General features: G+C 33.6%; 6 protein-coding genes and 1 long non-coding RNA gene across 7 annotated transcripts; all 7 read right to left on the reverse strand.

The window, feature by feature from the left end:
* Positions 1 to 3,387: 3,387 nt before the first annotated feature.
* Positions 3,388 to 3,968, reverse strand: LOC134256421 (isonocardicin synthase-like). Its single transcript, XM_062739064.1, has 2 exons — positions 3,867 to 3,968; positions 3,388 to 3,810 (listed from the first exon to the last, which is right to left on the reverse strand). Exons 1-2 carry the CDS (start codon positions 3,966 to 3,968, stop codon positions 3,388 to 3,390), a joined length of 525 nt encoding a protein of 174 aa, XP_062595048.1.
* A 1,184-nt stretch (positions 3,969 to 5,152) lies between these two features.
* On the reverse strand, positions 5,153 to 6,796 carry LOC134256422 (E3 ubiquitin-protein ligase TRIM45-like). Its single transcript, XM_062739065.1, has one exon. The coding sequence runs from the start codon at positions 6,794 to 6,796 to the stop codon at positions 5,153 to 5,155; it is 1,644 nt and encodes a 547-aa protein (XP_062595049.1).
* A 4,067-nt stretch (positions 6,797 to 10,863) lies between these two features.
* LOC134256418 (uncharacterized) lies at positions 10,864 to 12,438 on the reverse strand. The gene is made up of 2 exons (XR_009989725.1): positions 12,359 to 12,438; positions 10,864 to 11,178 (listed from the first exon to the last, which is right to left on the reverse strand). It is a non-coding gene; the product is annotated as an uncharacterized LOC134256418 (long non-coding RNA).
* Positions 12,439 to 22,827: 10,389 nt separating this feature from the next.
* Positions 22,828 to 23,820, reverse strand: LOC134256423 (uncharacterized). Its single transcript, XM_062739067.1, has one exon. The coding sequence runs from the start codon at positions 23,818 to 23,820 to the stop codon at positions 22,828 to 22,830; it is 993 nt and encodes a 330-aa protein (XP_062595051.1).
* A 10,691-nt stretch (positions 23,821 to 34,511) lies between these two features.
* Positions 34,512 to 36,169, reverse strand: LOC134256415 (tripartite motif-containing protein 2-like). Its single transcript, XM_062739062.1, has one exon. The coding sequence runs from the start codon at positions 36,167 to 36,169 to the stop codon at positions 34,538 to 34,540; it is 1,632 nt and encodes a 543-aa protein (XP_062595046.1). The 3' UTR covers positions 34,512 to 34,537.
* Positions 36,170 to 44,060: 7,891 nt separating this feature from the next.
* Positions 44,061 to 45,716, reverse strand: LOC134256424 (E3 ubiquitin-protein ligase TRIM71-like). The gene has a single exon (XM_062739068.1). It carries the CDS (start codon positions 45,714 to 45,716, stop codon positions 44,061 to 44,063), a length of 1,656 nt encoding a protein of 551 aa, XP_062595052.1.
* An 11,556-nt stretch (positions 45,717 to 57,272) lies between these two features.
* Positions 57,273 to 58,910, reverse strand: LOC134256425 (uncharacterized). The gene has a single exon (XM_062739069.1). It carries the CDS (start codon positions 58,908 to 58,910, stop codon positions 57,273 to 57,275), a length of 1,638 nt encoding a protein of 545 aa, XP_062595053.1.
* Between the last annotated feature and the right edge of the window lie 13,179 nt (positions 58,911 to 72,089).

Raw genomic sequence — 72,089 nt, forward strand, 5'->3', positions numbered from 1 at the left:
CATTAAGGTAGTACAAAACACCCGTGGATTCTATTTTAACCCATTTCTTAAAAAGTGCTTGAGGAAAAAAGAATAATATTACTATATTGACAACAATGTATGATCCCTGAAAGAAAAATAATAAGTTTTGGCATATTTGTGTTATATTTTGTGGAAAAAATCAGAGAATCATATATATTGGTCACTTGGGAGCTTACATTTTGGAATGTGTTTACGCTATATAAGTGCAATAAACAAGCATGTAACAGTCTGTTATAAAATGCAGTGCAACGTTTGTTCCATAAATAATAGAGGGGTGATATTTGGACACATATATAAGGAGTCTCTTATCGTTATGTACTACAAAGGTCAAGGTCATATCAAGAGGTCAATGGTCAAATATTGTGACGTCATCTACTGAATCATTAAGTTTTTTGTCATTGAATTTTTTTTAATCGCCAAAATATCTGAAACCATTGGTTCAATTTTCTTTATTTTTACACATTTTATTTTAGGACCCATTTGGATCATTCTGTTAATTTTTTTGTAAAAATTAAATTATACATTTTCTCTTAAGAAAGCTTAAACTGTCGAATATTTACATGTGAATTTTCAGTTTCTGACGCAATTTATGTTCTATTTTACTATTTTGCCCATATTTTTCAGTATCAATGTGACTTACTGATTTAAAGTAACAAAAAGGTTATCTTTATGAAAAGTATCACACAAATTTGCAATATATCAATAGGAAATTCTAAAATAAGGCTCATTCTCAAGTCGAATGTCTGATTTCACAATCTTCTTACAGGGGTCTGATAGGCCATATTTCAGACTATGTGGGCAAAAAATGTGCAGTTGAATTTCTTTCATATCATATATAAAAAGAGATTTTATATCCAAGAACAAAATATCAAAGTTTCAGAAAAATTGAATTTGAGGAAAAATTTGACCTATCTATTTTGTCCTACCTTAATGTAATAGGAAACAATGTTATGAAGAAATGCGAACGGTAGCATTGTTCTACCGCGTATATCCAAGTCAATTTTCAAAAGTTAATATATTCGATGATTTTTATAATATATATATATAATTTTTATAGATAATTATATGGATTTTCATAAAACATTACTTATTTGGAGAAACAAGGGGAGATAACTCCAAAATATTGGTGAAACTTGTGTTTTTCACTATAGAAATCAACAGAAAACGGAAAATATTTTTAAAACTACCCCCCTCCCCCATGACACAAAAATTCCTTTTTACAGATAATATGGACTGTAATATCACAAATTCATAACAAAACTTTTTGTGTGTCAAGGGGGGGATATGTTTATTGACAAAAAAGAAGAAAAAAATGCTTCTTTTACATCAATTTAAAGCGATTAACAACTGAAACATTATATTTTTTAAAATATATTTATGTTTTATTTATTTGTCTAAAACATAAGAAAAGATCTAAGAAAAATTTTATCATAATCAAGACTATTTCAAAATATGTTGATGCTTGAAAGTCCGCTTTCATTGGAAAATACCGTATCCCCCCCCCTTTTTTTCAAGAACTGGAATTATAGATAAAGATAGATGGTACAAACTTTTCTTATGTTTTAGAGTAGACTTAATATCATCTCAGAGGCTTAGAAAAGTGGAAACATGTAATTCCTTGCATAACTTGTTTTCTCCTTAGTCTTTAAAAATGAAATAGACTAGGAAACTATTATATAATACTTTAATAAAATATGTAGAAAATATTTAAAGAATAATAAACTTTTTTAAGCCTGTGAGATGCTAAGTCTCCTCAATAGAAAAAAAAATATGTTTTTATCGTCTGTCACTTAATTTGGCTATGTTTTCTACCATTAACAAGTAACATATTTTCACCGGCAGAAAAATCATATAAAAATTTTATGTACATAAGATAGCTGGCGACAGTGTATGCATACTCTCATTTAAAGAAAGGTCGTGTCACTGTTAAGGTGAGAATGTTTATGATGATGATGATGATAATATGGAGAATTACAGATTATGACCTATTAATTAGAAAGAAAGGTCCAGACCGGAATCTACTCAAAAGCTCAGGATCGAGCGTCCTTAAGAAAAAAAGTATTATTTTAAAACATATATCCGGATGTAAATATGGGTTCTTCAGGTTATCAAATCCTGAAAAGTCCTTATCGCGATAAAGGTTTTAAATTGATAACTGATAACTTCTTTTTTACAGATTAGGCTTAACTAAGCATACACTATGCATAAAAGTTTTAAACCTTTCAATGTTTTAATATTTTCAAACCCTAACGGTAAACAATAAAACGCCCTTTTAAAAATTGCCATGGCTAAGGAGTTTGCTTCGGTAAATGTATATATAAACGTAATTGGCTATAACCGTCAAGTTAAGATCTTGTATATATGAAGTAATTGGGAATGAAAGCCATTTAGCTGTAGGCGTCAATTCATTATAAGCGTGCTCGTTATAAGCACCATCAAGATGATTTTGCAAGGCTATTGCGCAAAATGATAGAGGAGTCTGCGAAGCAGGGTTTCTTCTTTATGTTTAAAAAAAAGTTATTTGTGGGCCCCTCTTTCGCTTCAATTTTTGAAATGTTAAAACCTTATTGCAAATCAACTTGACACCAATAATCATCTTCCAAAAGTAATATGGATGCTGTGTAAAATATAAGAAGGGTTCTGAGACCAAGCATTATGTCTCTTTGGAAAAATAATCATCTTTTTCTTCTACCCCATTTGACCCCCAGGGTAAGAATGAAAATTCTAACATTTTTGCACACCTACAGTACGTCACCAAATACCTTCATTTGATTTGGCTAGATCGTTTATTGAAGTAGACGTCCATGGTATAAACATCATTCATCGACATTTATTTGGCTTACAGGTTATAGAAACCTTATTGCACTTCTAGAAGATACCAGGCTATCACCATCATCATCATCATCATCATCAAAACAATGATTTGGAGTTAAATGGTCGTCCAAAAGATGATTTGACTATTACGTAAAGATATTAATGGTAAAAGAAATCGACGTACTTTCCATACAACCTTAAACTTTGTATCAGTTTTCCGATTTCAACAAATGCATTGATCAACTATTGAAGTCTTTTTAAAGCACAGACATTTTCTAGCATTTTCATTGGGGGTTTTCGTCACTTTTCTCGAAGAATTCACATGGTATGAATCTAATAAAACCGAAGACAATTTCCAAATTTTAATTTTAATTCCTTTCAGATTTCCAATAATATTTATTAATTTTACATTGACAAACGTTGTAAAACATAATATTGAAATATTCCAGTTCTGTCAACAGCTGTGGCTATACACTGCACTACCTTATATCCCGGGACAGTTCTATAGTTAGCTGAGGAAAGAAGCACTGGAGTGTGTCCAAAAATTATCATTTACCCACCCTTTTTCACGGTTGGGAGGAGCGCCGACAACAGATCCTCTGCCTCTGTTGACTTCAAGACTTCCGAGTTTTGAAAACGAACAAAACAGTAGTAAGCCGTTCCAGGTTCTATTTTTCGTTCCATAGCATTCCCACAATGCACCTCATCAACCCTTTGGCGGTAAATTTCTGTCATCAGTCTGTTCAGATCTTGACCGATTGTGTAACTGTCGGGAAATACCTTTTTGAGTGTGGACAGGAAAACTCCAGTTGAGCAAGCTGGGTCATACAGTCTGGTTTTCTTTACATAAGCGGACGCCATGAATTTGATGGTGTAATCTCTGATTCTTTCTTCACCACAGCTCAGCATGAGGTCAAAGGCGTCATCAATTTCCCAGCCCTGTGGCGGGGAACAGAGTTCCTCATGCGATGATTGCTTCAGAAGAGGTATGGAAAGACTAATTCTGGCATTCCAAATGAACTGTTCATCACTTGGTTCATGAAATACAGTTTTTCTGATTTCTCAAATGGACAGAAATGCACAATGACTTTGTTATCGGTTATTCTTTGATCCACAAAGAGACCGAGGAGCATGTTCGTCAAAATGAAACTGCAGTAGAGTTCAGGAATCTTGTTTTAGGTGAAAAGCAAGAGGACTTTTCTGTCCACGACCTGTTGGGGATCCAGGAAGTGCGATGTTGAGGTAGAATAACCCCAGAGGCAGCACAAATGAACTAACATCCACCCTAGAGCCTATGTGCAAATTAAAAAAAATAATTCCATAATTAATAAATATTTCATCAGCGATTAAAATTTGACTTAAGTCTTCCTGGAGCCGGGAGCTTAAATTTAATGTACTTTGTAAATAATATTGTTTACGCGTGGTCTTTGAAAGATATATTATCGAAAGAAAGAAAATATATAACATATATATTATTTCTTTCCGCTTTATGAATTTAAGCAAACCACGTCAGACAAGCTTTTTAGGAAAACTAATACTTGTTATACTATATATATTATTAATAAAATATAATAATTTTGTGTTCTAAATAATTGATTAAACAAATATCTTACGAAACTTCATTTATGCTCTTTTTAATTCTTCAACAGAGTCTTCCCTTCCGAGACAGAACAATGAATTTATAAAAATCTACAGAAATCCGAATTATCAAGATCAAAAATTCAGTAAAAACATTTAATGAGTGAGAGACATTATATTTGTAATGTTGTCCAATTTTTCAAGTTCCAACATTGTGAGAAATACGTTTGATTATGCATTATTTACATTGTTGAAGCCAACCATTGCTTCAATTTATTCCCTGCACAAATATAGGTGATAATACAACATGAACATTGTGCTGTTGTAACACTATATCCTTAATTGCTCATTTTTTGCTTTTAAAATTTAAAAGTTTTAAAGTAATGCTCTGCCTTTCTTTTTAAAAAATCTGACCTCATCAAGATTTTTTTTCATATTCAAAAAAATTATCTTGCACAGATTATTCTTTAAATTATTAAAATGATATATGTAACTATTGTAAAGAAAATCTTGCTGAAATCATCATTTGAGTACGTTACAATGCTTTTTATTGATTATATGCTTATGTATTCATTGCTGTACAAAATTAAAAAAAAAAGACAATAAGCAATTTGGATTATACCCTGTCTTATGCATCATTAAATATTTCCATATACTATCTTCTTTTTACTATCTAAAACTTCACAATAATATTTCCGTTGTTTTTATCATAATACAAACAAATAAAAAGATTCAGTAATTACATGTATTTTATTTGTTTCACTCTTTCGCTATCAGACTCAGCTACAAAGAGATGGTCTTTAGTATTCACACATAAACCCCATGGATGATATAGTTCACAATTTTCAATGTAACTTAGGAACTGTCCATCTCGGTCAAGGATGTGGATACAGCTGTTAAAACGATCTGATGTGAGGATTTGACTCTGACTGTCTGTTGTGACACCGACTGGTTCAAAATATCTTTTGGCAGTTGGGGAATGACCAGTGTGCCTAAATCGCAAATTTCCAATTTGATTGACCACCACTACTGCTCTGGCTAAAATGTCGGCCACACAAATATCTAGGTTTCTGTTCTCACTGATGTATTTTGTAAAGTAACCAGATGAATACAGAGGTTTACCTGTATTATCAAACTTAAAGGTTTCTTGTTCACTTTGGCCAGTGTAACGAACAAGTTTGGATTGCTCTCCATCATCACTGTCCATGATTACCAGGAGGTCATCAGTTAAAGTACCACACACATTGCTAGGTTTCCATCCATGTAGTGTAATCCATTCCACGATGTATCCCTTTCTTACTTTATTAATCGACCTTCCTTTATAGTCAGTATAAATTAGATCCTCACTCTTCGTCACTGTGATGTCATCTGGATTGTTCAATGATATGGTCTGAACGGACTTTACTAGTTTGCCCTGTAGATTGTAAAGTTTTAAAATATTGTTATTCCCACGGGTCCAGATCTCTTCATCACTGAGACAGGCAATATTGTATATTTTATTTGTAGCATTTATAGTGGTAATGAGCTCTGGTTCATCAAGCAGCCGTCTGACTTGAGTGTTGGAAACAGTTTCTGGCGTCTCCATTGCGTTACCATGTTTTGTTGTCATTGATAATTCTGATAAAGAACCAAAGAGTTGACGAAGCCGTTTTGTGTTAATCTTCTGAGGGGAAAATACTGGTAAAGAAACATTAACATCTGGAGGTAAACGCCTGAACTCATCGTTTCTGGATTTGTGTGCTAGGGAAAGATCGTTGGATTCAAGAATTTTCTGAAGATCAAAAATACGATGTTTTATCTTGGAGGTAAGTTGTGTTATGATATTTTCCTGTTTATCTAAAACAGAAATGTGCTTAGTTTTCATGTCATCAATTTCGGAATTTTGTTTGTTGACAATTAAGTTAATTTCTCTGTGCCAGTTTTCTCCTTGTTTGTTGACAGCTGTTTTTAATTTTTGATAGAGATTTTCCAACTTGTCCTTTTTATTTTCGATGTCTGCAGCGATCTCTTCATATTTTGGGTAAATTCTAAATTCAAGTTCTCTCAGGTCTTTTTTGATATCTTTCGTTTTAGAGCTAAGCTTTTGAAAAACATTTAACAAACAATGTTCTTTATGTTTACCCGAGGAGATGCATGTAGAACAGACAGGCATGTCACATTTATCACAGAATAATTGACAATTCTTAGAATGTTTTTGACATTTTGGATTGTTGGGTGTTTTTCTTTCTGAGTATGGCACGACCTTGTGTCTTTTGCTTGAAAGATGCTTCCCTTTACAGGCTTCGCAGAGGTTGATGAAACAAACCTCGCAATGATTTTGCACCACATCTTCCTCACAAAGGTCGCATCGGAGGATGTCTTGAGCACTATATCGGGGATCCATCACCAATGCCACATGCTCAGGTTTACTGAAATTTAAAAGAAGGACAGGAAAGTTGTTTAAATGTCAAATATTAATAAAGTACATTGACATTGATTTTGACTGGCCTGGTTGTAATATTTTTGGGGAACGTAAACTATTTAAACTATAAAACAGTGTAACTTTAAGGGAATTCAACCCATTTTTCAATAACATTGAGATTTCATTTATTTACAGAACATACGGAAGAGATGATCATAAATGGATCCAGTTTGTGGATTATTTTTTTAGTTTGTCGAAATATGATCGTCTATAGTCAGTAACATATCAAATATAAAAAAAACTGGAAATTCTATTTTTTTTCCTTTCGAATTTACAAGGATACAATTGGTGTCGACAATTATATGCATGCAAATATTGTTAAGGACCCTCTCTACACAAGTGAATTTTTTTCGGACATTGAGAAAAATATATTGTATAAAGGAGTTAATATCGAGATTATTTATTTAATTTTCACTGAATGGTGAGTGGCATTTACCCCCGGGAAAATGTTCAAAGACGACAAAGTCTCGGTGAATAGAAGTCACTATTAATAACTTCAGTAAAGAAAATACATGTAAATAACATGTTCAGATAATTTAACTTGGCCTTATAAAATGTTAATATTACTTTAATGTATTACAAATTGAGTAATATATTGTAAATTTCTATTTTTTTTTTGAATTTAGATCTAAGGGCAGATCACTCTAACTGCAGAAAAACACCATGAGAATCAGAACTCTTTAGTGTGCAGTGTAGAGAGGGTTCTTAAGCGATAAAAAGTAGTCGTTTTATCTAAATACTGAAATACCAAATCACGTAAAACAGTGAGCGAGTAATTCACTTTAAGCACCAATCGTACCTTAATGACAATAAAAAAATCCATAATATTTAGTCTCACCTATAAATCTAACATGGCTTTTGGATAGATCTGAGTACACTGATACCATATCTGCTTGTTTTGTGATCATGAGATTTAGGTTCTTGTACTTTGGTAGATTAAAATGACTTCTATTAGTTTCAACGTGCTACTTTACAGATAAAAGAGTATACAATCATTGTAAACTATGTGGTATTTGCAGATATTAAAACACCCTATCTGTAGATATATTTTTCCATACGTGTGCAAGGGTAAATGTTTTTCTACATTTACATGTAGTTGTGAGCAAAACTATGTACCCTAGTGATGAACTGTTAACTATATTTTATGGGGAAAAAGTCTGCCAATGAAATCGAAATAAGTAGAATTTTCATTAATGTTTCCATGTAAAAAAAAACAATAAGTATGTAAGAGGATATCTATGAATTAAAAAAGTATGGTGTCATTTAAATTTGTTAAATGTTTAAAATATATGTTTTGTAAAACCCTCTGTTTTGACAGTTATTAAATGTAATTAAATTCTTAGTTGTTTTTAGACATTAAAAGTATATTTTCCTACCCCACAAAAATACCATAGTCAAACTATAGTTTATTATAGGCAACTATAGTTGGTACATCTAGATATGGTAGATCAAAGTAGTATTACGATGAATATAAGATTGTTAATTGATGATTTACATAAGTTAACCAAATATCTAATACTAGTATGAATACACCATATCGTAACAATATCGGTGTAAAAAGTTTTATTCTTAAAGTTTAGACAAATATTCCTTAAGGTAAGTCACTCGTCAGCTTTTTAGAAAAGTTCACGCAGAAGCTTTTACTTCAAAACTACTTTTTAAAATTCAATTTTTATAACATATTTAAATTCAACAATGTAAATTTTTTAACATTCAATGAAAAAACTGCTCAAAAATCTACAGAGAAGCAAGATTTATGAGGGATTATTTCTTTTGGTGGAAGGATATTTAGCAGAAAATTCTGCAAATCTGCACATTTATAAAATTTAATGTTATGGAAATTTAGACTCACATACTTTTACTCGGAGAATATTTTCCGTTTTGATATTGCTAAAAATATCTAATATAGGTCTTAATTTATATTTTTAGACTAAGTTTTACACCTTCCCTCAACAAATTTTTCCAAAAAATGAAAATATATTAAAGAAGTCAAGTTCAAATTTACACCATTTTTTGCCCGAAAATCACATATTTTGACAAATATTTCAAAATTAACATCACTGACCCCACCTTTTTCGTCATTATTTTAAACTACTCGATACTTGTGACTGATCAGCACTCAAGTCGTAAAAAGTTTGATATAAGAAAATTTTTTATTGCCTATTAAGTTTTTAATACCCCAAATATGTTATTTTTTAGTGCAAAAAGGTCACACAATAAATTTTGCGCATTAATTTGCAAGATTTGTTTGAATGATAGATATTCAAACTATTTTACGAAAAATTAGATTAAATTTATTGCCATGCTTACATCTAATCAAATATAATAAGGGTTAAAGTAATTAACCAAAGAGATGAAATTTAAGTGCAAAAAGGTCAACTTAAATGTACCGTAGATCAGTAGGATGCACACTGACCCCCTATTTTCTTTGCGATTTTGAGTTACACTTTATGAGTACTTATCCAAAATATACTTCTCAAAAAATCCTTGATATAAAATTTCAGGAGTGACTTACCTTAATATGCAATACTCTGAACTTAAACATTAAACTGTTAAACAGTTAAAATCACTTTTACTTGCTGTTGTTCTTACTGATACCGATCATGGCAAATATTAAAACGTTAGACCAATCAAATCAAATATTTTTTAGCAATGAGTTATTGAAAAGTACACTAGTGCTGTAATCATGTTCCAAAGATCATCTAATCCATACTAACTATGCTAAAACTTGGATATCTTCATTTAAAAATTGGTTCAGGAACCGTGGAGAAAAAAAGCTTCCCCATTAACAGTTAAGATCTGCCATGTACTGTTTTCCATGATCTAGCAAACGGAATAATTCGGTTCTTTTGATCGTTTTACCTACAAAAAAAATGAGTGTTAAATGAGGCTTAACAGGCTTAAGGGTTTGCTATTGTGTGCAACCAAGTGAGACTCACTGAAAATAAAAACCTTAATATCTTTAAAAATAAGACTTACCAACACTTGAAAACTGGTCCATTTCAGCTTTATAATGAAAACCATCTTTGGGTATATGGAGCTACAGCTTGCAGCTATGAAGTGCACAATACACCTGCAGGACTGCGCAGCCACAGGTTTTAGCAGTGCATTAAAAAATCCAAATAAATATGAAATAGTTTAATAAACAAAGTGGCACAACTATTTGTGAAGAACCATTCGTTTACATGAAAACTGACTGCAACAGGTACAATTCTTTAAATGCATACTTGTCAGTTCAACAGGAAAATGTTAGCCATGAAAGTAGTGCCAACCACATGGCAATGTGTTAAAAATAGAATTAAAGAGACTCACTGTTGTTCTATAAATAACACTTTATATGAAAGCCCAAATTTATCTAAAGGATTACTCTATGGTGTAAACAAAACAGGGAAAATAATGTTAGACAATTAATTTTCTCCTTTAAAAAATATGCTAAATAAGAGATTAAAAATCTGTAGGGTAATGAAAGTGTGCAATTTAAATGACACTTGGTCCACAATGTTTACTTGAGTCATATTTGTGTTCTTCAGATTTTGCTCGTTAAAACACCATTTTTTACTACACATTCCCATGCAAGACTTTGATTCCCTGCTTTAGGGTTTAATTTTCATTGACGAAAGATGAACAGAGTTAACAAACACCAGAGACCCTTTGATAGAAAAGCTCCATAGAGCCTTTTGCTAAGATGACTTAAGATATTAAAATGTCTTTGAATATTGTAAAAACAAAGTCGCAAAGAAGAACAAAACAAAAGGATGATAAATGAACTTCTTATAATTGTTTATCACTTCCAGAATATTATATTTCTTTTAACATGTTAACCAGCATATATACAAGTTTGACTAATTTTTTTTTAAAGTTTCTTTACAGATATAATTAAGGTATAATTTTAAAAATAAACTTCAATCTTAACAATATAACTGCAGTATGAGGATATCTGGGACCTGTGTTCTAAGCACTGGCTTCAAAAGACTGAACACATATAAATCAGGTAAAAAAATTAATTACAATATCCTTTACCAAGATCCCAAAATGTTCTTCATTGGAAACTTGTGGAAAGTTCATATATGTATTTTTGTTTATTGTCATCATATAATCTTTTTCAATGATGTTCGGAAGGTTCAACACATGTGTAAATACTACCATGAAATCAGATATAACTTTCAAGTCACATTGTAATTAACAAAATCAGAGTTTTCATATGTTGCTGATATTTTCTCCAACACTGTTTTCCAAACGATTGAGACAAACCAACATGGACAAAGCCTCTATCATTAGAACCATTTCCTCTTTAACTTTGAAATCTGTAAAATAATATAACATAACATTTAAAAAAAAACAACACAGTATCACTATCAAAGAAGAAAATTTAATTGAATGATAAATCTTTACATCATGACAGTGGTGACTAAGAAAAAAGCATTAAAAGATAGGCAAGTAAATTTCAGGGCCAAAGAGTACACATCCCTCAGCAATTATGGTAACATTGTAAATATTGGCCAAAACTGTTTGTTGCATTGAATATACATGTGTTTCTCATTTTGATTTACAATTGTGCACATCACAGTAGTTTAATCCATATACTAGAGATAAATGATTATAATTTTATACAAAGAGGTCAACCATAAATAAGATCAAGGTAAACTCAACTGGTGGTCATGTCATCCTTCTTTGGGAAGTGAATGATCGAGACAAGCTAATAAGATCATGTTCTTAAATGAGGCAAACAATTTTCAGTACAAAATCTTAAGGTTAAAATCCAAGGTCAGGATTTGATAGCAGAATTTTAAAAACCTGATATAATTACCTGTGTTAATAAGCTACAAGACGATGATCAGAAACAGTCCCTCTTAAAAGAAATTGAAGACTTTAATTACTTAAAAATAACCTCTGATGTGACCTTAATGGCTTCATACAGACTGTTTACCTAACATTTTGTTTACTGTTAAGGTCAATGCAATATACATGTACATTGATCTATTTTATAACATGATGTTATAAACTTACATAAGGCTTGATTAGCATCCATGGGTACAGTACAAGGAACTAATTTTGTTTCATAAATCAGCATCTGCATCAGTGAATATAGCATCAGCTTTGATTCAGCAACCAGCTAGCATTAGGATAAGCATTTTCAAAAACAGGTAGCTGCTAAGCATTGCTAATATCAGCATCAGCAAGCATTTAAATCAGCATCGATGCTGAAACAAAGTTAGTTCCCTGAGGGAGCTGTAGGCAGACTCTGACCATGGCTTGAGACAATTTGATGGACACAATATTATATATACAACATTCATTTAAACAACATCTTTCTTTTCATCCAACTGCATATACATTTCTCATCATAAAAATTTTACATTCTTTCATTCTGTAGACTTAAGAACATCTGAATTCAGCTCACTATGATATAACAATTATACTGTGTTAAACCCTTATATTAAATTTACAGAATCATGTCATTGTGATATAAAACGCATCTCATACCTTATTATAGAACACCTACAAGGGAGGGTCTTGGGAGGGCTCCAACACGGCATCACATGAAGTACAGAAAGTGGTAGTCCATCTGAGCAATGTTCTTTTTAGTGAAACAAGGCATTCTGTAAACATGGTAAACAAAGTAACAATAAATATAAAAAAGTTCAAAGAAAATTCTTATAATTAAGTCTAGCTATTAAATAATATTAATATTTATTGAAGGGTGTCAGTGTTTTAACTGAATGGTATTTATTTACTGAAAGTGCATCCCAAAAATTTTATCACTGAGGTCTTAAAAGAATATAGTTTTGCTTCAATATCTTGAGCTATGTGACAGGAGACGGGAGCTGAAAATGCGAAGGAGTTCAGAAATACAGAGAGGCACACAACAAAGTCAGGAAGGAGTTGAATAAAGCAAAAAATACATGGATTGAAAAGCAATGTTCTGAAATCGAAGAAAACCTTCAAAGGAACAACACCAAGAAGGCATATCAAGTGGTAAAAGAGCTCACCACAGAGAAACAGACAAGACCAACAAGGACCTAAGATAAGTCCGGAAAATGCCTAACTGAGGAGAAAGACATAATATAATAGACAGATGGACAGAATACTGCTCCGAGCTATACAACTACTAACTTTAGGGAGACCAAGCAGTATTAAACTGCCCAATGGCAAACATAGAGGAGGATCCACTTCCGAACCTACGAGAAAAAGTCGAAGCAGCAATCAATGCTATAAAAACAGAGAAATCAGCAGGTATTGACAACATACCCTCAGAAATAGTTAAGGCTGGAGGAAAAGCAATGATCACAGCTCTTACTACCATCTGCAACAACATCTGGAGCACTGGAATATGGCCAACTCCATGGACACAATCACTGATTATCACCTTACCAAAGAAAGGAAATCTACAGTTATGTAACAACTACCGGACCATCAGTTTAATAAGCCACCGAAGCAAGGTGATGCTGAAGATCATTTTAAATAGACTCAAACCTGTAGCAGAGACCATCATAGCTGAAGAACAAGCAGGCTTTAGAACAGGAAGAAGTACCACCGAACAGATATTCAATTTACGAATAATCTGCGAGAAGTACCTACAACATAACAAGATCTCTATCATGTGTTTATTGATTTCAAAAAAAGCCTTCGATAGAGTATTGCATGCTGCCTTATTGACCACCATGAGGAAATACAACATCAATGCCAACCTTGTTCGAGTGATTGAAGAGCTATACAACATACAACACTACTAATGCAATTCTCTTGAATAATAGCATTGGTGACTGGTTCCGCACAACAGTAGGAGTTCCTTTAGGCTGTCTGCTTTCTCCCACCCTCTTTAACATCTTCCTTGAAAGGATTATGGAGGATGCTCTAGATGACCATAAAGGCACAGTCTCCATCGGAGGAAGAGCCGTCACAAATCTGCGATTCGCTGATGATATTGATGGCCTTGCAGGGAAAGAGACAGAGCTAACTAGCTTAGTAAACCGCCTTGATCAAGCAGCTTCTGCATATGGCATGGAGATAAGTGCAGAAAAAACAAAGTTAATGACCAATAACATCCAAGGCATCGCCTCCAAATTCAAGGTCTCGAGACAGTGAAGTCATTCAAGTACCTTGGATCCATCATATCAGACGAAGGCTCTAAACCAGAAATTATAGCAAGGATTGCACAAACAACCGCAGCATTAACGACATTAGAAACCATCTCGAGAGATAGAAACATCAATCTACGCTCGAAAATCCAGTTAATGCGTTCCCTTGCTATGTCGGTCTTCCTTTATTCCTGTGAGACCTGAACACTTACGGCTGAGCTAGAAAAGAGGATTATTAGCACGGAGATGAGATGCTATAGGAAGATACTTGGCATCAATTACAGGGACCATGTGACCAATGCAGAGGTCTGCAGGACAGTCACAGAAGCCATAGGACCTCACGATGACCTTCTCACTATCGTCAAAAAGCGGAAACTAAGATGGTACGGCCACGTTTCTCGCTCAAGTGGCCTTGCAAAGACCATCCTGCAAGGCACAGTGAAAGGAGGACGAAAACGGGGAAGGCAAAAGAAGAGGTGGGATGATAACGTATCCGAGTGGACTGGACTGAGCCTCGCTGAAACCCTAACAACGGCAGAAAACAGAAATTTATGGATGAAAGTGGTGGATAGGTCTTCCAAGGTGCCCCAACGACATCCACGGAAGTCAAGGGATAGGTGAAGTTGAAGGTGAAGGTGAAGAATAAGTTTGGAAAAGTTTAGAATATTTTATATGATGACTTTGTAAAGAGTTAATGTGCTCTGGAATACTTACATGTATAGTAAATTTGTATCTTGTTTATTGTTTGCAAATGTATGTCACATTAACTGTAATATGAATTACATAATTTTTCTACATATTTAAGATAATCTTGTACATTACCCCATTTTCTAATCAATATTTACATAATCTTCATTTACAATAATTTTTTCAAGGAGTTATCAAGCTATAGCAGTTTCCCTGTCTTTGATGAAATCAATTTATGAATTCACCATTTTTTTTTCAATTACACACTCATTTTGGTTTGGTTTTTTTGTTTTTTTTTTTTTGGTTTTTTTGACTGATGCAATTTCTTCATATTTTGGTGCGATTTTAGTCTCAAGTTCTGTTAAATCTTTTCCTATATATTTTGTTTTGGAGCTGAGTTTATGTAACACATCCAGTTAATGATGTCCCTTATGTTTACCTGAGTAGATACTGGTAGATTAGACAGGAATGTCACATTGTCCACAGTAAAGTTCACAGTTCTTGGAATGCTTTGGACATTTTGGATAGTCTGGAGTCGATGTTCTTTCTGTATATGGCACAACTCTGTGTTTTTTTGGTTGAATCAGATAGATGCTCTCCTACACAGGCCTTACCCTTACACAGGTTGACATTACACTGCTCGCAATGACTGAACTCCATTACTGATGTTTCAGCCACTAGTTCTGATGTAAATGTATAGGATAATGGTTAAATACCACTAATACAATTCTCATTAAATAAATTGTTTTGCTCATTAACTATTTCTGAAAAGTATTGTATTTAAAGCAAGAATAAAGAAATTTAATACTGTTATTTGATAGAACTTTGTCTTTAATTTTGAATGCCGTGAACATAGTTGAAGAATGTTTTTAGAGAAAACGTAATTTGAAGACACATCACTTTTCTTTTTCAGACATTAAAGTTGCATGTACAACTTATCTGTTAAATGTAAAGTACTTAAGGATATATGATACGAAATGAAGCTTGAAAATGAAATTTTTTCATCAACAATTTTCATTTTATTCATCTTAATAAAAAAATGTTTTTTGAAGTCTAAGAAAAAGTCTTATAAAAGTTGAAATTTATACCCTATAAAAGAAAAGATATTAGTTTTAAAGTAATTAAGATTTTCTTGAATCAAGCCTTGGATACACAGTACCAATATTAGCTTATTAGCATGATATGAAATAAGAAGTGATTTGTCGTGTCTTGTAATAATAGATAAACTTTTTACACTATGTATCATAGAATACATGACGGAAATGGAAGACAAAATACCAAATACAGTACCGACCGGACACAATCTACATATGTAACACCAGAGCTAACCCGAAGCAGACCCCGGGTTTGCTTCGCAGGTTCACTCGGAGTCCGCTTCAGGTTCGCTTTCAGAAATTTGGGTGCGCTCCGGGTTTGCTCCGCGTTCGCTCGGGGTTAGCTCTGGGTCCAATGAAGCTAACCCGGCGTTCGCTTTCTGGGACCGCTTTGCTCACTGATGCGTGAAGCGGACCCCGCTTTAATCTCGTCGCCAGTAAGCTCCACCCCTTGAACCGGTATATTCCAATACAGTAATGGAATGTCGGAATCGATCATTGTTGATTTGGCGGCGATCGATACATATTCACTGTACATGTATATCAGGACATTATGGAGAACAATTCAACGTAGATTTATAAATATTTTCATGATTTCTCAGCTCTCTAAATTTCGAATCCGAGAAATTCCAAATTATTCAACAGCGGGCTATTTAGCATTTATTATCCTTTATTTGAAAATGTAAACAAGAACAGATAAGGAAGAAAAGGGTGTTGAATTGATTTTCAATCAACAATGTATCGAATGGTGTACAAGTGAGACTGATGAAAGCATTTTAACAAAATACCTTCCAAATCCATACGTTATATAGTTCTAAATTATATTTATTCTTCTTTATGTTTTGCTAAATCGTAGTTTAAATGTTTGACAAACACTGAATTATACTATCTATAAAATTAACATATTGTAAACGTAATTCATTTAGATTTTGTTTATAGTAATTACACATGGAAAGTTTGAAATATATATTTACCGAACATTTATTTTAAAAAAAATGAGTATTAGTATATCAGGTCTTTAATACGCTCAGAATTATGGAGCGAGTATGATTTTAATCATAACAAAAAATGACAAATAATTGTTCTCACGATTAGAATATAATATGTTTTACGGTGTGACCGTTGGGGCGAGCGCAGTTGTACCATCAAAAACACTTGAGATCAGCCACTTCGAACGTCAAGCCGCACGAGATATCTCGACTACCTGTGACGTCATACGACGTCACAAAGCTCGTCGGAGCTTACGGAGACTGCCGAGCGTCTGTTTGAAACTATACAACAAGTGCAATTTTTGTCGAAAAACATTGCAGTGTTATTTCTTGTTTCTTTGAAAGATTTCTACAAACTGAAAGTCTGATATATGCTTTACGTCATATTTTATTTATTTATTCGGCAATATTCGCGCAAAGGACATTAGGTAGTGCAGGAATTCTGGGAATGTTGCACAGAGAAATTTGGCTGACGTATGTACAGATTTCAATCCGAATTTCCTCTGTTCTTACACGTTAGTCTATTGAGCTCGCTTCGCGAGCGTCGCTTCGCGACGCTCGCTGCGCTCGCTATTAATATACCAACCTACTTCACATACCCACATTAGGGGCCTTTTAAACTTTAAAATTAAAAAAAATATATGTCTAAATATTTAAATATAACTAAATACAGGAAAAATCAGGACGAAAAATAAGAGATCGTAACTGTTAACTCTCATCAGAGAGACAATTTCTCATAATGCCCGGATACCTATAGCTATTTAACTAAAATATATTTGTGGATCAATTTGCAGTAAGAAAACACAGTGCTGATATTCCAATTTTTTTTTAAATATTGGAGATTTGACAATTTTCCATATATAATATGATTAACTTTAATCTTTAATTTAAAGAAATGCTGTGTGGATTCATAGATACGTTATTGAGCATTTTTGATTCCTTAAATGCTAATTTTATAAACCTTAGAATCGGACTTCCTTAATAAGTAGAACACAAATTAACTCATTCACCGAATTGAAAATACAAATAGTACCTAATAACAAGGTAAAAACAGATTTATGTATCGTTTCTGACCTGTAGATCTAACATGGCTCCTGGACGATAGTAATTCTTCCTAGTTTAGTCATCGTCATGTCATGAACCGTCTTCCTGTCGCGTGACTTAAGTACTTGTACTTTTTTAAATTAAGGTCTTTTTCCCTATTATTATTTTTCTTCCAACCGATTTTGTGCAAGCAATTTCTCAGAGATGGCCCATCCGATTTATATCAAACTTTCAGACGTAAAAGATCTTCAATCGACCTTGCTTTTTGGTATTGTCACTTCAGGTCGTGAGATATGGTCGATTTTCTAATTTTCAAGGGGTCGGCTTGTCCATGAAACTCCTCCAAAACGACTAAAGATATTGACCCAAGATTTCAAGTGAGTATACATGAAGGTTTGCTGAGTTGCAATTGAGTACCCAAATCTTTCTAGCGCAAAAGGCGCCGAAGCTCGGTAGGGCCCGAAAAAATGTCTCAGAAACATCTCAAAAAATTTGACACATTTTGTTTCATATCTTTGTACCTGTTCATAATTTGTTAAAGCATATTGAAGAAAAAATGTGCAAAATGTTAGGAACATTCATATAGTATCACGAAAATGGACTAGCTGCTCCTACTAGGGGCTCAGAGGGGCCAAAATTCTTTCATCTATAACTCTCTAATGATCAATATTTTGTTATACATTACTGTTATACATTACTGAGGCAAAAGTATTTATATTAACAACTAGCAACAATATATTATAAACTTTTGATCATATGTTACGTAATTATGGGTCAAAAGGGGTCAGAATGTCAAATCTTTATTTGACGGTTTATATCTCAAAATGGGGGAATATTTTGATAAGCAATATTGAACAAAAGATGGTAGGAATAATGTTTTAAACAATATGCATACCTTGAATTTTTGTAAAACGGTCCAATTAAGGACTTGTAGCGATGGCCCCTAAATATTTCTATTTAGCATATCTCCACAACGAAAAGAACTCTCTGAATAAGCGCTGAACAAAAAGTCTTCAAAATCATGAGACCTTTCAATTTATATCAAGAAAGAGGGGCTGACACCTCAAATTATTGGGTTCAGAGTGACCAAAAGTCTTTCATCTTTAACTTTCTAATGATCAATATTTTGTAATACATAACTGAAGCAAAAGTATTCATCAACAAAATAGTATAAAATTTTGATCATGCGTTACGTAATAGGGGGTCACAAGGGGCCAGAACATAATGTTATATCTTTGATGCTCAGGATATTGTGATACAAGTCAGAAGAATTAAATTTAACTAGTGCTAATTGTAACGGGGACCGTTACAGATGTTCCCCAAACGCTCCCCAACTCCCTTTTGGTGCCATATTCCCTGTAAGCTTCATTGAATAAGACAAACTCGATGCATTTAAGACTTTAATAACGTTTACCCAGAAGTATACCAAGTTCATTCAAATTTTGCGTGCGCATGTGAATGCATGTGCGTAATGACCATATCATCTTGTCTACACAATCTATATATTTTAATATACTTAATATTAAAGTATTTAATCCAAAAGTATTAAAAAGATACGCTCATTCAAGTGTTTTTTTTTATTTTGCTCATTTCACGTGCATGCACGTGCATACATGAGCATGGTGACCATACTTTCTTGTAGATGTCCATTACATCTATCTATGTTCTAAATCCCACCCCGTTTGGTTGAAAACCAAGGGAGTTATAGCTGTTTAAAGTTTCAGCCAATCAGATTGCAGCGCACATACATGCACGTGTATGCATGTGCATGGTGACCATATTTTCTTGTAGTAGTCCAGTATATCTATCTATGTTCCAAATCCCATCCTGTTTGGTTGAAAATCAAGGGAGTTATAGCTATTTAAAGTTTAAGCCAATCAGATTGCAGCGCACGTGCATGCACGTGTTTTCATGATAATTGCTATATATCATGTTGTAGGATATCCTAATGCATGGCTATTTTCAAAATTTTAAAGGATTTCGTCAAAAAACAAGAAAGATATTGAGACTTTAGTTTCAGCCAATCAGAGCAAAGCGCACGTGCCTGCGCGTGGGATCTTGCTATTTTGACCATGTCATAATGTCTATGCTACTAATATATCCTTATATTATAAGTTTCAAAGCATTTCATCAAAAATTTAAAAAGTTACGCCTATATCAATTAAATCGGTCATTACACATGTTGCACGTGCACGCTCTTGCAAGCACGTGCGCGCAAAATGACCTTCGTTCCGCAAATCTACATAACATGTCTACTGACCCTAAAAACATTTCACCTTAGTCGGATGTATAGTTTACGAGATCATTCCCGGACAAAAAAGTACCCAGGAAGAAGAAGAAAAATAATAATAATAAGAATAAGAAACAGAGTAAAAACAATATGTTCCCCAACTTCGTTTGGGGAACATAATGAAGGAGAATTTATACCATTCTCATTTTACGAATACCTCAGTCAAAATCTTATCTCATCGTATCGATAAATTCAACGGAAGACCTACTCGTTGCTCGCAACGAGATCTCATCTAGTTTATATTATATTTTATATTATATTGTGCTAAAATATTGCACACTAACAGGTCAGATTTCAGATATAATTTATTTTAATTGAATGTATTCAAATTATTTTTTAAGATAGGCTAAAGATCATGATAAGACTTTAAAATAACGGAATTATTTCAGATGGGAAAGGAATAAAGTACATGAACTGTGTACATGTATTTTTCAGTTAATAATTTTCAGTTGTTGCATAATATATAACCATTCATTCTTTTTTTTTCAAATTCTGAAATATGAGATTATATTAACAAATTAAAATAAAACAATATCATTTGGATTGTTTTATGAATACACAAATTAAGAAGTGACACAGTGTAAATTTAATCATAGAAAGAATGCTTATGCTGATGTTTTAATTCAAAAAAATATATAAAAGGATGAGTGCACTTACTATAAGCTATGAGAGTTGGATCCCAATGTTTTGAGCAAAATAAAATTTAAAAATTCATTAAATTTATGTTTAATATTATTAAAAAATGTCTAAAGAGCAGGTTTTGGTATATTATATTACATGATATTATTAAATAATGCCGAGCGACACTAGCTTTGAGACGGGGGTCTAACAGTTTTGTCACATTTCTACTGTTATTCATATGCAAACCAGTTTTAACGACATTGTTTACATCGAGCCGCGACTTGACCATTGGTCCCATTTGCACAGAATGTCTATTTTAATTTAAACCTATACATATCCAAAGGACAATGTTGGTCACGTATCGGCTAATATCAAATTAAAAAAAAAATGTCCCCAAGCCACGCTCAAAATAGATACTGAATTAACAGGTCCCCGAGTGTCAACGATTGATATTACAATCACTTTACTCACGTGCCATTCCACTGTTTGATATGCTAAGGCTTTCAATGAACATTTCATTGTGTTTGTCATTGTTGGAAGTTTCTATCGTGATTCTATCGTACTTCCAACCTCAAACTACCGAAGATGTTTGCATAAATTTTAATAGAATTTGAAGATTATATGTCTTTTATTTTACTTTGTGTTTTTCGTCGTGGCTGCTTTGAAAATTCCGGTATTGTCAGTGTGGTTAGTAAATATGGCTTGCGTCGCCCCCGCATTATATGGTCTGTAGGACGAGATATTTACCATATCCCTAAACACTAGAATCATTTATTATTTGTGCACCATGTAATAACACGATCTCTCTCTTCTCCATTTAAATTCGTAGTGTAGGATCTGATTGCAAAAAAGCATAATTATGTGCTAATGTTTACATTTCACATCCATGCCATTTAAATTGCGAATACCTCAAATTCGAAAGTGGTCCCGTTAAAATTTCCGGAATTTAAGGCTTATACATATACATGTTCTTTTCAATGGCATTATCTGTAATTAAAGAAATAAGTATGACAAAAAATTCAAGGCATAAATACCAAAAGCATATACTTGCACAATAATCATAGATTGATTAAGCGATATATTGTAATGTGAAGCTTACAATGGATAGCCCAAATGGTTCGGATTGACATACTACACTCTCAAGTGCACTCATTCTTTATTCTTTACAAAAAAGATAAAATAAAACTCTAAGGCGCCATACAATCATTAAACAATGTAGTCATGTATGTAAAACAAATAAAACTTTAAACATTATAAGATAAATATGAAAACATTAAAGTGTCCAATATTTATAAAAGTACTACATAGATAATAAAAATTTAAAATTCAATGACAAAATATAATTGTGATGAAGTTGAATTTTGCTGCTTTTTTTATTCCAGCTTTGTATTTCTTGTGAAAATAGAGTTATTATATCCCTTTTTGGTTCCGTAGTTGAGAGTGTTCGAAAAAAGCTACTTTAAATATAACCAGTTTGGTCAGATTGAGTCGTGGCTGTTTGTCAAGTGTGCGGCCGCGTTTTGATTTTTGTCGTGTAGTAGACGTTTCATGGCGAATTCCAGAAGTAAGTCTGGTAAACAGGTAGCCAGGAAGTCGGTAATTTACTACATGCACATTTCATTCTCCAGACGGTAAGCTATTCTTATTTGTAAATATTTTGTGGGTTTTGAAGTAAAGTTACGGGTGCAATGGCTGCATCCTAATACAGTTTGTAGTTTGAATTGTATATGGATTTTAGATTAATTAATGATAATTGTTTCTGTGCGGAGGGGTTATGGGTGTAAACTCGGGACATCGAATCAAGCATCAGTAGCACAGCACAGCGTCCTATGTTAAGAGATACCTCAATTAATACCACGATGAACTCTAAGAAGGGCAGTATCTGTAGAATGAACCGCACTATCTGCTTAATGGAGATTGTCATGTAGAGTGTTCGATCTTCCATTCATTTTGCCACTACTTTTTCAATGCTTTTGAAACTTACGATAGGTTTGAAACCTGCCTGTAATTCATCCAGAAATAATTTCTTTGAAGCGGCTTAATCATGTTAACTTATGCCATAAATTTTGTCATATGTTCTGATCTGATGAATCAAGTATCTATGACTATAATATCTCATTCAGAATCAGCTCTTGACATGCTACGGAGTTTACAAATATTTGACTTTTGCCACTTTCCCTTCCCAGTGCTGAGCCACGAAAAGATTGTCGTTAGTGTCTAAACATAAACCGTATGGATTGCCTATGTAATGAATGTAATAAAGAAGATCTCCATCCTTATGGAGGATGTGGATACGATTGTTATGATGTTCTGACGTAAGGATGCGACTCTGACTGTCTGTTGTGATGCCAGTTGGAGAAAATTCCACCAGGTTGTTAGAAGAATGATGACCAGTGTATTTAAATCGGAGTTCTCCGGCTTTGTTTACCACCACTACTGCATTGGCTCCATTGTCTGCCACACAGATATCCAGGTTCCCGTTCTCACTCATGTATTTTGAGAAGTAACCGGGTGAGTACAGAGGTATACCTTCACTATCAAACTGAATGGTTTGTTTTATTGTGGAGCCAGAATAACGCACAACTATTGATTGTTTATCATCATCGTTAACTACTGTAACCAGGAGGTCACCAAAGGCAGTACTACAAACATAGTAAGGCTCGCAACTCTCAAGTTTGATTACTGCCTTAATCTGATTATTCTTCACTATGTTTACAGTTCTTGTACCCGGATCGGTATAAACTAATTCTCTATTCCTTGTCACTGCTATGTCACATGCAAAGTTTCCTGACTTGGTTTTGATTGACTTCAGTAGTTCACCTTGGAGGTTGAAGAGTCTTAAGATATTTTCACTTCCTCGTATCCAGATTTCTTCATCACTGAGACAGGTAACGCTGAATATGTTTTCATACCTAGTATCTATGGTGGTGAGGATCTCTGGTTCATGGCATTTTGGTAAATCAGGCATTGAAGTTTTTTCTTTAAACGGTACGACTCTATGTCTTCTGGTAGAGTCGGATAGATGTTCCCCTACACAGGTCTTACACAGATTGTTATGACAAATCTCACAATAACTTTGTACAACTCGAATTTCACAAAAATCACACCGAACAATGTCTTGAGCACTGTTCGGAAAATCCATCACCTTATATTTTTGTGACATTACCTTGTAATGGTGCACTGAAAATAAAAGAAAAAGATGTTTGTTCATAAAAAACACATTTTTGTTAAGAAGAACCTCTTCTTTAACGATCGATTTCAAATTTAAGTGGTTTCATTGTAACATTCCAAGTTTTGGGAAATCAATATTCTGGACATTAACTTAGGACCTTCTCAAAACACAAGTAGATTAATTTTAATGGCACTAGGCGATATGATATATTTAACAATTTGAATGCCCCCCCCCCTTTTTTTTTTAAAAAAATGTTACTTTGACACTCTACGTTATATGTCAGAAATATAAAACCCTATCATTTTAAAGAGACAGAATATAAAACATATTAGGACTTTTTTTTTCAACATTACGTTTGAAAGACTACAATGAACTTTTAGTGATATCGAGATACTTGAAAATTCAATATCGTGTGCCATTTTATACTTTTTGAAGTAATGAATTAAAGAGTTATTCCTCCTGGCTATATCAGAGTTTCTTTGAAATATTTTTAAAATTCTTTCATTTAATTTTTGATGCTGATGATCTTCTAATTAAAGAGCTCAAATTCATCAATAAGGCTAAAAGAAAAATAAAGATTTTTTTTCTCAAAGCACATTATCAATGGAAAAAATTGTTCAATTATTCACAGAGAACAGTCGCTTATGTGATATTCATGTAATTATCTTTTTATTCGAAAATTATGTGAAAATCATATGAAATTTATATAAAAATATTTTCATGTGAATATCATGTGAATAAAAATGTATATGATATTCACATAAATCTATATTTTAATTTTACCGTTCACGGTAGCCTAGTGGTAGAGCGTTCGCTTCGTGATCGGGAGACCCGGGTTCGATTCTCGTTCCCGGTGCCGCGTCAAACCTAAGACGTAAAAATAGGTAGTGACTGTTCCTTCGCCAAGCGCTCGGCATCAGAAGTGAAAGTCACGGGTCTTTCGGATATGACCTTAAAAACGTAGGTCCCGTGTCACGGTAGGCGCTGGCACGATAAAAAACCCTCACTGCTCAAAGGCCCTGAGTGCCGAGTATAGGTTTAAATTTGAAGCCCTTCACCGGCATACGGTGACGTCTCCATATGAGTGAAAAATTCTCAAGAGGGACGTTAAACAATATACAATCAATCAATCAATATATTTTAATTTTCATATGAAGTTTTATTTGCATGATATTTATGCGATATGCTCTTCATGTAAAATTCATATGAAATTTGTGTGAAATTTACCTGAAGTTTTCGCATGAATTTCACATGTCTTGTTTTTCGTGTCTTTTTCATGTGAAGAATTCACATGAAATTTATGTGAGTCACTTTTGCCTGTGTTTTCTTTTAGGAATTGATTATTTTCTATTTTTTAGACTTCATAATACATATTGCTTCATGCGATAAAGTATATCAAATACATAAATGATGTATTTATAGAAATGATGTATTACACATTTAAATAATGATAATCCATCGGCTACAGATGGATACCTTTACACATACGAACTAACATTTATTAAATTAGTATTTTGATTGATAAAAATAGAATTTTCATGTAAATATTTCATTTGCAATATTAAAAATACCAATCTTACTTTAAAATAATACTTACGTAAAGCTACCAGAATATTTAGATGGCTTGTGTCTCTTTAGGTGATCATTATTCTATGACTTACATTCTTATAAGATTTTAGAATTTTGCGTTGAATTTCCACTGACTGTTCTCAGTTAAGCTGATCACTGAATTGCACTTCATTCAATTTAAAAATGATGGGATTTTGCCAAACAGAAATGATTCGGTTATTCTCACGAAGTACAAAAACTAATTTGTTAAGAAAGATAACAACCATTCAATGACTTGTCTTTCATATCTTTCATGGCTCCCGAACGTTTCTTTATTACTCTAGCTGTTATCTTTTTAAACCATTTCTGGTTGCGATATTTAAAACAAATACCTGTAATTAAGTTATTAATTGATATATCTGATAGAATAATATGGGTATCTATGAATTTAAAATGACATTTATGATTAAAGCCATTGTATGTTAAGTTAATGAACAGTACCGACCGGACACAACCTAACAGAAAGCGAACCCAGAGCGAACCCCGGGTTCGCTCTCTGGGTCCGCTCCGGGTTCGCTCGGGGTCCGCAAGGGCTGACCCCGAGCGAACGCGGAGCGCACCCAAAGCGAACCCGTAGCGGACCCCGAGCGAACCCGAAGCGGACCCAGAGAGCGAACCCCAAATTCAGTAGCGGTCCCAGAGAGCGAACGCGGGTTCGGTATTTCTTTACAGAGCTGTCAATCAGGATTAGCGATTAACCAGTCAGTGCATCAACCAATCAAAATAGCATATTGATCTGTCGATTGGGATATAAGATCGAACGTGTTGATTTAGGTCGACATAAATCCAAACACTTTACATACAAGTAAAACGTGTGAATGTGTTGTGTTAATCTATTGTGCTAATTAAAATATTATTTATTATTTATTTATCTTAATTTTCCGGGTTGTATTTTATATTTATATAATATTTAATTTCTTTTTTATTAAAGCAATTAATTAAATAAATTGGGTAAATACATCAGTCATTGCATAAAAATGGAAATCAATTGATATTACAATTTTTACTGACAAAAAGCGGAGAAAAGAAATATGGTAACTGTTGGTCTTCGACAATTATTGTAAAATTTCATCATCTCAAGTTGAATTGGAAATTTATATAAACACTATTAAATAAAGAAAGAAATCCGAACCGCTATAAAGTACGTCTGGTTCATCGGGGTAAACTCAGGTGAAGTGCGATTTTCATAATTGAACGAATTAATTACGCTAATTAATCACGACATTTAGTAAATCGTACATTGTTTCATTCTCTCAAAATGCGTAACTATACTTGACAAAGAATAATTCGAGAAATATAACATAGAAGGGATATTTTAACATATGAATTATGATCTATTATAAATTTTGAAATGTTTTAGGACTAATTATTTGAAAAAAATAATTAATAAAGGCGTTAGCAATGCATAGTTATGTGGGTTGTTCGAAAGATGGTAACGCAAACTAACTGTAGAGTTACACTTAATTTAAAGACTAATCTTGTTAAGTCAGGAATCATCAGGAATTGGGTCTAATTCACATTCATTCTGGTGAAGTCATTCAGTTTGTTAATACCATTAGGGCGGAATGACTTCAATCTGTGCATCCAGATGGAAGAGTTTTAAATACACGCATTTTTTCATGCCCAAGAAGATTAAGAAAATCAATAATTTTGATGTATATTTTGAATAATTTAATGTAACACATACATTGTGAAATCATAAATAAAATAATTAAATAATTAGAATTTTTTAAAGACAATGTGTGTGTGAAATAGGGGGCATATATTGATATATTCTTATCGGGTCGGGAGAACAATTTTTATTTGCCTTTTTCTTTATTCTGATAAAAATCATTCTGGCTCCAAAATTTTGACCGTGAAAAAGCTCTAATATACAGTGTAATTTTTTTTTTCAAAATGTCCGGTATTGCGAACTTTTAACTTTTAATGTGTAACTACTATAAATGAAATCTAAATATATCAGATGTACAAAAGGTTACATGTAATTTATAGATGCGATATCATAATTTACGTGTTTAGTTAACATTCAAACTACGATTTAGCAAGACGTAAGGAATAACAAATGTATTTTTAAACTATATAAAGCATGAATTTAAAAGGTATTCAGTTTAAATTTCTTTCGTCAGTTTCACTTGTACACCATTCGATACACTGAAAATCAATTCAACACTCTTGTCTTCCTATTCTTTTTTTGTTTTCTCGTTATAACTTAAGAAAAAAAAATGCCTTATAATTCGCTGTAAGATTAGTTTGAATTTCTCGGGATAGAGAAATCAAGGAAATCAATTATTCATGTACATGTAAATCTACGTCGAATAAACAGTTTAATTTTAGAAAATTTATGAATGTTCTTCATAATGTCACTGTTTACATGTACAGTGTACATGTCCGCATCGTCGCATAAACAACAAAGATCGATCCACAATTCCATTACTGTATTGGAATATACAAGGGGCGGGGCTTACTGGCGGTGAGATTAAAGCGGGGTCCGCTTCACGCATCAGTGCGTAAAGCGGTCCCAGGAAGCGAACACCGGGTTCGCTCTAGCGGACCCAGAGCTGACCCCGAGTGAACGCGGAGCGAACCCGGAGCGCACCCAAAGCGAACCCGGAGCGGTCCCAAAATTTCTAAAAGCGAACCCGAAGCGGACCCCGAGCGAACCCGTGAAGCGAACCCGGGGTCCGCTCCGGGTTCGCTCTGGTGTTAGGTTGTGTCCGGTCGGTACTGGAATGTATGAATTGTCCTATTTTAAAGGGTCGTAGACACAGTTTCAGCTAAAAATATTTCGATCGCTCATTTTTTTTTTAAAAAATATTTAACTAAGGTATTTCTAATAAACATCCAAAAATTGAATTTCAGTTTTGGAGATACTAGACAGACTTGGAGCTGAAAAGCATTGTTATCTAAACAACGCCTGTGTCATGATTTGTTTACATAGGTTAAATATACCAATAAATGTTTGTTTAAAGCATAATTTTACAACAAAGAAGTTCACTATAATTAATTTTATGGGAAAATAAAATAGTTTATGACAACAAGTTTAGATATAAGTATTTTATTTTGTATTTGTCATATTGTTATTCAACTCAAGCATCTAGAGTTTACGCTTAATATACTGAAAGGAAAAAGAAACGCAGGGTAAACCTTTGAGGTGAATTAAATTTGTTTTTCTTAAAATACTTTACAAATAAATTGTATAGTTTATCACTTTTTTCTTTTGCCTCATCGTCAACATTAGCTAGTTATTAATTTTTGTCAAGATGGATTAATTTTGAATGGAAATCATGATTTATATAGGATAGGTTGGGCCTCTGTTGGCCCTACGTTGTAAAAATAAATGTCCGTAAAATAATAATGGACAATTGTTTGACCAACACAGGTACCGGACACTGGACCCCCATTGAGCCACCGATGGTATGTTGGTGAACGGACGTTGGGCTATTGTTGGGCCAACACAAAAAGTACGTTGGGCCAGTGTTGTGCCTTTGTTGATACAATCACTGTTGGTAATTGACATTGGGCCACTGTTGGGCCAACGTTGACCTAATGCTGTAATAAAATAGGCTAACGTTGTGCCAACGTTGGGCCAACATGTTGGACCAACGTAGGGCCGATGAGCAAACTTGCATTTGGCCAACGTTAGGTTGCCAACGTTGGACCAACGCAGTCAACAACTGTGCTCCAACGTTGGCCCAACATAGTCATGCTATCTGGGAATTTCCCTGGTATATGGGTTAGCATTGCCTGCCACCTGTGACCATAAATGGTTTACTGGGTCAGCACTGCCAGCTAGTTTTGACTTTACTTACTTAATATGTTTCTGATTTAAAGCTGGGTTAGCATTGCCTGCCAGTAATTACTTTCTTACACTTTCTTACACTAAATTATTAACTATATGTGAGGCTGGGCCAGCATTGCCTGACAGCAGCGATTTTGTAGATATTTATGTACTCTTAGTTGGTCAGTATCGGTTTGAATCAGCAATTTTGAACATTTGGAGATACGTTGAACTTTGAAACCTGGGACAGCATTGCCTGCCGACATTAAACTGTATATACTTATTGGTGTGTGTACCTTTTCAGTAACATTAAAGATTGCCTCTAACTAATTAAATTGATATGTTTCAAGGGTTGTCTCCGATTAATCTTCATTTATGCATTTTGAGCCGTAACGGTTAATTAAGATAATGTTTTATTTGTTAAGCAAGGTGTTAGCGCTGATATTATTCTTCATATCAATATATGTGTATAATTTCCTTTTAGCTAGATTATTATTTTAATTTTTTTTTAAATATCTGACTTGTCATATCTGCCAAAGTCCTCGGGTGGGGGATCCCCTCTTTCAGAGGTGATGGGTGGCAACATACATGTACTCGTATTTATCCCCACCTTTGCGAATCTATGTCATTTATTCAATCATATCATATGATGTATTTTTCTAAATGCCTATTATATGATATTCAATATTATGAGATAAGTACTTTTGTGAATAAATGACCTTTTCACACAATATGGGTATTGTGTCTAATTTTCGCAAAACAAGCTCGGACTCTGGCTGGATATAATTCATTAATTCTTGGTTGGCATAAAATTAATTTTATGGGAAAATAAAAATAGTTTATGGCAACAAGTTTAGATATATGTATTTTATTTTGTATTTGTCATATTGTTATTCAATTCAAGCATCTAGAGTTTACGCTTAATCTAATACCGGAAATGAAACATGACTCAATGCGAGTAAATCTTAGCTGTTAGCCGCAGTTAACTCTGCATCATTCTGCATACCTCGGAATGCGGGCTTTTAATTGGTCTTTGAATATGTGTCGCCCCGGGATTTTCCAAGGGTCTGAATCGTTTGCGGCATTCCTTGATTGGGCTGCGCACTGCAAGGACGATTTAAATCCCGCCCACTTACCTCTCACATTTTCTGTCAGAAACTCTAGATGCTTTTGTTCTATGCTAGCAACATATTTATCCCCACCTTTGCGAATCTATGTCATTTATTCATTCATATCATATGATGTATTATTCTGAATGCCTATTATATAATATTCAATATTATGAGATGAGTACTTTTGTGAATAAATGACCTTTTCACACAATATGGGTATTGTGTCTAATTTTCGTAAAACAAGCTCGGACTCTGGCTAGATATAATTCATTAATACTTGGTTGGCATGAAAATACAATTAGACAGTCTAGTGATTTGCTGAATTTCATTTCATTGTAAATATGATATTTTATCAATATAAACAAAACCAAGGCACAAGCCTTGTTTACATTATGAAGGGTTTTAAGTTCTAAGTTTAAAATAAACAAATGATGTTCTTATTTCTGCTGATTAGTAGAATTAGCCTAGTAAGGAATTGCAAACAATAAAATAGGTTTTTAAAAAATCAGATGAACCTGTGTTCAAGTCCCTTTAAATATTATTCGCAAGATTTGTTTTTAAATCATGTAATATTTACATCCACTGAATATTTTCCCTTTATCTATTATGAAAACTAAACAATTTCTAAATGCTTAATTTGAATGATTTTTGATACATTTGTAAATCTAAACAATAACTTGCTTTCTTTGTTGCTATGGAAATAAACGCTGTAACAATTGCAGTTAAAAAAAAATACAAAACACTCTTACACAGGTTATGTTTTTTTTCTGCAATAGCTGCAAAGGCATTTTGTTATTTAAATATACTGGTTGCAATGCATAACATTTGAAAAAAAAAGCGAAGTTTGTAAGTATTTGAAAAAAAATATAGTACAATTCAATGCCTGCGAGAAGTGCTGCTGAATATCTTAATCATTAAAGCGATTTTGTTTCTAGATTAGTGTAGCAGAATGTATATTTTAAAAAGACCTCCTTAACAATCAGTTATTATGTCATTTAAAAGCAGGAGTTTATTATTTTAATCCACACTTTCAATTAACAAAGATGTCGCACTAGATTGCATACGTAGCAACTGTTGAAATCAACAACTTTAAATTATTAATTTAAAACCACTTGGTATATTATCTAACAGATCTTTGCAACGAAAAAGTCCTTCCAAATTTCTTGGAAATTAGCTTATTTTCTCCCTTATTTCAAGTAGATGATCAATCTGTTATAACGACATACAGACAAGTTTTCTGTTGAACTGCGTTCGTTAAAGTATAGAAAGAATAATATTTTTAAAATGTATGTAAACCCATTCACAAACAAATAATTTGCTCTACTATTATCACGCAGGTTTTTAGTTTTTTTAACTGACACTGAACTATTTGACGATTATTGAAAGTATATGGAGATAACGAGCAGTATTCAATATCAAAGTCCATAAAACAATACAAAATTGGAGCCGAGCAAACACGGCCCTCCAAAACGTCAGAGGTGGGATCAGGTGCCATGGAGGAGTGAGCATCCTCTGCTGATTTGTCAAACCCTCCATGTGCTTTTTGTCATGATCAGGAAATAACGGAAAAAATCCGTCGTCAATTCAGTGTATAAATAAATGACTGACAATCAGTATAAAAATGTAAGTCGGCATTAGACTTAATAAAAGTTCATTGTATTGACCATAAAACTTACGAAATGATGACTTTAAACGGGAAGGTTGATATTCTTGATTCATCGACTTGCTTGTCAATAATTTAATCATACTTAGACCAGGCTTTTGCGTATCGAATCAAGTGAAATATATACACTCCGTATGCAGGTGATGAAGGTATATTGATGCATAAGAAAGGGAAGTTAGAATAGACGATAGAAAAGCTAAAGTCATCGCATTATCATATACCTTGGTTGTTAGATTACCGTTAATGTTTTAAGAAAAAATATCTAAGTGTAACGTGTCAAGCGGAATGATAATAGCAGTCGGGGGTCGTACCTTGTCGATTCAAGGATTTGGGGGATGATTTCCAATATGATATAATATTTCTTAATAAATGATTGACAAATGATTGATTACAAAGGCCTGCAAAATATGCAAATAAATGGCCAACCTTATCTAGGTTAATAAGCACGTTAATATTTAACAGTAAATCAAATAATTACAAATAATTAAGCAAATGACAGTGAGTAGGCTATCCCTTACACTGGCCAAGCTCGGACTGACGCTTGTACTGCAGCCTTATTACAAGTGTGGTGGCTAACCTCCGTTGCTGGTAAGCATCTGAGTGGCTTGCCACTCGAAAAACACAACAGCCTTTATTTATTACTATTCTTGTAGTCTATACCTTTACTTTATAAGGTCGACTTCCTCTGTAAGCTGACGTTATAGTCCCACTTACTTAATCGCTGTCCGTTCACACACGTCTTGTACTCTCCACTGCTTTACACTGGAATGAACGCTTGATACTGCGATTCAGGTTTTATATACTTTTAAAGGCGGATGTTTACGTTCACATCCTAATCACCGAACCAAAAAATTACAATTTAAATTTCCGAAATGCTACACAAGTATGAAACAGTTGAGTCAGACTATGTGATATCTTTTATCTCAAGCTCACTAGGATATATCGTATCGACGTAGGACTGAAAATAATCATTGTTAATTGACAATACGTCGTCGATTTATCTAAATGTCGAGTTTTAGGACACAACAAGTGTTTTCTTCTTTTCACGCATAAGATTTTTGCCAAATTCTGCTTCATATGAATATAAGAATAGATCTGCTTATAACAGAGCGCAATTGGTACCAATGGGGATTCCATTAGATTGTTGTAAGACCTGGTCTCCAAAAATAACATAGATATTGTCAATCAGAAACTCAAGCATCTCTTTGATGTCAACTTCAGAGTACCTCTGTGTGCAATCAGAATATGTTTTAACAAAATAATTTTGCAAATTACCAATGACCAGGTAAGTAAATCTACGAGTTCCATTTTTTATCGTAAAAGGAGCTGTCAATGATATAAAAACGCCTAGACTTAAAATTTATCGTGGGGAATGGCTGTGTATGAAGTTATAAATTCGTAAGTTTTTAAATTGTAGATTTTGGTAAAATCATTTAATTTCAAACTGTCTAAAAGTTCTTTTGAGTATCCACATACCACAGTTTAATAAAAGGTATTAAAAGTAAAGTTTGTTTTAAGTTTTTACGGCCTATCGAGCGCTTTCAATGAAGTTTGGCATAGGAGCATTCTTTTTAAATCGCAGACTTACGGAATATCCGGCAATCTCTATCTGTATTGATAACTGTTATCTAAATCCAAAAAGATATCAAAGAAACTGATGGATAACAATTTCAAGATATCCATCAGTTGAAAGGGGCCATCTTCGGCATTTCGAACCCTATCTTCCACTCAGTCCCAGTGCGGCTGAATAAGAAAAAGATGGATTTTACGGAGACTAGTCGAATCGGTAACTGTGATTGTTGGCTAGAAAGTCTTGATAAACCAAGGCTTCAGTGGACCGGAGTTAAGCACGCCTAAAAAATTAGGCAAATTACGTGTGCATGCGCCAGTGAGAGGAACCCCAATGAAAAGTTTACCAGCTTAAAGATCCAAATCGCGCAATCGGTTTTCTCAATGTTATAGTAAGTGCAATAATAAGCTACTCTATTAATAGCAGTTTTGTGATAGTACAGTGGCTATTAAACATGTGGCAGGACGAATAAGCCGATATTGACGTGTCTGTGTTATGCGTTAACTTTATCGTCATGATTGATTGAAAACCTTTCAAGGCACCTTCTAACGACGGTTCAGCGTTATATGAGGGAAAATTATTTAGCGACAGCGAAGCCAGATGTTGTTGCCTTTGTCCTTACTTATGAAACGTAAAAGCCATACCTCTGTGAAACTTTCATCAACTGTTAAAAGAATGTAAGAAATACATTTCGTCTACAAATACTGAAAATCTATTTGTATTCGTTTATACCTTGAGTGCATCAAATGCATTTAGCATTATCCAGATATCAATACATTTGATAGCACATGTACTAGTAACTATCTTTCTTTTTAAATCAATAGATATTCAAAACATTGTGTAAGGTATGTGTATACACTTTTAGATTGATTTGAGTAGTCCTAAATCAGACGACTTTTAACTCTTAGTGAATAACGAAATGTAATTCACAATCTTATATTGACATAATGCAATATTTACATGTATCTGATTTTCTTCACTTTACCACTGTTATACTCAGCCACAAAGAGGTTGTCTCTTGTGTCTACACATATCCCCCATGGAAGTTGTAGATCACAGTTATCAATGTAACGGAGGAACTGTCCGTCCTGATCTAGGATGTGGATGCAGTGGTTGTCCCAGTCTGCTATCAGGATTTGACTCTGGCTGTCTGTTGTGATGCCGCGTGGACTAAATGATCCCGTGGTAGTAGAGGGATGACCAGTGTATCTAAATCGGAGTTTTCCTGCCTGATTAACCACAACTACTGCTCTTGCTTCATTGTCAGCCACACAGATATCTAGGTTTCTGTTCTCACTGATGTATTTAGCATAGATATTAGATGAATACAGGGGTTTACCTACACTATCAAACTGAATGGTTTGTTTCATTGTGGATCCAGAGTAACGAACAACTTTAGATTGTTCTTTATCTTCACTGTCCATGGTAACCAGGAGGTCACCAGAGAAGGTACTACAAATATAGTAAGGTATCCACCCCTCTAGTCGGATCACTTCCTGTATCTGTTTATTCTTCACTATGTTTACAGTTCTTGTATCAGGGTCAGTATAAACTAGATCGCCACTCCTTGACACTGTTATGTCACATGGTTTGCTGCCAGACTTGGTTTTGATTGACTTAAGTAGTTTACCTTTGAGGTTGTAAAGTTTCATGGTTTTGTCTACTCCACGTGTCCAGATTTCCTCATCACTCAGACTGGTAACACTGTATAGAAATTCATACCCAGTGCCTAAAATAGTGATGAGCTCTAGTTCATCAAGCAGTGATTTGATTGTGTAACGGCATTCTTCTGTTGTAATGGATAATGCTGACAGAGAACCAAACATTTGATGGATCTGTTCTGTGTTGATCTGATGAGGGGAGAAACTTGGTAATGAAACAATAACTTCTGGAGGTAAACGTCTGAACTCTGTATTTCTTGATTTGTAGGCAGAGTCTAGGGACACTTCATTGGAGTCCAGTATTTTCTTCAGATCAAGTATGCACTGATTTACTTTTGCAGTAATTTGTAAAATTTCTTTTTCCTGTTTATTAAGAGCAGCTAAATGTTTAATTTTCATCTCATCAATTTCAGATTTCTGTTTGTTGACAATGATGTTAATTTCTCTGTGCCAGTCTTCCCCTTGTTTGGTGATAGCTGTTGACAATATCCTGTAGTATGTTTCCAAGTTGTCTTTCTTGGTTTTAATGCCTGTTGCAATTTCGTCATATTTTGGGCGTATTCTAGTTTCAAGTTCTTTTAATTCTTTTTCCAAGTCTTCTATTTTGTAGCTGAGATCCTGTAAAACATCTGATAAATGATGTCCCTTATGTTTACCTGAGGAGATGCACATAGAGCAGACAGGAAGGTCACATTGCTCACAGTAAAGTTCACAGTTCTTGGAGTGCTTTGAACATTTTGGATTATTAGGACCTGCGGTTCTTTCTGCATATGGTACGACTCTATGGTTTTTGGTTGAATCAGAGAGATGCTGTCCTACACAGGCATTACACAGGTTGACATGACAAAATTCGCAGTGACTTTGTACTACATCGGTTACACAAAGGTCACATCTAAGGATGTCTTGAGCACTATACCGGGGATCCATTACTGATGTTAATACAGCTACTTGCTCAAATCGCAGTGGCAATCTTCAAGAAAATGGACAATAAAACTGATAAAATTCTCGTGACATAAGCCGCTTTGTTGATTCAAACAAAAAGAAATCTTCAACTCATAAAAATGTTTAATAATTTTTTTTGAAAGGATTATGGCTTTAATTTTGAATGACCATATCACAATAAAAGATTTTGAGATTATCAGTGACCTAATTCGAATTCGAATTCTTTATTAGACATATGTTTTAGACAAGCTATCCGTATTTATATGTTATATTCTTAAATGGAACAATAATTAAATCATTTTCATATTGAATTAAATTTTAAACGGCACTTTGCAACAAGATAAAGCTTCATGTATCAAATCTCACCTTTTGATCTGTCATGGATCCACGATTACAATATTACTTCCAAGTTCTAGTATCTGTCCTTACCTGTCTTCTGGTCACGTGATTTAAATACCCGCACTTCTTTATTGTAGAATGCATTTATTGATCTCATATCAGGTCAAATTTCTACTATGAATTTTAATGTTTAGCATTCAACGAATTCTGTTTTCAGAGTCCGTTTTTTTAGCTTATTGATTGATTTTATTGGAGAAAATTCCTTAAGATACTGATAAGACTTCAGTTGAATCGTTCTTGATTGGGAGAGAATAAGGTACATATACATGAACTGTGTATTTTCAATGGAGATATTTTTCCATTGTAGCATTTTTATAAGATACACACTGCTACCTACCATGACATTGTGCTGATTAACCTAAACACATTTAACTGCCTTTTGATTATCTATCTTTTTTCTGTAGATTCGATGACTCAGGAAAAAGGAAGAATTACATATTCTGCAGAGAATCGATTATCAAGGATAAAAATCCAATGACTAAGTCTAATCTTTAAATAATTTTCTATTGTCTAAATATTGTTCATACAAAAAAATTGTCACAATTACATTTCTCTGTATCTGTATATCTTTTTCTTAATGTACTTTAGAAATTTAAAGGTCTATAATTTTACATTGTAGCTTTTGCAATGAAGAATCAAAATTCATAATCAAGAAAGATAATTGATGAGAAAAAACTATGACATCGTGAATATCATCAAACATGTCTTCATTTACAGTTAAACATTTTTTCAGTTGGGAAAAAATAAAGTTTTCAAAGCAAAATTTACTAAGATTTTATAAACAGATTTTTTACAGTAATTTTTGCTCAAGCCATCGATGTACATTTATTGTTTCAATTTTCCTGTATAATTCTAAAAGGGAAGAGGAAACGAATGAACACAACACGTCACTGAGTCTCAAAACGTACAGGGAGGAAATCTAAGTGATGAATTTCTTCATCTCCTCCTGTGTCTCCCCTGTTTCAAACAGTAATGCTTTAGGCTAGCTCACTCTCTTCTCTATTTCACCTCCTCTCTCATATAGATTGGAAAAATATCTCTCCTTCTCCTCTTCTTCTGAAAGGTTTTTGACTATATAAATGTGCATATTTTATGAATTGTATACAGATGTGTAAAAAATGGCCACTTTATTGAGCAGGTCTGTAATCTAAAATTTACATTTATTTAAAGTAATTGATTGATTGTATGTCGTTTAACGTCCCTCTCGAGAATGTTTTACTCATATAGACACCTCACCGTTTGCCGGTGAAGGGCTTTAAATTTTGACCTTTACTTGGCCGATTTCAGTCAGTTCCCATTGACTTTGAGTTAAAATGTCATTGTAAATGATTTCAAAGTTACTGTTGGTATGGTTTATATGAAACTGATCAAGACATAAACGGCACAGTGGGATCCTGGCAGCCATCACAGTAAACATCTATGTCGTTCTTAGGATGGATGCAGCATTTCTGTGAAGGACGTTTTCTTCTTCTCTCCTTATATTTGACTATTTCATGTTCTTTGTTTCGGATGGTCCTCTTGCAGTGTTCACAGATTCGCTGGTGACAGGTATTACAGAAAAACTCAGAGTAGTTCCTACAGGATTCCGTGTCACACTCCATAAAGTGCTGGGCTGAATCTGGTACTTGTTCCACGTTCGTCGATCAAAAACCTACAATTTGATGTCAGCATCGTCAATGTAGGTTGATGACAAAACAAAAAAAAATCACAAAATACATCTAACACATAAAAAAGGAGTTTATAATTATACAGTCACATTTGTAAGATTGGAAATTTACTGTCTTTTTGAAAAGGAAATCATAATTCATATAATCTATTTGTATTTCAAGATTTAACTTACTTCAAGCTTTAAGCAATTGCATTTACACCTCCCGTCTTTGAAAGGTAGTTTTTAATGATGAATAATAGAATTAAGTATATACATCAGTAAATCTGAAAATAAAGTTGGCCAAGCGATAAAAGTCTGACGAAATCCAAAATTTATTGCTTAAATCGGTATCAGATATCACGGAAGAGTCTCGTAGGAATATAAATAAAGTTTATGTACATCTTAAAGAATAAAAGTACTATATGAAGATAATTGACTATAATTTCATTACCAAGTATTCCATGCTAGAAAAACAGAATATATTGCCTAATTACAACTTCCGACGAACTTTAACAGGTAAAGTAAAAGTATGTTATGAAGAACAATTTACAAAAGAATTATGAAAAAAAAAAATTTTTAAAAACTCTACACTAGAATTTAAGTTTATTCATTATAATAGTCATCTAGATATTTGTTATGATGGTTTTCATATTAGTCCCCCCCCCCCCTCATTTTTTTATGTTTTTAATGTCAATACGATAATTAAGAACCTGCGGCTTAAAGAATATTATATTTTGAAGGTGGATCAAAAACAGCAATATTTTTTTTAATAATTATATGATTATAATGATTGATACAAACTCATGAAACAATCCATGCTATCTTCCTTGATAACATTAGCTGATGTCCTAATCCTAAAGTGAGAAAAATGGAAAATAAACAAGAGTATTTTTATATGGAGTTTTTAAATTATGCATATGCGATGTGGAAGTAAACATATGTTGTCAGGCATGTAAGACAGATTTTAAAGGGGGGCATTAAAAGAAAAGAAAAATAAAACTTACAACTTAAGTGCAGAAAAGTCTTACTATTTCCCAGGTAAGAGGGGTATTTTTAAATTTTATATATTAGGGAGGAAAGAATGGAGATGTTAAGGGAAATGAATGGAGGAGGAATTAACGATTCAATAAACATTTTATACTAAATGAAAATCATGTGTTAAAAATGTGTGGAGGGACATGTCCCAGTTATCCCCACCACCCTACCCTTAATTCCATGTTTCTGAATGATATGTTATGTTCACCTGAGTGAAAGTCAGGTGAATTAAATACCTTTCAAGTTCTGTTTGCACCAATTTGAAAATTCCTGATTTTTTTTAAGTCCAATGTTGGAAACATAATTCCTTTTTTTCATCTGGAAGGTCACAACCATACTATTTTTCTACAATATTGGGTTTCAGCTGAACAAACGGAAAGGATATATACAATTATATTAAAAACATTACGCCCTTGTAAATATTTCAACTTATTATTACCCTTTTACAATAGATGTTCAAGGCCTACGATTGTAAATTCATTTCCAATTATCTTGCACTTATGTGGTTGATAACGTTCTCCTCTTTATTTATTGCAGCCATATGTTTAGTTTTTATCTCCCCAATTTCTAATTTCTGTTTATTGACAATGAAGCTAATTTATCTGTACCAGTCATCTCCTTGTTTGGTGACATCTGTTTTCAGTTTCTTGTAGTATTCTTCTACACTCCCTTTCTTAATTTTTATGCTTGATGCAATTTCTTCATATTTCTGGAAAATTATTGTCTCAAGATCTCTCAGTTCTTTTTCCATATTTCTTCCTTTTGAGCTGAGTTTTTGTAAATGTCTGAACAATCATACTTATTTCCCTTCTGTGTACCCGAGGAAAGTCGGGAGGAACAAACAGGAATTTCACATTGTTCACAGAGCCCGACACTTCTTTTTCATACTTGGATATTTTACTTGAAAAAGATACTAATGGTAATCTTACAACTAAGCTATATGATAAGCGTGATGACTTTAACTTTTCTATCGTCAACTTCCCTTACTTATGCAGCAATATCACCTGCATATGGAGTTAATATTTCTCAGTTTAATGATACGCAAGAGTATGCTCTACGTATAAACAATTTCTAAAACGAGGTTAATTAATGACAAGCAAGTTGACGAAACATGAATATCAGCAATCTCGTTTAAAATAATCATTTCGTAAATTCTATGGTCAATACAATGACCTTGTCAGCAAATACAGTTTATCAATTGACAATTGTTTGTCAATTATTTATACACTAAATTGATGACGGATTTTACCGTTATTTCCTGATCATGACAAGGAGCACACGGCGGGTGTGACCGGTAGACAGGGGATGCTCACTTCTCCATGGCACCTGATCCCATCTCTGATGTTTCGCGGGTCCGTGTTTTCTCTGCTCTTATTTTGTATTGTTTAATGGACTTTGAGATTGAACACTGTTCGTTATCACCATATCCTCACAGTAAAGTTCAAAGTTCTTGGAATTATTTTTTTAAATTTAAAAACAGTAAAAAAAAAAATAAAATCATTTTAACGAGAAACAATTAAAATTCTTACAGCTCGAATAAAACACGTCAGCAAAAAATTCGACTAAATGATGTTATATTATTAAAATACCATATATTCCAGGAAATATTGATTTTGAATGAATTTTGAAACTACCTATTACAGTCATTAATACGTGAAAAATCTTGGGACTGATATTGTATTTAAGGTTCATAAACACTTTGCACGTTCATATAAAATGTTTCTTGATCGTAAATCATTTTCCGAAAGAAATATATTTTGTAAGTAAAATTTAAATTATTTAATGCTTTCTTTGGTTGTAAGTAGGGGAATTAATGTCGCAGCTTTTGCAGAAAAAAATACAAAACCCATGTAAGTGAGTTACGTAATTTTTTTTGTTGTTAACTAAACTAAACACGTGGCTTGCTCAGTGTTGTTAATGCACTGATAAATGGCAATGGTCTTCATAAGAAATAAAGGGGAAAATATTCAGTGGATGTAAATATACAAGCTATTATAGCATAGATTGCAGGTCAAATTTGGACAAAAACAAACTACTTCAACATGTCAAATATATGAATCAATACTCAATAAACATTTATGTTATTAAGAGTCATCACTCTTATCAAAGTATCGATGAACCTTAAGAGATTTTTAAATGTTCAATGAAAAAAAAAATTATACAAAGCGATGTAAAGTGTTGTAAGAATCATTTACGGCAAATGAATGCAATTGAAATTTTTCTTCTTTCCATTTCCCATTAAAGAGCTGTTATACTGTATTTCTAGCTTGTCGGTACTTTTGAAACATTACCAACGCTGTGAAATTCGAACTTAATAAAATTTCAAGGGAATGAAAAATAGCTAATAATCAATCCCTTTCGAGAAAAAATATTCTCTCATTACATAGTTTTTAATCAATAATATATGACTATGGATGTCGTTTTCATGTGTTTACATATATCTAGTTTCAATGATGTCATAGATCTAATCCCGATGCATTTCATTTTCAGGAAAAAAAATGACGGAATTAAAAACCAAACTTGCAGATGCTGGCCTGAGTAATGAATGGATCATGCTGGTAGGATGTGACGCAATTGAGTTTCAAGGTTTTGAATTTGAATAAAACAAAAATTATGTTTTAAAATTAAATTCTTCTTTAAAAAAACTTATTATAGAAAACACTTACAACAAAACCCTATGGAGTGCACGTAATTTTTTTTAGATCATGAAGTCCTAAAGGTTTATGCAGTGCGCTACATTTAAATATAAATGGCACAGACATATTTGATAAGTAGTCTTGATTGTCTCTATTCGGAGCTCAAATTACATATGAATAGGTTTTTCTAAACACTTAAATTGTTCTAAATGAAGGCCTATTGCTTTGCTTGCAAAATCACTTGATCCAATCTTTCCATCATATACCAGGGGGTAACACGAGCGAATATAAACTCCTTCTTTAAATATTTGTACATAGTTGCTCAATGTTTTTTTAAACTAATCGATGAGTTACGTTATATAACCAAGTATCTAATCAAGTACAAAACAACTAATCGTAACAATCTGAGGTAAAAATGGTGTAATTTTAAACTTTAGGACAGCTACTTCTTAATTAGCAATACCCTGAAGTTAAACATGTTAAAGCGATTAAAATCACCTTTACTTGCTGTGGTTCTCACTGATACCGATCATGGCAAATATAAAAACGTCTGACCAATCAAATCAAAATATCTATAATAATTGGTTATTGAAGAGTTATCATGCACAAAAGTCAATTTAATCCGTACAAAATATGAATGGAGAAAACTTGGACATTCGCATTACAAATGGTTTCAGTGATCTTGAGGATCCTAATGTAACGTCTACATCCGCCATACACTGTGCATCTTTTAAAAATACGAAGAATTTATGCTTTTGAATGAATTTTATTTTAAACCTTTTATTAAAAATGTTAAAGGTAGAGATTTGATTATGGTTTATAACAAAAAGGCTGGCTCTGGCAAATAATGCGGATAAATGTTACATATTTTGTGGATATCTCTAGGAAGGTGTTATCTAACTAAATCGTCCTTGGGAAAAATATATGACGACTTTATTCCAATACCGATTAAATATTGAGTAAGAGTAAGTTGAATTTCTCGAGTATTTTGTGCGCATGTAATACTTTGACTTTTACCAAGCACGTTTTGTGCACACTAGAATATGATGCATTTATTTTTATCACAAAATGTTAATAATGATCATGTTATACACAGCATGGATTCGATTTAGGAATAATGCTTAAAAAATAAATGACCCTAGAGTGATCTAAGAAATAGTGTGATTTTATAACAAATATAATACAATATTTTGCAGAGATAGTCCTCTATTTCAGGTACATAGCTTTCAAATCAATCAAAATCAAATACAGCATTGCAACGCTATCTTATTTTTAAACACAATCTAAAGCTTTTGGAGGCTTTTACAAAGCTGCATATGATGTCATATCATTAACAAGCTGTAGAGATTCAATTTTTTAAACCCATGTAAATTAAAATTATATATTGGGCATAGGTACAAGTCTAAAAATGTACTTCTTTTATGATATTTTTTCTTACCTTCCCTTAGGCCTTTCATTTCATTTTCAAGAAGTATAATTTAAATTTATCACAGGTACGGTTTGTAAAAAGCAATTAAAATCTGGTATAATTTTGACTTTGGTTTTTTCCTGTGAAATCGAGTTGACATTTGAAATTTTCTTTTATCAAAAGCTATTAGATATCATATAAATCAATTTTTGCAATAAAACCTTACTGCTTTTCTTGACATACAATTTTTGTCTTACCTAATAAAACTCAATGCACATTTAAAACTCGTAAATTCAAAGTAAAGGATAAATGAACAGTTTGTATCATGTTTACCATGCTACAAAAATACATTTGTACTAAAGGCATCAATTCATGACAAATTATGTAAACACTCCATTTATAAATTAAAAACATTTTATAAGGATGAATCTCTTCCTATTGGAATATTACCAGTAATGTTACATTTTGGTGGTAATATTAAAAGAGTACATGAGGCAAAGTCAAAATATTTTGCAAAAATGCAAACAATTGCTCTATATGGTATTTTAAGGTTTCTGTTGTTTAATTCTATCCTTTATAAATAGTATGTTTTTTTTCTTTGAAAATCAATAACTTTCATTGTTAATGGCATTGACATTTCTAAGAACACATTACACTCATAATTAAGTCAGTTTACAGAACCTTGATTATATCATTTTAACTAGATTTTGACATAAAAGATCAGGAACACTTCTCGACGTTATGTAACTTTTACATGTATCTAATTATCTTTACCACACCACTGCTTAACTCAGCCAAAACAAGGTTGTCTTTGGAGTTTATGCATATACCAAACGGAAGATATACATCACAGTTATTGATGTAGGAAAGGAGATTTCCATCCTGATTGAGGATAGTGATACAGTGATTTTCACAATCTGCTATCAGGATCTGACTCTGGCTGTCTGTTGCTATGCCCCTTGGAGCAAAATTTAATGCATTTGAATCAGTGTACCTAAATCGGAGTTTTCCTGCCTGATTAACCACTACAACTGCACTGGCTCCGTAGTCAGACACGCAAATATCCATATTTCTGTTCTCACAGATATATTTACTGTGACCATATGAATAGAAAGAGTGACCTTTATCATCAAACTGAATGGTTTGTGTCTCTGTGGATCCAAAGTAACGGACAACTTTTGAATTTTCTCCGTCATCACTGTCCATAGTAACCAGGAGGTCACCAGAGGAGGTACTACAGACAGAATCAGGTTTCCATCCTTGGAATCTGATAAGTTCTTCTATCTTCTTTTTAGTCACAACATTGATAGTTTTTGCATTTGTGTCCGTATAAACTAGAGCCCCGTTCCTCATCACTGCTATGTCACCTGGACTGTTCCTTGACTTGGAGTTAATTGATTTCAAAAGGTTCCAATGCAGGTTGTAGAGTCTCATGATACAGCCGTTCCCACTTGTCCATATTTCTTCATCAATGAAACAGGCTACACTATGAAGACTATTCCCAGTATAAATTGTGCTGATGATTTTTGGTTCTTCCAGCACTGGTAGTTGTTTTGCCGTAGGAGAGGATGCAACATTAGGTGTGTCCAATATGCGACCATGTTCCTCTTTTGAAATTGAAAATACCGAGAGAGAACCAAACATTTGATCTAGCTGTTTTGTGCTGATCTTCCAGGGAGAGAAGATTGGTAATGAGACATTGACTTCTAAAGGTAAAAGTCTGAATTTGACATTTGTGGATTTAATTTTAGAGGGTGCGAAGATATCACTGGATTGAAGAATTTTCTTAAGGTAAACAATAGTTTGTTGCACTTCTAAAGTAATTTTTGTGATACAGTTTTCCTGTTTATTTAGGGCAGCCAGGTTTATATTTTTGACCACATCAATTTCAGATTTCCGTTTATTGACAATGATGTCAATTACTCTGTTCAAATTTTCTCCTTGTTTGATGACGGCTGCGGTCTCTTTCCTGTAGTGCGTTTCCAAGTTGCTCTTTTTTGTGTTAATGCCTAGGGCAATTTTTTCATATTTTGGGAAAATTATTGTTTCAAGTTCTTTTAATTCTTTTTCAATGTCTTTTCTTTTGGTACTGAGTTTTTGTAAAATATCTGATATATGGTGTCCCTTATGTTTACCTGAGGTGAGACAGGATGAACAGACAGGAATATTACATTTCTCACAGAAAAGTTCGCAAATTTTTGAATGCATTTTACATTTTGGGAACTTACGAGTCAAGGCAATATCTTTATATGGCACGACTCTGTGTGTTTTTGTTGAAGTAGAAAGATGCTCACCTACACAGCTCTTACATAAATTGACTTGACAGAGCTCACAATGACTTTGTACCACATGAATCTCGCAAAGATCACATCTTATGATGTCTTGAGCACTATAACGGGGATCCATCACTAATTCGTTGGTCAAATGCTCAGATGACAATGTACAGAAAAAAAATGAAGATTGAAGCATTCTGATTTAATATGTGTAAAATTTTAACCGTGATTTGCATAAACAATTAATTAATGGATTTTCCAAGTGTAATGTTTTATTGTTTTAAAATATAAATTCCGATGTTGAAAAAATAATTCCTGGTTAAAGTTTAGAATTTATTCAAGTCCAAAAGTACAAAATCAAAGTTTACACTTTTACACAAAAATTCCTTAAGTGAGAGTGAAGTACAAACAAACTCACGCACGTCTCATCTTTGACAACTCCTCCACATTTCATAAATGAACCAATGAAACAAGTTTAAAGACAGTAGTAAAGTTTTGTGAAAAATTAATGACATTGATTTATAACTCATGAAACAATTTAAAAAGGATAACAAATTCAAATAAACACCAGTCTAGGATCTGACCATAAAACTGATGAAAATTATGAGATAATACCATCGATACCATGGGATGGAGAGAGAGAGAGAGCTGTCAAGTTTGTGCAGCAATGCCCTTTCTGAAGATCAAATAAAATAATTTTCCATTACAAATTCCCAGTATATCCATTATAATATTTAAACAATACCTAAATCATAAGTACATCTATTAATCAAAAATATACATTTATATGCATGTATATAGCACAAGCACCTAAAGCATATAACAATTATTAAATTAATTCTGACTTTTCCAGTCTATTCTAGATTAAATTTATATGGTGACTCCTGAATTCATGTGTAGTTCAAAACAATAGAATCAATAAATTCAAATTAATCAGACTATAATTGTTAAATTTTCAATACTCCAACATTTACGATTAAATTAATGACATGGAACCTAACGGATGAGATAAAACCTCAAAAAATCACATCATACCCCAAAACAACGATACTTCATTTTTTATCAGTCTCTCGACCTGTTTCTTTTATTTATTTTTCTGTCATTTTAAATCTAACAACTGAAATATTTGCATTGATAAAGTTGTTGTATTAAAACTTAGCTGGTCTTTTTATATCAATACGTCTATCAACGTTTGAAATTGTTTTATGGAAGACAAAGTAAATGATAATTCATATAAGGCGTGGAATTTATTTTGTGCTCAAGAGCATGCTCTACGTATGAACACTTTCTTAAACGAGGTAAATTATTGACAAGCAACAATCATTGGAACAAGAATATCAACAGTCTCGTTTAAAGTCATCATTTCGTAAGTTCTATGGTCGATACAATGACCTTGTCAGCAAATACAATTTAGCATTGAGTCAAATGCTGACTGACGTTTTTCATACCAATTGTTAATCCATTGATACACTGAATTGACGACGGATTTTTTCCGTTATTTCCTGATCATGACAACGAGCACACAGCGGGTGTGACCGGTCGGCAGGGGATGCTTATTCCTATATGGCATCTGATCCCACCTCTGATGTTTTGAAGGTCTGAATTTGCTCTGCTCTTATTTTGTATAATGTTTAATGGACTTTGAGATTGAATACTGTTCGTTATCTCCATATCCTTCATTCATATGAAGCAGACTGTCCAAAATCTTATATGTGAAAAGAAGAAAACACTTGTTGTGGCCTTCAACTCGATATTTAGATATATCGACGACATATTGTCAATTAATAATGGTAATTTCCACTTTTATGACGACACGGCATTTGCTGATGAGCTTGAGATAAAAGGTACAACACAGTCTGATAGATCTATTTCATATTTGAATATTTTACTTGAAAGACGTTAATGGTCAGATCTAACAAACAAACTCTTGATAAATGTGATGATATTAACTTTTCAATCGTCAAATTCCCTTACTTATGCAGCAATATACCTTCATCTTACTGAGTTTATATATTAAAGTAGATTCGATACGCAAGAGTATGCCCTACGTTAGAACAATTTCTTAAACGATTTGATGAAACAAGAATATCAGTAGTCTCGTTTAAATTCATTATTTTGTTAGTTCTATGGTCGATACAATGAACTTGTCAACAAATACAATTCCTCATTGCGTCAAATGTTGACTGCCATTTCTCATACATTGCATTAATCGTTAGTCCATTCTTTATACACTAAATTGAAGAGGGATTTTTCGGTTATTTCCCAATAACGACAACAAGCACATGGTAGATGTACAAGGTAGGCAGGGGATGCTTACTCCTCCATGACACATGATCCTAGTTTGTATTGATTTAGGGAATTCTTATCTTGATCTCTATATGTTGTTTTTTAAAAATCGTTTTAGAAAGCAATTATATAAAATTCTAAAGTAATTTTTCAACCTGTTATTTTTTTTTTCAGTTTGTTTATTTAAGTGACAAATATCTTTAAAACAATAAATACGCTGATTCATTCAACTATGATGCTCGAAATATTGCCCAATGAAAATCCACTCGGCCCTTTTAATCCCACTATTTTCCCTTCCCAGTCCCCGTTTGTTTGTTTTTTTCAAACCAGTGTTTTTGACATTATAAAAATGTGAAGATGTATAGATAGGTGGATGGTTCTAGGAGAGTGGGTTGACCCAAATTCATGAATGGAATGTCAAACAAACATATGATTGAGGTACTTTTGAATACCATTAGATACATAATAACACAAGAAACAAAATCATATATAGTCAAATGGAAATGTTTTCACCTTTTTTTTACCAATTTTTTAGTTGCCAAATCATTTGTCATTTCAGGTGTGTGTGTGTACCCTTATATCTCTCATAATATATTGACAGAAAGCTTTGATATTTCTAAATTTATTTATAGCTTTCTTAATCAGATTGTTTCAGTATAAAAGGAATGGACGACTATTTCATTTGAGTGTCCGTCTTGGGTCAACCAGTGTAACGCTATAACGTAACCTATGACTATAACGTTTTTTAAGATCCATTCTCTGTAACCACTAAAACTTCGTTGCTTTTCATGGTCAACGATTTTAAATGAAATCTCACCATTCCTAGTACTTAACATCAGCATAGTAACACAGGGAAAATTTGAAAAATTGAAATTTTTAGTTTCTTTAAATCATTACTTAGTTTTAATAAACACTAGGAAAAGCAGACAAACCATTCTCACAAAAGCATGACAATTGGTGCCACTTATACTGTAAAGAAACTGCTTAGAATGCATCTCTAAGTAAGTGGTAACCACGGGTACATTTTGAATACTTTTCAAATGCTGAAATATGTAATATGCTGAAAAACTCTCAGAATTCACTAATGGTAGGTGATATACATGTATGCTTAAACGTAATCAACTATTTAAGAATTACAATGAAAATGTTTGACTTAAAGTATATAGGAATAAGCAATACTATTCTATAAATAACTTCCATGGTTATTATGTAACACAGTGTAACCAAGTAAAATCAGTAGCTGAGAATTGGTTAATTCTTCTGTCTTGAGGGGGAAAAGTGAAAATTCAAGACTGGCAAATATGCATTCTTAGGACCTGCAACAATAACACCATAAGTAATTTCAAACAGCTTGTAATTTAAGGCGTAACAAAGCATGCAAGACATCTAATCTCTGCTCTTGATTTCTTAAAAATGTCTAATTCTTTGGTGTTTCTTTAAATACAAAATTTGAATTTATTTTGTACATTATAGAAATAAGATTTTTTCTCTAACAATTTTTCAATTTAAAAGAAAATACAGTTCGCATATATGATATATACGTCCCGTTAAATACCATAATACACATATTTGTGTAGTAGTAACAAAACTTATTAGACATCAAAATTGCTGTGTCAATCTCCCCCACTTGCTTATAGTTTTTAAAGAAACATTTGACTTCTTCTTGATTTGTACATTTCATTAGTCACCTTACTTTTTCGAAAGGAACCTATTATATAGTTAAAAATTCTTTACAAAATACTCCATCTTTTCTTGTTACTCATGATCATCTAGATCACGGCATATTATAGAATGCTTCCAATTTCTGAGTTATGTCCAAGACACAATATAGTTACGATATCGACATATTGCTTTTATATAGTTTACTGTAATATTTCTCTATCCTTGTGTGTTTATTACAATACATTCTGTTTTAAGAAGTCTTCCTTACTGTCAATATCCACGATATCATGCCGATATCGAATCATGATTGTTCAAATAATTGTGGTTTCCATATATAAAACTAGTATTGTGTTTTAAACATGTGGTACTTGAATTCTATCTTTTATAAAACTTTCCCCGTATCGAATCATGTTTTCTCAGCCCTTTGTAAATACAATTCCTGTTATTTTTAACGTATATTTATGTTTTAAAATTATGTTACTTTTACGAAGATTGTACTCTTAAAAGTTCCAATGGAGTCACACTTTTATATGTACAAAGGCAGTGAGGTCCATAATCGTCTATTCCCATATGTCACTGTCCTTGTTGACGGAACCACTAAAATATGTGCTGATTCTGAGCGTAGGGTACGTGAAGGTGTGTACGGCTCGATTAATTCGCTACTATACGTTGGAGCTTGTCCGTGGAGTCCTTTGAATGCATAAGCAAGAGTCATGAATTGGCAACGAAACTCTACCGGCAGCCATTGTAGGTTGATCAGGGCATTAGTTAAATGGTCATATTTCAACTTTAATAATGTTATTATGCGCGCAACCGTATTTTGTACACGTTGAAGCTTTGTTAATTCTAACAAGTAAAGCATTTCTGTAATCCAGACGGGATGTAACTCATGGATTAACAATCAAATTATTTGCTGAAAAAATCATTGTACCGACCATTGCCTGATAATCTTGTTTCATCAACTTGCTTGTCAATGATTCAACTCATTTTAGAAACTCTTGACATGTACAACATGCTCTTGCATATCGAATCAACTGAGATATATACACTCTGTATGCAAGTGATGAAGGTATATTGCTGCATAAGTAAGGGAAGCTGGCGAAAGAAAAAGTGAAAGTCATCATGTTTATCATATAGATTGGTTGTTAGATTACCATTAACGTCTTCTAAATCATTTTCTTCACCTTTGGAGTACTTTATATTTACAAAGATTAAATTTTTAGACACACCGATGACCTTATACCGAATCATTCTTTTTCAGCTGTTATAACGTTTTAGATATTTATAATTGAATTTTTATCATAACATTGATAAACGAATTTGCATAACTTACATTACTTAATAAAAAGGTAAAAACAATTTTAAAGTATTTTTATGACTCACCTGTTAATGCAAAATCATGACAACGAAATATATTCCGAGTTTGGATATCTGTCCTAACCTGTGGTCTGGTCATGTGATTTAAATACCTGTTCTCGTTTATAGTTTGAATTTGAATTTAAATCATGTGACACAGGATATATTTCATTTATAAAGATGTGTATGCAAATGATGTATATGGAGATAATGAACATTAACGAGAAAGAAACAATATTTTTGTTTTGGGTCCAATAATAAGGTTGATATATTTTGCTGCAAATGAGAAACATTTACTAGTGAAAAAACACAGATTATCCCTGCCTTATCACTTATAAATCAAACCATGATTCATCACTACCATTAGCTATATTCAGTGTTTTTATTTATAAACTAAAAATATATATACTAATTTTTTAACAAGAAAATAATTTCATTTTTTTTTCAGTTCGAGCAAAATTCGAATAAATGGGATTATATATGCAACCAGAACTATCTAAAAAGCTATAGAATTCAGAGAATGTTGAATTTGAACGAGTTTTTAAACCACTATTACATTCATTTTTCTGTATTTACATTTGCAAATGTTTTTCCTAATATAACACTACTGAAAGCAATGCGTATCTAAAACTCTATAAATACCGGTACGGGGTCAAGAGCTATTCACAGATGTGTGTATGGATAATTTTAACGTTCGACGTAATTTCTCAGTGACGTCTCTGTGACTTCATAAAAGGTCAACTCGCGTTCAATGAATAAATGAAGTAATAAGGTATCATTTAAAACATCTATCAGGCTAGAAATACAGGTCGCTACACGTATTTATATCCCTGTAAATGTTTTAAAACGATACCCTATTTCTTAAGTGTCTAGTCTGAAGTGGGATTTTGTACTTTAGGGGTTTTTAAGTAAAGGTTAAAATAGAAAAAAAGACTTAAAAAGTGTATGTACAAAGTAAAGGAAGTGTTAAAAGTTGTGAGAGTCAATTTCTCCAATGCAATTGAAATTTTCCTTCTTTTAATTTTCCGATATCTTTAAAAATTGTTATAATGTATAAATAGCTTTCCGAGATTTTTTTTATAAAGAATTAAAAGTTTAATTTTGTTTGTATTTTAGTCTTAATGATTTAAAAAAGGGAACACAAATTATTCTGTATAATTTGGTTTGGTATGGGGAAACACCCCTTTGAAAAACAGCTGAATTGTATCCATGCAATCCCCTCATATCCAGTCCTTTGAATTTATGAAGAATACCAGATTTAATAAATGTTCCTTTGACTTCAAACAGTAGGTCGATCTAACCTCATATAAACAAACATCATTGCTGCTAGATCTATGTATCAGTTGTTATCTCCCCTGGCTTTCCATCACTTCACTTACTACGGCTGTATTATTGAGTGGTAAATTTGATTTCATAAAAAGCAACTCAATTTTACATCAACAGTTAAGTAATTATTTCAAAATAAAATCATAAGTAATGACTCTAATTCTTGGTCGAACAAATCTTTGCGAATTATAAAACTGACCCAAATCAGGTAATATCGAATAATTTGGCCAAGAATTTCGCTGTGTAATTCGAACAAATCACGTCCACGAAATGCTGATTATTTGGCTCATATAATAGGTTTAGAGCTACCTTATAATCAATCCCGTTTGATAAAAATATTCAAAATATAAAAATTCTTCATTCTCTAGCAATTTTAAATCTCCCATTACACAGTTGCTAATCAATAATAAATGCTACTGGGTAAGGTTTTCATGTTTTTACCTATATTTGGTTTCAATTTATATCATAGGTCTAGCCCCGGTGCATTTTATATTCAGAAAAAAATGACAGAATTAAAAACCAAACTTGTAGATGCTGGTCTTTGTAATGAATAAATTATGCTGTTAGGATTGGACACAATTAAGGTTTTGAATTGAAATTAAATGAAAATATGTTTTAAAATTAATTCCTTCTTTAAACATACTTATTATAGATAACATTTAGAACAAATCCCCATGTATTGATTGTTAATTAGTTAGATCATGAAGTCCTGAAGGTTTATGCAGTGCGTTACATTTTAAATATAAACGTCATAGACATAACTCTTCCATGGCACCTGAACCCACATCTGATGTTTGGAGGTCCGTATTTGCTCTGCTCCTATTTCGTATTGTTTTATGGACTTTGATGTAGAATACTGTTTGTTATCTCCATATCCTTCTTCACGTGATAAGCAGCCTTAATTGCCTCTATTCGGAGCACATATTGTACACATGTACAGGTTTTTCTAAACACTTTAATTGTTCTAAATGATGGTCTATTATTTTGCTTGCAAAATCACTTGATCCAATTTTTCTGTCATATACCAGGGGGTAGCATGAACGAATATAAACTCCTTCTTTTAATATTTGTACATATTTGCTCAGTGATTCCTTTAAAACTAATCGATGAATTACATTAGATAACCAGGTATCAAATAAATGTACACAAACAACTTAACGTGACAATGTGTCGACGTAAATGGTGTAATTTTAAACTTTAGGACAGCTACTTTTTAATATGCAATACTCTGAAGTTAAACATGTTAAAGCAGTTAAAACACTTTTCCTTGCTGTTGTTCTCACTGATACCGATCATGGCAAATTTCATCAAAATATGAACGGAGAAAACTTAGACATCTGCATTACAAATGGTTTCAGTGACCTTGAGGGTCCTAATTTATGCTTTTGAATGATTTTTTTTAAATCTTTGATTAACGGTAGAGATTTAATTATGTTTTATAGCAAAAATCTTGCTTGCATATAATGTTGATAAATGTGACAAATATTTATGAAAATCTGTAAGGGAGTTTGTTATCTAACTCAATCGTGCTTGGAAAAATATGTGACGGCTTTATTTCAATACCGATTAAATATTAAAAGTATATACGCTATAACTTGCGCCAGTTAAAATACGATTGGAAATTGATACAATTTGTTTATCAATAAAAGTTACGAAAATACTGTAAATTACACCATTAAAATTAAACGCGTTACAAAGTTATCAAATTATAATTATTTATTATCCTGCAAGGAAAGAAAAACAGCTATTTTTAAATAAATCCATCACGTGACGCCGTCGCTACTTTTAGATTGATAAACACACGTGGCGTAAGGAAAACAAGGTAGACCGTTTGAGATACTACTCACTTTTGACGTGGATACTTAATGGTACTTTATCTTTTAATGTATTTCAGTATCAACCAACTTCTCTGTTATGACGCATATTAACCTTACATTAATAATTGTTGTCAAAATGCAACATACCTCGTTGTCTGTGATTTCCCGTGGACATGTGTTTCTATATATAGGCCTACTGTTTACGCACTTCCTTTATCAATATTCATGAAAAGACTGAATTCTTAATTCCTAGATATTGTTTAATTGTTTTGTTATTACAACGACATCTATAGTACAATTTTGTGGAAAGAATTATTTTTTATTACACTTCATGTGTTTTAAATCATTAATCATTTTGTTTCACACAAAATTCGGCGTTCATATAGCGTATATGACTTTAAGTAAATGTAAGTTGAATTTCTCGAGTATTTTGTACCCATGTAATACTTTGACTTTTCCCAAGCGTGTTTTGTGCACACTAAAATATGATGCATTTACTTTTATAACAAAATGTTAATAATGATTGTGTGATACATGCTGAGCATCGATTCGATTTAGGTATAATGCTTAAAGGTACTTGGACACAGATTTGAAGTTAATATTTTCTCATTTTTTCTGTATAATATCACGAATTGTATATTTTGATAGTATTTCACACAAAAATTAATTAAAAATCTTATTTCATTTAAAAGTTATTAAAACTTTAAATTTTTTGGCGGGTTTGATTGACACAACCTTGCACTTTTACAAATTTTAACTTTATTCTTAATCCTTAGGAAAAGTGGCAATTTTGATGTGTTTTAATGAGAAATATTAAAACTTCTATCAAGAAAAATAATTTTATTCAGAGTAGAAATGTTAGAAAGCAAAACACCTTCACAAGTATCGTCATTCCGAACTAAGAGATGCGTACAGAGTTTAGCAAATCGAGCACACTCGTGTTATGTACACAGTTTTTGTAAACAGGGCTAGAGCTCTGTTATTGTTTATATTTAGAAATCACCGGGTGCGTTCAATCGTCACAGTCTGCTTACCACAACTGCACGGACTGACAATATATTGTGTGTTTGTTTTGCTTTCGAACGTGTCTACTCTGAATTTTCTGGATTATAGTATTAATATTTTTCATTTATACAAAACGAGATTGCTACTTTTCCTAAGGATTAAGAATAAAATTAAATTTGTGAGAGTGCAAGGATATGTCAATCAAACCCGCCGAAAAAATTGAAATTTCAATATCTTTTTAAAGGTACTTGGACACAGATTTGAAGTTATTATTTTCTCTATAATATTACAACTTATATATTTTAATAGCATTTCACACAAAAATCAATTAAAAATCTTATTTCGTTAAAAAGATATTGAAATTGTGGTAAGCAGACTGTGACGATTTAACGCACCCGGTGAATTCTAAATATAAACAATAACAGAACTCGAGCCCTGTTTACAAAAACTGTGTACATAACACAAGTGTGCTCGATTTGCTAAACTCTGTACGCATCTCTTAGTTCGGAATGACAATACTTGTGAAGGTGGTTTGCTTTCTAACATTTCTACTCTGAATAAAATTATTTTTCTTGATAAAAGTTTTAATATATCTCATTAAAACACATCAAAATTGCCACTTTTCCAAAGGATTAAGAATAAAGTTAAAATTTGTGAAAGTGCAAGGATGTGTCAATCAAACTCACCAAAATATTTAAAGTTTTAATAACTTTTAAATGAAATGAGATTTTTAATTAATTTTGTGTGAAATGCTATTAAAATATTTAATTCGTGATATAATACAGAAAAAATGAGAAAATATTAACTTCAAATATGTGTCCAAGTACCTTTAAGATGATAACTGACCGTAAAGTGATCTAAGAAATAGTGTGGTTTTATAACAAATATGAATATAATATTTTGCAGATATAGTCCTCTCTTTCGAGTACAAAGCTTGAGATAAAAGATACCACAGAGTCTGAAACATCTGTTGCATAATTGGATATTTCACTTGAAAAGGGCATTAGTGGCAATCCGACAACCCAGCTCTATGACAAACGTGATGACTAACGTTTCTATCGTTATGCAGCTATAAGTTCTATGGTCGATACAATGACCTTGTCAGCAAATACAATATATCATTAAGTAAAACGCTAACTGACGTTTCTCATACTAATGTTAGTCCACTATTGTTTGTCCATCAATTCATACTTTGAATTGAGGACGGATTTTCGTTATTTCCCGATCATGACAAGGAGCACACAGCGGGTGTGCATCAGGGAATGCTAACTTCTCCGTGGCACCTGATTGAACCTCTGATGTTTTGGAGGTCCGTGTTTGCTCTGCTCCTGTTTTGTATTATGGACTTTTGATTTTAAATACTGTTCGTTATCTCCGTATGTTGCATTTTGAAAATATTAGAAGGAAAGAATTTACTCAATCAATTGTTCACCAATCATAAGAAACAATTTTCAGAAGCATTTTTCAAAAAGTAGACATAAAAGAATTCAAATGATAATGAGATAAAAAAAAGGGACTCGTGGAAGGAAATGTTTGAATTAAACATGTTAAATGTTTGAATTATTAATTCTATTTGGCGTATTCAACAGACATATCTTTGACCATAGACTCTCAATGTATATAACATTAATTCTTTTAGTTGGACATGAAATGCAAAGTTGAGTGCTCAAATAAAATTTTTAGATAACAGCATTGTAAGACGTTACTTTCGCAGGCACTAGAGTATCTCTCCCCGTTTTCATATTTCTGATTTGGAGTTCTATGTATTTTATGTTATTAATTATGAAACCCTTGTATCTCATTAGGCTGTTTTTAAAATATATCGTTTTCGACTGAATCAGATCCTAAAGAGGCTTGCAATTTTTATTTAATTCTCGTAGTCTGTCTCACTTAAACTTAACGTAGTTATTTTCTAACTTTATTTTCTAATTTCAAAAGTGTAATAAATCATGGAATATGCAGACATCAATAAATTTGGTTCATATTCGTCTTCTCTTTTAGATTTCTATCTATATTATATGTGTCTCCGATTAGTAATATTTCGATTAAATCACGTCCATGTAGAGTGAAATTTGTTGTCGTCTACCGAATACAAATATAACAAAAAGGTGACTGGACCCTTAATTTAGAAAGTTAAAAAAAATGGAACAGAGGGGATGCCTCGTTATATGTCACAATTCCCGATGAAAACGCAGTTTTGAGCCATTATAAGCACTGCAGAACATTAAAATCTAGATTTATGTTTTTTCCAAATATTTGTATACGGAGATGGTAGAACTGTTTAAACCTCCAACCAAAAGATTATGATGTTTATCGATACAAAGAGCACAGGTATCCATATCACATTGATCTGGTGTGAGTAAAAGAGAGAGGAACTGACCATCCATGTCCAGTAGGTGGACACTGGAGCAATGATTACGAGAATCTTCATAGCCGTTACAAACCAAAATGTGTCCCAGAACATCTGTGCAGATTCCATAGGGAATAAATCCAAACTGGGAATGGTGACCTGAATAAGAGAACCGATACTCTCCCGATCCGGTTACCAGCACCACCTTTCGCGCTAAGTAGTCTGAGGTACAGATGTCACCATTAATGTTCTCTGAGATAAAGTTTATACTTTGGAAAAGATCTTTTCCTTTATTGTCTCTCTGGATGTCCTGTAACTTCTTTCCTCTTTTGCTGTATCTGGTTACTTTCATGCATCTGTTTCTTTCCATACCAACTAAAATGTGCCCATTAATATTGGAGGAGAAGATGGCTCCAGGTTCCCAGTTCCCTGTGCTAACTAGTTTGTTGATGGACAGGTTACTCCGTACTCTGCATACATTGCTATTTTTGTAGTCTGAGTAAAGTAGCTCTCCCTCTGTATTGACTGTGTGGTTACCTCTGATGCACCATATACTATTGGATATTTCCTGCGTTGTATTTCCTTGCATATCAGACTGAATAATCTTCTTCCAGTCACTCCCGGCCCAAAATCTATCCAAAAGTAGAGAAGATAAATGTGAAACTGCTGATGCATGGATCCTTATCTCATTTACTTTTTTTGCGGAAGAGGATAGCAATATCTTGGTATATGAATCTGTTTCAATTTCACCAAATTCTGTGGCAATTTCCTCTTCATTTGTCGTACCTGGATTAAATGTTGGCAGTTTTAGTTTACTTAGGGTAGGCCTCTTCAGTGTAGCTGAGGATATATCGAAATAGAATTTAAAAAGTTCCATGGTTCTTATCGAAGACATCTTATTCTCATAATCTGTTATTATCTTTTTCAAATATGCAATGAAATCTTCTGTCTTCTTTTGGTTTTCCTCAAGATCATTTAAAAGCAAGTTTTCAATTTCGTCCAGCTTTTTATTATTAGCAGTGAGTATTGCGTCAACTGCCTCCTTCAGTTCATTTGCTCTCTTCTTCATAGACAATCTTAAGTTGGCGATTTCCTTCATGGTATATTTCTTTTCCTCTCCGAATGACTTTATGTTATCAGTAGCCTTAGGAATGACTGTTTTCCAGATATCAATTATTTCCTTTTGACATTCTTTTAGAGTGTTATTATAGATAATTTCTAGATTACAGTTTGCATGATCATTGTGATCCTGGGCTAAGCAATTGGGGCAGACAGGAACCTGACAATCATCACAATATATATCAATATAAAATGTGGGGTGGGTTTTGCATTTTTCTGAAGGTAACTTTCTTTTTTTCTCCTGATAAGGGACTATGTCATGTCCTTTGTTACGCTTTAAGTGATTCTCCCTACAGAGACCACAGATTCGCTGATGACAAGTATTGCAGTAAAACTCAGAGAAGTTTCGACATAATGCTGTATCACACTCGATGTAGTGCTGGGCTGCATCTGATACATCATCCATGTTGTCGATCAATTATCTAAAATGAAATGTATTTTCAGTTATTAAATGTAGTTTAGAAAAAAATAACAAAAATAAATATGATTTGGCTAATCGCTTTTAATTACCTTTTGTGCAATTGTATTTTCCTTGATTCACCTCTTTCAAAGAGTGTAAGGCATTTGTTATGAGTATATTTCAGGCATCCTAAAAAAAAATAACATTAAATCATCATACTTTAAAACATGGTTTGGTTTTCATTAAACTAGCTATTATCACTATCAATAACAAAATAAAACATTTGTAGATATGATCATGACGTGTGTGTACGAGGGCCGTTCAAAAATAACGCGGACTTGTTGCACAGAAGAAATATTTGACGACATAATCGGGCAAAATTTCACAAATAAGGCCAAAAAAATTAATTTCTTGGTTCTCAGGCGCTCCCTCATCTCTTCCAAGGGCGCCTCATTGACCCTTTTTATTGCTTAATCAATGAAATAAAAACAACAAATCACCTCTCTCATCATTTTTTGAGGTTTTGTACAATGTAAAAAGCTGCCTCATCATGTTTTGGGGGCAATAAAAAGTAAAAAAATGCCTCCCTCCCTCATCATATTTAAAAAAAAAAAAAGGCCTGAGAACCAGTGAGTTAATTTTGCGTGGCCTAATATAAAAGAATTTTTACTTATATGGTCTTCAAAATTTCATATCAAAATGTTGTAAATTGGTATTAATTTTGAGTGATTTTTCAGGACATACCATTCAGTCACGGCGCAGCAAAATCTTCGACGTCACAAGCATTATAAAAAATTAAAACATTTTCCATTGAGTACCTGTATAGTTTGAGTTACCTGATCTACTCAACAACACAACACCATTTCTTGTCAAGCTTTAAATCTATTAAACAAGTAAAGAATATTCTTTTCTTTGTTTAAAACCAAAAACTACATATGAGATATAGTGTGATATTGGTGACTCTCAATCACGTTCTTTGCAGTCCGGATAAAGTTAACTTTTCGTCTATTATCTTCTTCCCGTCCTCCCGTATAGCCTTTTTACAGAGGTCTAACTGTCTAAAATTTCAATTTGCTATTTGTGGGCGAATGTCACGATTAGCCTAGTTTACTGCATGTTTTATTATGCATATTTTGGATCTATGTTGCCGATATCTCGAGCATTACACATATTTTAACAAAAGTGTGGTGCGCAGTCAATTCAGGAGACGTCATTTTCACAGTCGTTTTCACGGGAATTGCATTAGCTTCTCGGCGTGTTTGCAGTATCAAAAGGACTGAGTTTAGCAAGTCGTTTTAGAAGCCTATCTTCCCTTTCTGTAGTCTTTCGGTGTCTTAAATGTCTTGTGGCTGCTACTACACATCAAGTTCTTCTCCAGCGCTGTACCAGACGTAAAATTACAGTATGACTGACAATACAGTTACCCTCCTATACGTCATTCCAGTTTTTACCATTCCAATGGCCTTCCTTTGTTCAGCATCCAATAGTTTTTGACGAGGCATGATTGCACGAAATTGCAACATTTTTTTTACTATCAGTATAAGTTCGTGGACAATGACGTTTTTGTCAAAATAATTGGTTCTATATGCATCTATTGTATATCAAAATATTTCTTAAGAAAAACAAAGTCAGAGTGGTTTTATTTTTATTTAGGAAACTTAATATTTTTGTCAAAATCAGGGTCTTTAAAGATCGCAGATTGTGCGCACGGACCAGTCTGACGTTAAGCTAATTTTATTAAAATGTTAAAATTCAAAACAATGCACAAAAAATTACGGGTTTTATCTATATAAACAGTTTGTATACACAAACTGCACAGCCCAGTCCGACGCTGCTCTAGATTTATAACAACTTCATGAATAGAAATCTCCATTTTCAGAAAATTACATGTGTTTTTAAATTCTTGTAGTGTCTTCGAATTTGTACACACCGTTGAAAAACCGTATATACCAATCTGAAATTGATCCTCTAAATGTATTTCAATAATGTTCAGTTGGTTTAACAAATATTATGTCTCTTACGTCGGTTTAACCGTATAAAAACTAAATTTTTGATCGGACGCTGCCCCGTGCGGACGGCCAACGTCGCTTTTTTGTCGAGTTTTGACACATATTTATCGGTTTTTTTGTTTAGTATTTCTACTGTCTATATAGTGAGCGATAATTGAGGTATAAGAAAATGATTATAGCCTCTTCATTTGTGTTTCATAAAAAAAATTATTAATTTTTGACTTGTCTTATATAGAAAGTAATCATTTTAAGCCGAGACCTTTACATCAGAGTTTAGCCTTCGTTAAGTGAAAAAGGAACAGAAATGACAATTAGGTATTTATTAAAACCCACTTTTTACATTTTTCTATCAGATATTGATGTTCTGAAATAAAGAGCCACAGCTTAACAGACACATACAGTAAAATCAATCTGTTGTCTTTGCTTAAGATATTTGCCAACACTTGTGCTAAAATTCTCAGCACATTCATGTTCAGATTTCGTCAAACAAGATTGGATCTTGAAAATTACCAAAAATTACCAAATTATGTATTCATTCTTTCTTTTCAAATTTCAAATTTTACAATTTTTATGCATTTTTCTCAATCATTTAAACACTTTTTATAGATACACATGTATTGCTTATAAGATTTTAAATACTTGTGATTTAATTTTTAACTCCGCTAAAACGCATGGATACTTAAATCTTTATATCAAATATCCTACCATTCCTGGCGGCCGTTTTTTACTTACTCAAATAACCACATAAATTGTTCAGGTGTATGGAGACTAGAGGTTTCTTGATTACATATTATTAAAAACTATAAAAAAAAAAACAACACTATAATATTATTACATGTATATTATATTATAATATAATACTGCCTACTTTTGTACAATTCTCGTGACCTCAACCTTTAAGTTTAACGTACTTTTCAAAAATGAAAATTTTTCTTATAACTTTTGATTGAGAATAGATAGAGCATTCATATTTAACATGTGCATTACCTGTGACAATAATTGTTATATCTTATTCCAGATTTGTAATATCTTACGTAATTGGTTTTTGTTTTATGATTTGATGCCTAATTACATTGCGTAATGATTCAATAAAGTAGTTCGGATTTAGCCATCTTGTGTGTTACATGTGTTTGCATCACTATCCAACAATTATGCTCAACATAGAATGATCATAGTTAGTTACTTGGCATTTTCGGAGGGTTATATACATCTTAATTAAATGTCCTTGGGTCTTTTTAAAGAGTTTTTGTCTTTCAAAAGTGTTTTATCAATATTTGTTCTCTTACAATGCCTTACTTTATAAACATTATAATTATTTGAATGAATATTTAACAAAAGCAGAATTTTTTATGATTAGGTAAAAAAAACATTATTATAGTTTGTCTTACCTGTAAATACAACATGGCTTCTTAAAATCTTTATTGATATAACTTACCTGTCTCGCCCTGGTTTCTGATCACGTGATTTAAATTTCCACTTTGCATTCAAATTCAAAGAGGATCAAATTACAGTTACATGATTGTATAACAATGAAAAAACTGATAACAATAACATTTAACAAAGTTTTTAAAATTCACACAAAGAATTTTCGGACATGAACCCCCCTCAAGTAAATAAGAACATGGAGAAAGGAAGTCTCTGGAAAAGATGACGAAGCAAGTGTTCTTTATGGTAAAAGAAGATATATCTTGTGCTTGTATATAGAACTAGAAATATGTCCATAGGACATGAATGCCCCGCCGAGGATACATCAATAAAGCAACATGAAAATTTGTATGTGTTTAAAATTTGATCAGAATATCCAGAATAGAGATGCAGCTGAATTGCTTGTTTGGAAAATATAGGTCAGATCCAGCATCCGAAGCAAGTCTGGTAGTGTCCATCCCTAGATGCATCATCCATGCAAGTTTGATTAAGGTAGGGCTTATAGATACTTGGGAATGAAAATATAAGTCAGATCTAGCATCCGAAGCAAGTCAGGTAGTGTCCATCCCTAGATGCATCATCCATGCAAGTTTGGTTCAGGTAGGGCTTATAGTTACTTGGGAATGAAAATGTAGGTCAGATCAAGCATCCGAAGCAAGTCAGGTAGTGTCCACCCCTAGATGCATCATCCATGCAAGTTTGGTTCAGGTAGGACTTATAGTTACTTGGGAATAAAAATATAGGTCAGATCCAGCATCCAAAGCAAGTCTGGTAGTGTCCATCCCTATATGCATCATTCATGCAAGTTTGGTTCAGGTAGGGCTTATAGTTAGTGAGGAATAAAAATATAGGTCAGATCCAGCATCCAAAGCAAGTCTGGTAGTGTCCATCCCTAGATGCATCATCCATGCAAGTTTGGTTCAGGTAGGGCTTATAGATACTTGGGAATGAAAATATAGGTCAGATCTAGCATCCGAAGCAAGTCAGGTAGTGTCCATCCCTAGATGCATCATCCATGCAAGTTTGGTTCAGGTAGGGCTTATAGTTACTTGGGAATGAAAATGTAGGTCAGATCCAGCATCCGAAGCAAGTCAGGTAGTGTCCATCCCTAGATGTATCATCCATGCAAGTTTAGTTCAGGTAGGGCTTATAGTTACGTACTTGGGAATAAAAATATAGGTCAGATCCAGCATCCGAAGCAAGTCTGGTTGTGTTGATCCCTAGATGCATTATCCATGCAAGTTTGGTTCAGGTAGGGCTTATAGTTACTGAGGAATAAAAATATAGGTCAGATCCAGCATCCAAAGCAAGTCTGGTAGTGTCCATCCCTAGATGCATCATCCATGCAAGTTTGGTTCAGGTAGGGCTTATAGTTACCTGGGAATGAAAATATAGGTCAGATCCAGCATACGAAGCAAGTCTGGTAGTGTCCATCCCTAGATGCATCATCCATGCAAGTTTGGTTCAGGTAGGGCTTATAGTTACTGAGGAATGAAAATATAGGTCAGATCCAGCATCCGAAGCAAGTCTGGTAGTGTCCATCCCTAGATGCATCATCCATGCAAGTTTGGTTCAGGTAGGGCTTATAGTTACTGAGGAATGAAAATATAGGTCAGATCCAGCATCCGAAGCAAGTCTGGTAGTGTCCATCCCTAGATGCATCATCCATGCAAGTTTGGTCCAAGTAGGGCTTATAGTTCCTTAGGAATGGACCTGCTCTAAAAACTTTAACCTGGTCACTCATCTGGAAAATGTAGGTCAGATCCAGCATCCGAAGCAAGTCCGGTAGTGTCCATCTCTAGATGCATCATCCATGCAAGTTTGGTCCAAGTAGGGCTTATAGTTCCTTAGGAATGGACCTGTTCCTAAAACTTTTACCTGGTCACTCGTCTTGAAAATGTCAGTCAAATCCAGCATCCGAAGCAAGTCTGGTAGTGTTCATCCTTAGATGAACCATAGTTCTCATCAATATCTATCATCATATGAAGTTTGATGAAAATATCTTGGATAGTTTCTTTGAAACTTAGCTTTGAACAGAGCTAAACACAAAGTGTTGCGGAAGGACGGAAGGACGGAAGGACAGAAGGACAGAAGGACGGAAGGACGGAAGACGGACATGACAAACACTATATGCCCCGGCCATATTCATGGCGGGGCATAAAAAAGGGCGTTGCAGTTTAGTCCTATTCTATGTAATAAGCAACATTCGGATTACAAAAGCATACAATTAAATTTAAAATACCACTGTATTTGGGATGAAAAATTTATAAAAATTCCCCTAAAATATTAAAAAGAATGTTTGGGATTTTTCAGCTTTTTACTGATTTACACAAAGTTTGCTATAAAATATACATTCTTGCATCAAGAGTGCAGCTTGCATGGTTAAAAGATTTTATCGCGCTCCATGTATTATGTGAATGAGGTTATCGTTAACAAAATATGTATCATATTAAACAAATGTAACACAACTACTAGTATTTAAACCGGTTTACCTAAAGAGATTCAAACTAGGAAGTAAAATTTATATCTAGAAGCTATTGTAAATTTACAGGCCAGTTTTACCTCCAGATTTTTCAATAGGCTCCCATAAATGCAGATTGTCTGCCCGGTACCGAGAGGAATATTTTTAGTGCAGTTTTCAATACTTGAATTAAAGAGCTCTATCCTAACGTCCGATTCCCTGATCCTGGGTCATGACTTTCACAACTGAGGAAAAGGACCCACTGCTTAAAAATAATCAACCACCACTGTTACATATAGATTTTCAATAGTAAAGAAAATTTTCAATGACAAAATATTTGATAGTTTTAGCACCTTTCATTAAGCTTCAGAAAGGTGGGTCCTAAGACTCCTAACACCAGCTCTTAAACTCTTATCAATATGACCAAGGTTAAAGTTTGCTATTTTGGTAAAAATGGGTCTATCTCTAAGGTCAAGCGGTTAAATTTGATGGTACCCAAGGAAAGACCTTGTCATAAGAAATACACCTGTGAAATATGAAAGCCATGGCCCCAACCATTCAAAAGTTATATTTTTAGAAAAATTATTCTCAAGGTTACCTGTAGTTTTCAAGTAAGATTTAACCTATTTGACAGCTAGACCTGCCAAAGAGAATGCTGATAGATAATCAACACTGTAAAGACTTTGGTCGATACAATGACCTTGTCAGCAAACACAATCTGACGGTTTTTTTTCATACGATTAGCATAATTATTGTTGACAGATTTTCCCGGTATTTCTCGATTATTACAAAGGGGACACAACGGGTGTGACCGGTCAGCATGAGATGCTCACTCCTCCATGGCACCTGATCTCACCTCTTATGTTAATGGATTATTTCGCTTAACTACTGTTACCTGCATATATTTTATAAATCGCAAAATTTAACACGAGTAATTTAGGAATGAAACATATGGAAATAAGGAAAGGTACTAGTATTCAATTTCAAAGTCGATAAAACAATAATAATTAGGAGCAGAGCAAACACGGACCTCCGAAACATCAGAGGTGGGATCAGGTACCATGGAGGAGTGAGCATCCCCTGCTGACCGGTCACATCCGCCGTGTGCTCTTGTCCTGACCAAGGAATAAGGGAAAAATCTATTGTCAATTCATTGTATAAATAGTGGACTAACAATTGGTATGAAAAACGTCAGTTAACATTTGACTCAATAATGATTTGTATATGTTGACAATGTCATTGTATCGACCATAGAACTTACGAAATGATGACTTTAATCAAAACTGCCGATATTCTTGTTTCAACTTGTTTTTTAAAATTGTTCATACGTAGAGCATGGGATCCTCACTCCTCTATGGCACCTGATACTCTGATGTTTTGGAGGTCTGTGTTGTTTGCTCTGCTCCTTTTTTGTATTGTTTTATGGAGTTTTGATCTTGTCTTGAATACTGTTTGTCATCTCCATATGTTTCATTTTACCAATTTTATACTCAAGAATACTTTTAAATTAAGGATATTTACAGAATCTCTACTACATACACAAGAGGCCCATGGGCCACATCGCTCACCTGAGTAACTTGGGTGATGCAGATCTTTTTTAAAGATTTGTTCTATATATATTTCTATGTAAAACTTGGATTCCCTATTGTGGCCCCGCTCTATGCCCGGGGGTCATAATTTTAAGAATTTAATATTTACACTACTCAAGGATGCTTCCACATACGTTTCAGCTTTCCTGGCCTAGTGGTTCTTGAGAAGAAGATTTTTAAAGATTTGTTCTATGTATTTCTACGTAAAACTTGGGACTCCCTATTGTGGCCCCGCCCTACCCCCGGGGGTCATGAATTTAACAATTTAATATCTACACTACCCAAGGATGCTTCCACATATGTTTCAGCTCTCCTGGTCTAGTGGTTCTTGAGAAGAAGATTTTCAAAGATTTGTTCTATATATTTCTATTTAAAACTTGGATTCCGTATTGTGGCCCCGCCCTATCCCCCGGGGTCATGATTTTAACAATTTAATATCTACACTACCCAAGGATGCTCCCACATAAGTTTCAGCTTTCCTGGCCCAGTGCTTCTTGAGAAGAAGATTTTTAAAGATTTGTTCTATATATTTCTATGTAAAACTTGGATTCCCTATTGTGGCCCCGCACTACCCCCCCCCCCCCCCCCGGGGGTCATGATTTTAACAATTTAATATTTACACTACCCAAGGATGCTTCCTCATAAGTTTCAGCTTTCCTGGCCCAGTGATTCTTGAGAAGAAGATTTTCAAAGATTTGATCTATATATTTCTATTTAAAACTTGGATTCCCTATTGTGGCCCCACCCTATCCCCCGGGGTCATGATTTTAACAATTTAATATCTACACTACCCAAGGATGCTCCCACATAAGTTTCAGCTTTCCTGGCCCAGTGCTTCTTGAGAAGAAGATTTTTAAAGATTTGTTCTATATATTTCTATGTAAAACTTGGATTCCCTATTGTGGCCCCGCCCTACCCCCCGGGGTCATGATTTTAACAATTTAATATCTACACTACCCAAGGATGCTTCCTCATAAGTTTCAGCTTTCCTGGCCCAGTGATTCTTGAGAAGAAGATTTTTAAAGATTTGTTCTATATATTTCTATGTAAAACTTGGATTCCCTATTGTGGCCCCGCCCTACCCCCCGGGGTCATGATTTTAACAATTTAATATCTACACTACCCAAGGATGCTTCCTCATAAGTTTCAGCTTTCCTGGCCCAGTGATTCTTGAGAAGAAGATTTTTAAAGATTTGTTCTATATATTTCTATGTAAAACTTGGATTCCCTATTGTGGCCCCGCACTACCCCCCCCCCCCCCCGGGGGTTATGATTTTAACAATTTAATATTTACACTACCCAAGGATGCTTCCTCATAAGTTTCAGCTTTCCTGGCCCAGTGATTCTTGAGAAGAAGATTTTCAAAGATTTGATCTATATATTTCTATTTAAAACTTGGATTCCCTATTGTGGCCCCACCCTATCCCCCGGGGTCATGATTTTAACAATTTAATATCTACACTACCCAAGGATGCTCCCACATAAGTTTCAGCTTTCCTGGCCCAGTGCTTCTTGAGAAGAAGATTTTTAAAGATTTGTTCTATATATTTCTATGTAAAACTTGGATTCCCTATTGTGGCCCCGCCCTACCCCCCGGGGTCATGATTTTAACAATTTAATATCTACACTACCCAAGGATGCTTCCTCATAAGTTTCAGCTTTCCTGGCCCAGTGATTCTTGAGAAGAAGATTTTTAAAGATTTGTTCTATATATTTCTATGTAAAACTTGGATTCCCTATTGTGGCCCCGCCCTACCCCCCGGGGTCATGATTTTAACAATTTAATATCTACACTACCCAATTGCAAGGATGCTTCCTCATAAGTTTCAGCTTTCCTGGCCCAGTGGTCCTTGAGAAGAATATTTTTGAATATTTTTCTTATGTATTCCAATGTAAAATGTGGATTCCCTATTGTGGCCCCGCCCTACCCCCCCCCCCCCCCCGGGGGTCATGATTTTAACAATTTAATATTTACACTACCCAAGGATGCTTCCTCATAAGTTTCAGCTTTCCTGGCCCAGTGATTCTTGAGAAGAAGATTTTCAAAGATTTGTTCTATATATTTCTATGTAAAACTTGGATTCCCTATTGTGGCCCCGCCCTATCCCCCGGGGTCATGATTTTAACAATTTAATATCTACACTACCCAAGGATGCTCCCAAATAAGTTTCAGCTTTCCTGGCCCAGTGATTCTTGAGAAGAAGATTTTTAAAGATTTGTTCTATATATTTCTATGTAAAACTTGGATTCCCTATTGAGGCCCCGCCCTACCACCCCCGGGGTCATGATTTTAACAATTTAATATCTACACTACCCAAGGATGCTCCCACTAAAGTTTTAGCAGCTTTTCTGGTCCAGTGGTTCTTGAGAAGAAGATTTTTAAAGATTTGTTCTATATATTTCTATGTAAAACTTGGATTCCCTATATTGTGGCCCCGCCCTACCCCCGGGGGTCATGATTTTAACAATTTGGTATCTACACTACCCAAGGATGCTTCCACAAAAGTTTCATCAGCTTTTCTGGTCCAGTGGTTCTTGAGAAGAAGATTTTTAAAGATTTGTTCTAAATATTTCTATGTAAAATTTGGATTCCCTATTGTGGCCCCGCCCTACCCCCGGGGGTCATGCTTTTAACAATTTAATATCTACACTACCCCAGGATGCTTTCATATAAGTTTCAACTTTTCTGGCCCGGTGTTTCTTGAGAAGAAGATTTTTTAATGACCCCTTGGAAGGGGTCTTGGCCCTTGATTTTAACAATTTAAATTTCCCTTCACCCAAGGATGCTTTGTACCAAGTTTGGTTAAAATTGGCCCAGTGGTTCTTGAGAAGAAGTTGAAAATGTGAAAAATTTACAGATGGACGGACAGACAGACGGACGGACGACGGACAACGGGTGATCAGAAAAGCTCACTTGAGCTTTCAGCTCAGGTGAGCTAAAAATCAATCGTTAGTTTTTTTTCACACTCATCCATCGTGTTTTTTTTAGCTAAACATCCAACTGTTTCCATTCAGGTAGGATTCTTCTCTGGTGTCTGACTACATGAACTATTCAATGTATATTTACTTATAAATACAGTGTATCTCTTCTTTATTTGGATGTAAGATATTTGAAAGATTATATTTTTCTTTTTTCATCACAATTGTACAACTTTAGATAGATATGGTAAACTCAGTTTAAAATCTAGCTGGGCGGAATGGTGGCGTATGAAAATTAAATTTATTATACAAATATGGACTCAATGTAGGTCAATATGCATTTATAATGACCCAGGATGACAGATATTGACCGAAGGTACATGTAGTACATCGACCGAGGGCGCCAGCCCGAGGTCGATATACTTCATGTATCTGAGGTCAATATCTGTCATCCTGGGTCATTATAAATGCATATTGACCGTGCATTGAGTCCATATTTATTATATTATATAAATATTTATTTCCCAAATTCATAAGTGCAATGTATATTATCCTGTTATTTATAGAGATAGTAATCATAATAAATCAGTTGAATGTAAATGTTTCAGAATTTATTGAATATTACTCAGAGGAAATTGTTTCGGCAATAAATTTTAACCATATCATAATAATGACGCAAGATATCTATCTCCGAATAACACAGAGTACCCCCTCCCCCAGATTGAAAATCACTCTCGTTTACACTTGCAGGGGAACTGCACTGAAAAAACATAAATACCTATGTCTTCTAAGAAAAGATACGATCTTACATGGCATGCTTGTCTTTATTTTCTTTAGTCTTCGTAATCGCGTAAACAGCGTCAAAACTCTGCTCGCCGAGTGGAAAGGTCGAACTCAACCATGAAATGGTGTGATATGATAATTATTCCCGAAAAATATTCATAGATATCCTTAATATGTTTTACGGTGTGACCGTTGGGGCGAGCGCAGTTGAGATCAGCCACTTCGAACGTCAAGCCGCACGAGATATCTCGACTAGCTGTGACGTCATACGACGTCACAAAGCTCGTCGGAGCTTACGGAGACAGCCGAGCGTCTGTTGGAAACTATAGAACAAGTGCAATTTTTGTCGAAAAATATAGCAGAGTTATTTCTTGTTTCTTTGAAAGATTTCTACAAACTGAAAGTCTGATATATGCTTTACGTTATTATTTATTTATTTATTTATTCGGCAATATTCGCGCAAAGGACATTGGGTAGTGCAGGAATTCTGGGAATGTTGCACAGAGAAATTTGGCTGACGTATGTACAGATTTCAATCCGAATTTCCTCTGTTCTTACACGTTAGTCTATTGAGCTCGCTTCGCGAGCGTCGCTTCTCGACGCTCGCTGCGCTCGCTATAATTGTTAAATGTAATATGTTTTACGGTGTGACCGTTGGGGCGAGCGCAGTTTATTTACTATCATAAACCTATACATGCACTAGCTGTCTATCATACAAGAAAAAGAAGGAAACAAGTAGAGCTTTTCAAAAAAGCTTACCGTCTTTTAGCAACAATTTTAAACAGTAAACAGATCTACACTTAACAGACCGTATAACTCTTTTCAATTTCTTGATTTTGTATTTCTAAATTAGCTTTTTACGGGCATTAGCCCTACCATGGTTGTCGCTCGGTCATCTCCGTAAACTTTGACTGATAGCTTTCGGCAAACCTCGGCTGATTCCCATTCACTCTTCAAACAAGAAACCGGAAAAGAATAATAACAAATTGTAAAGATTGCAAGCAAGAACTATCAAATTTTATTTATAATGAAATTAAAGAGACCTTTTTATTTATTGCTATAAAAAAATATCATTTTATTAAGAAATAATTACTGCTGATTTTGTTGTTCGTTTTGTCATTTTTTTAAGATTGGAAATCTTGCAAAATTGTTAAGTCGTACGAAAAATAGATCATCAGAAAGTTATCTCCCTTGCCTTGAACAGCATTTCAACCAATGAAATAATTGAAAATTTTCTCATCATGCAATTTCTACCAATCACAAAAGAGAGGAAGTGCATAGTCCGAAGACAGTAAAAAACTTCAACTATATAATACCGTCTTCCAAGGAAGACGGTAAAAAGAAGAAAACAAAAGAATTAAGATATATCACTTCCCAGGCATCGGGATCGAGATTCCAAACTTCTCGGAAGTTTCCGACAAAATCGGAAATACCCGAACCGTTGAAGTGACGAAAGTATGACGTCAGATAAAAAGGCATGTTAACATAGGACGCTAACGATAGTTTTATGGAATGGAGATTGCATTAAACCGTTGTTTGCAATTTTTAAAAAGTAAGTTGTTGCTATGTTTTAGCCCCCATGTTGCTATGCATCGCAAAGGATATTGGGAGTTTGGAATTTTTTCACGTGGACTCATTAAAATTTCTTGGAACAATGTGCAGATTACAACCTGAATTTCCTCTGTTCATACATGTTAGTCTATTGAGCTCGCTACGCGAGCGGCGCTTCACGCCGCCTCGCTGCGCTCGCTATTATCAGTCTCAGAATTCTTCACTATATCTTTTAAATTTTCCTCACCTACAACTTGCGAACTTCCATGTTTGTCTAAAGTGAAAGTGAAAACGAGGCAGCTCGTGCGAGTCATTATTCGCTTTCAGCGGTCGTTATTAAAAAATAAGTACTTCGTATTGACCAATCAGATTACCGGATTTCACAAAGTTATATAATATTGAAGAATAATGAAGTTAGTCATAATTTTTACTATCTTTTTATTATCTT

Source organism: Saccostrea cucullata, unplaced genomic scaffold (assembly GCF_032062105.1).
Source record: "Saccostrea cucullata isolate Sc308-1 unplaced genomic scaffold, CSIRO_AGI_Scuc_v1 ctg2005, whole genome shotgun sequence".
Classification (NCBI taxonomy): Eukaryota; Metazoa; Mollusca; class Bivalvia; order Ostreida; family Ostreidae; genus Saccostrea; species Saccostrea cuccullata.

What these genes read in the sequence shown, in the direction of transcription:
- LOC134256415 (XM_062739062.1), bottom strand. Translation starts at nt 36,169, where the DNA reads ATGGATCCCCGGTATAGTGCTCAAGACATCCTTAGATGTGACCTTTGT.
- LOC134256421 (XM_062739064.1), bottom strand. Translation starts at nt 3,968, where the DNA reads ATGCTCCTCGGTCTCTTTGTGGATCAAAGAATAACCGATAACAAAGTC. An exon ending in AACTGTATTTCATGAACCAA is followed by an intron (nt 3,811 to 3,866) that starts GTGATGAACAGT and finishes CCTCTTCTGAAG; the next exon opens with CAATCATCGCATGAGGAACT.
- LOC134256424 (XM_062739068.1), bottom strand. Translation starts at nt 45,716, where the DNA reads ATGGATCCCCGTTATAGTGCTCAAGACATCATAAGATGTGATCTTTGC.
- LOC134256422 (XM_062739065.1), bottom strand. Translation starts at nt 6,796, where the DNA reads ATGGATCCCCGATATAGTGCTCAAGACATCCTCCGATGCGACCTTTGT.
- LOC134256425 (XM_062739069.1), bottom strand. Translation starts at nt 58,910, where the DNA reads ATGGATGATGTATCAGATGCAGCCCAGCACTACATCGAGTGTGATACA.
- LOC134256423 (XM_062739067.1), bottom strand. Translation starts at nt 23,820, where the DNA reads ATGGATTTTCCGAACAGTGCTCAAGACATTGTTCGGTGTGATTTTTGT.